At 44.6% G+C, this 63,252-nt stretch overlaps 1 protein-coding gene across 2 annotated transcripts; it reads left to right on the top strand.

The window, feature by feature from the left end:
• Nucleotides 1-18,255: 18,255 nt before the first annotated feature.
• Nucleotides 18,256-54,474, top strand: NLRP3 (NLR family pyrin domain containing 3). 2 transcript variants are annotated; one of them, XM_058555522.1, is made up of 11 exons: nt 18,256-18,309; nt 19,993-20,052; nt 20,220-20,537; nt 23,643-23,741; nt 24,493-26,260; nt 28,307-28,477; nt 30,659-30,829; nt 32,172-32,342; nt 49,927-50,097; nt 50,602-50,772; nt 53,791-54,474. In XM_058555522.1, the coding sequence occupies exons 3-11, from the start codon at nt 20,264-20,266 to the stop codon at nt 53,888-53,890; spliced, it is 3,096 nt and encodes a 1,031-aa protein (XP_058411505.1). In that variant the 5' UTR covers nt 18,256-18,309; nt 19,993-20,052; nt 20,220-20,263; the 3' UTR covers nt 53,891-54,474. The 2 variants fall into 2 exon arrangements, with proteins under 2 accessions (XP_058411505.1, XP_058411478.1); XM_058555495.1 differs by having other exon boundaries at nt 19,993-20,537.
• The last annotated feature ends 8,778 nt before the right edge of the window (nt 54,475-63,252 follow it).

Here is a 63,252-nt window from a genome sequence, read left to right on the forward strand (position 1 = left end):
ACACGGTGTGCCATGTTTCAGGGTAGGCGTCCTGAACTCCATCAGAGGATTCTGCAGAGCCCTGTCCAGAATGGTTGGGGGGAACAAAGAAACCAGGGGCCCTGCCGCCCTGTAGTTCCTCAAGTCGTGACAGCCCCAGGCGGCGCGCCCTCCTCAGACCTTTCAGAGACCCCAGTGTGTGTTTGTTGCGTTGTGTCCAGGGGTCTTTGGTGGTGTAAGGAGGACCTGGGATGGAGCTTCTCCACCTTGGTGGAGCCACGGTTTTTTTAAATAACCCGTTTATTAAAGTATAACTACTCAGTTTTTTTAAATAACCCGTTTATTAAAGTATAAACTACTTCATTCTTTGTAGCAGCTGTGGAGCATTCCATAGCATGGACATATCACATTGTATTTGAACGGCATGAGATTTTAAACTGTAGTATGGCGCTTACTGAAAATCTACCATGAACCCTCTTTGGGATTCCCTTCACTCACTTTCCTTCAGGAACAGACGGTTTTGCACCCATGAATTTTCAAGCCCCACCATCCATTTTGGGGATGACATTTTTGAAAGGCTTCTGATTCATATAGCTTTCAAAAATTTTATTTGCCTTTATACATTTATTTGTATACAGACATTTAAAATGTGTAAATATTTTAGCCAATTTGTTTTCTTGGTGTCTTCTCCTATTGCTTCTAAACATACTCCATTCATCCATTTACATCTAGAGGTAGAATAACTATTTAATTCTTTCTTTTTAGTGTTTCTAATGTTTATTATATTTAATTATTAAAAATTCTGCTTTTATTTGTATGTGCACGTGGTCAAATAATTATAATGCTATCAATGAAATACATACAGTGGGAAGCAAGTCTCCATTTCCCTCAGATTTCTATTTTCCCAGTCCCTCTCTCCAGAGGCAAATACTGAGACCAATTTCTTATACATCTTCCAGAAATATAGATACATGATTAAATATCCCTTTCCCTCCTTTTACACAAATAAAAGCATCTAATAGCATTAATCTTGGAGACATACACACATACTCAAGATTTTTTTTCCTAACTGTAAAAATAACTCAATAGTTCTTTCTCATTCTTTTTCGAGACTGCACATTTTTTGGTTGTAGCCACATTGATTTATACAGTCCCAGAACCAGCGTGACTGAATGTGCCAGTCCAGGGGACAAGAGGCTGACCCAAACGTACCTCAACAGGTCCCCTCTCTGAGGCAGGGAGCAGAGTCGAGTGGTCAACACAGATGCCAGCACGAGATTCTTTTCTCAGCGTGGTCAAAGCCAGTTCCCGGGCTGAGCCTCACCTGTGGTCATTCCAGCCGGACGCCAGCTTGTTCCCTGTCCTGAAATGTCGCAGACACTGTCTCAGTGAACATCTTTGTGTACATTACAAATACGTCTGCAGGATAAATTCTGAGAAACAGAAATAGTGGTTCAGTGGATTCATGAAATGTTGGCAGCTCTCGGTCTCATTGTGAAAACACTCCCGCAGTCTGCTCTCTCAAATGGACGATGGTGCCTATCTGCCCACATTCTGGCCAACACTGTGTTTTACCAAAGATTTTAATCTTTACTTTTCTGAAATATAAAAAGATGATTTCTTGTTTCAATTTTTAATTGTTTATCAGTACAATTAAGAATATTTTTAAAATATTTTTATAAGCCATTTGTGTATTTGTCTTTTCTGTGAACTATGTGTTTAAATTCTTTGTCTATCTTATTTTCCACTAGAATGTTAATCTTTATTGGGTTGATCTGTAAGAACACTTTATTTATTTAAAAGCTGACTCTCTCTTGCTGATATTATTTTCCAATTTTGTCTTTTTTATTGCCATGAAAAAAAAATGTCTAATTTTTATGTGATTACCAGTGTTCTATGGATTTTGGATTTTGTATCATAATTTAAAAGCATTTACCAATCCAAGACGATGAAAATAGTCCTCCTTTGCTTACTTCCACTATTTGTATATACATTTAAATCTTCACTCTATGTGACGACTAATGATGTGGGACAGAAGAAACTACCACCTGTAGTGTGCGCAGAGGGGGCTGGGATTAAGAAGAACACATTGGGACAAAGGAGTTGAGAAGTCAGCTTGCCCGGTAACTACAGAACCTCAGCAGCCAAAGGTCGACCGCTGATGCAGATCAGTGGACTCCGGTCTGGAGAGACGGGATGCATCCAGAGAAAATACCTCCTCATCCTTAAATTTGGAGTATCCCCCTTAAAACGGAGTTCCATACCCAGAGCCACAAGAGAAGCTCCCCATGCCCGGTTTATAAGCCTCACCCGTGACCTCAGAGCCTCAGTCTCTTATTTTAGTGCTTCACTGTTAAGTGTAACAGATGATCAAGGATCTATAAATTTTATTTTATTATTTATTTATTTATTTATTTATTTATTTTTGAGGAAGATCAGCCCTGAGCTAACATCGGTGCTAATCCTCCTCATTTTTTTGCTGAGGAAGACCAGCTCTGAGCTAACATCTATTGCCAATCCTCCTCCTTTTTTTCCCCAAAGCCCCAGTAGATAGTTGTATGTCATAGCTGCACATCCTTCTAGTTGCTGTATGTGGGACACGGCCTCAGCATGGCCGGAGAAGCAGTGCATCAGTGCGCACCCAGGATTCGAACCTGGGCCGCCAGCAGTGGAGCGCGCACTTAACCGCTAAGCCACGGGGCTGGCCCTGATCAAGGATCTAGAGGAAAACCTTTAAGAAAGTTTAAGAAGAATTGAAGGAAAATCTGCAAGATGAGGCAAAAAAAGTGTGAGAAAACATAATGCAGAGGAAAAATGCAGAGTAAGTGGACAATGTCTAAAACCAAAAAATCAAGAAACAGCAGTGTCAGCAAATTTAAAAGTAAAGAAATAAACATAAAAAAAGAAGAGAGCTGGAAACTAAAAGAAAAAAGTTAACATTTTACATGTAGAGATAAACAAGAACAGGACATTGTAAAGTAAGAATAACCTGATAATTAGAACTCTTGGAAGTTAAAATTTTAAGAGTCAAAATTAATAAGAAAATAGAAGTGCTGGAAGTTAAAGTGAGCAGAATCTATTAGAAGATGGATTCACACGACAAGCGGATGGAAGACCCTGGTGGATCAACCCAGAAAGACAAAAAAGTCAATTATTAGGATTTATAGGAAAAGAAAATAGAGAACACAGAGGGAAGGGAATAATCAAAGAAATCACACACGACATCTGTCAGATCAGATTCACATTCATTTTCAAGTCGAAATGGCTCCTTGAAGATCAATGCATAAAAGACTCACATCGTGTTGAAATTTTAGAACCAGGGAAGAAACGGTCTTATAAGCATCCAGAGAAGAGAAAAAAATGAACAAAGAGAAAGAAATCACATGTAAAGCAACAAGAATAAGAATGTCTGTGTCTCTTGAAAGCAACTTTTGATGCCAGAAGCGTTATCAACTATTAATCAAGTGTGAGTACAAAGCGTAAACGCTGTCCAGGATGGAGGGCTCAGGGTATTTATCTGATGATTCCTTTCTCAGGAAGCTACCGGAGGAGGTGCTTCTGCAAGTCAAGGGAGCAAATCACAAAAGAGAGAGATGTGGGATCCTGGAAATGACGGCACTGACTCAGGTGACTGTTTAGGAAAAGTTATAGGCAGATGGCCTTGTCGCCCTAGAGAGGAAGCTGTCTAGGTTCCTCTAGGCTGTGTTAGGAGGACTGAGGACCTGGAAGACAGTCTTCAGGGGAAAAAAAAAAGGAGACTCATAGAATTGAAGTTATGTGATAAAGGGTCCTGATATAAAAAATTATGCAAAAATTATAAAAATAATGAAGGCGATTATTAACTTATGAAAAAAATAAAAGTACAAGAAGATAATCTTAGTTCAGTCCTTGGCTTTGCAGTGAAGGACACGGATAAAGCCACACATTCGTAAACACTGAATGGTTTAACTTAAACTGGTGATAAACTATATTGGGAGAACAGAGGCAAGGGAAGAGGAGAGCAAAATGAAGGCTTAAGAACTGAATGTGCAACTGTCATGAAGGGAAGTGGACAATGTCTAAAACTGAAGAACCAAGAAATAGCAGTGTCAGCAAAGTTGAAAGTAAAGAGATAAACAAAAAGAGAAGAGACCTGGAAATGTAGAAGTGGGTGCTTCTGAGAGTGGGATGGGACGGAGAGGGTGGTTTTCATCCAAGATTTTCAAGTGGATGCACATGAGCAGATGCCCGCCTCACGGTGACTGAAACAAGACTTTGTAGTTTGCCTCTGTTCCAAGGATGGGGATCAGCTCGTGACCCCAACTGAAGTCCCAGTTCTTTCCCCCTTTCTGTGCAGTCTGCCTTAGCATGTGGCTTTTGTTCTCACAGATTCAAGGTGGCTTTTGTAGCCTCGGGTTCCACAGCTCCATGCCAGGTAGGTAGAAGAGGAAGCACAAATTCTAAAAGGTGCATTCCAACTGTCTTCCTTGTTTGTAATAAGAGCTTTTAAAAAATAATAGTTTTATCGATACACTATTATTCGCATGCTCTACAATTCACCCACTTAAAGTATGCAATCCAAAGCTTTTTAGTATATTCACAGAGTTGTGCAACCATCACCACAATTAATTTTAGAACATTTTCGTCACCCCAAAAAGGAACCCCATCCCCATCAGTAGTCACCCTCCATTTCCTCTGGTATCCTCAGCCCTAGGCAACCATGACACACTTGCTGTCTCTGTGGATTTGCCTATTATGAACGTTATATAAATGGAATCAGACACTAGGTAGTCTTTCATGTGTAGCCTCTTTCACTTAGTATGTGGTTAAGGTTCACCCACGTAATTGTACATATCAGTAATTGGTTACTTTTTGTTGCTAAATAATATTTCATTGGGTGGACATGCCACATTTTATTTATCCACTCACCAGTTAATGAAGGTTTGGGTTGTTTCCACTTTCTGGCTATTGTGAATAGTGTTGCTGTGAACATCAATGTGAAAGTTGCTGGCCTGGAAGCTGTGCCCGATGATCAGCTGGAGCAAAGGCCCTGGGGCTCAGATACTCTCAGCTGGTCATGCAGGGGTAGAGCCAGGAATGCACCCTCTGTAGCTCGGAGTTGGAGAAACACTGGCTTCTTGTCCTTTCTGCTGAGATACTCTGTCCCTTGAATGAGAGATAAGGGCAGAGGGGGCCCTATTTTTTTGGCCTCATTTGCCCAGAATGGCGTGTTCCTCCCGCTGAGGGGGAGGGGTGGATAGGAGCGGAAGAAGGAGCTGGTCATGGCTTTGTGGCTCCCGGGCCACAGATTCTCCTTATTCCTGTGGAGGTGTAGTAGATTTTCTTCAGTAAATGCTTCTTCATTTGCTATCAGCTTTTAGGACAATTTCCAGAAACTTTAGCTGGTTATTTTTACAGTTTTCAGCAGTTGTGGTTGTTTTACTGGGGAATGGGTCCACAGGCCCCTCACACTGCCATTCCAGAAGCAGAACTCTTATATAAGAGCTTCTAAAAAGAGCGACTCAGTGACTCCTGCTAATGTCTCACTCGCCGGGGCTGTGACAGATGGCCACTCCTGTCTGAGGGAGGCTTAACTCGCCACACCAGCACCCCATGTAGGGACGGTGGAAAGGGGGTTAACTAGTCCTATTGCACAGGATTGGACCACTATGTGGTTTTTGAAATCATGTGCATACATTATCTTGATAAAAGTTAATTTTAAAAATGTGAAAACAAATTACGTGCTAGCCAACATCATTTTACAACAACATCTCTTTTCATTATATGACTGGCTTAAGTTTGCACCCTGGCAGGGTTTTTTCTGTTCCAAAAAGTGGGCATGGGAATGGTATTTTTAAAGTTCTGATTTGTTTGTAAGTATGTTTCTCTCGACTATTTGCTTAAATGAATGTTGGCTGCATATGCAATTCTTAGGGCAAACTTTGTTTTAAAATTCCATTAAATGATGCTGAGATTTCGGCCAAACATCTGTGGACAGCTTGATTGCTATTCTCCATAAATGTCTTCAGTGGGTCATTTTTGCGCACAGGATTACTTCTCAGTCTTTGAAAGACACACCCCGGGTTGCACATTCTGAGTCAGTTTCCTCTGAGACACGCTGTGCCCTTTCAGTTGGCAGCTTCAAGCATTCCTTTATTCTAGGAAAGTTTTCAAGTCTCCGGGTTTTTTCCTATTGCGTTTTCCGTGGCCTTCAGGGACAGAAATTGTGCATGAGCTGGATCTCCTTTGTCTTATACACCTTTCCTTTGATTTTCAAATCCTCTTGAACCTTCTGTCCTTCGCTCTTTTTCTCGATCACGGTCCCAGCGGCCGGTATGGCAAAGCACACTCAGAGTTCTTTCCTGCTGCTCTGCCAGCTCTGCTCTCTGCAAGGCTCTCCTCTCACTCGACCCGAGCCTCTCAGCTCCTCATCACACCTCCTTTTCTTCGGGTTGCCCTTACTGTCCACCGTCAATGTCTCTTCTTCAGACTCTTTTTAGTGATACATATTACTTTCTGTAAAGTATTTGATTTCATGGAGAACTGGTGGTTCTTAGTTGTAGTAGTTTTCTATGGTTGTCATACAAATTGCCACAAATTTATTGGCGGAAAACAACAAAAAAGGGTTATCCTATGGGCCTCACTGGTTAAAATCACGGTGCCGGCAGAGCTGCGGCCCTTCTGGAGGCTGCGGGGGAGAATCCATTTCCTTGCCTCCTCCGGCTTCCAGAGGCCCCCCCACGCGTGCTTCCCACATCCGGTCACTGCGTCTCCTGCCCCCTCTTTCACTTCCGAGGGCCCCTCTGATGATTTTAGGTCCACTCACAGGGTCCAGGAGAATCTCCCTAGTTTACGGTCACTGATTAGCCAACTTAATTCCACCTGATGCCGTAATTTCCGTCTGTCGCAGACGCAGCCTACTACGGTTTGCAGGACCAGTGCGCGGACACGCCGGCGCGGGCATCACCTCCGCCTGCGGCGCCGCGTGCACTGTATTCACGCGGTCCTCGTGACCTCCTGTTTGCCATGCATTACCTTTGTATAGTTTCCATGATGGTTCCTTTGGGGAAAAAAATCGCTTTTCTTTGAAATAACGAGATTTCCCTGGAGTAGCTCTTCTTGGGAGAGTGGTTGGGTGGGGTTGGCCCCATCCCCGAGGATTCTGTGGATGTAGCTCAGGGTCTGTGAGCTTGGACGGGAAACATTGTAATCCTGGTTTTCTCCGGTGAATGCAGACAAGGCGGCCCAGTAGTCTCCGTGATCCGTCACGTTTGTCACCAGCACAAGTTACGGCTGCTCTCCGCCGGGTGCTCCCCTCCCAGACGACAGCCCGTCTCCTCGACTCTCGGCGGACTCTGCATGTCCCCGATTCGGGGTGACTTAGCTTGGGCTTCTCCTCAGCTGACCAGCACCGCGTGGGTCGGGCTGCGGTGGACTCGCAGTTTCTCCCCGCCCTGGTAACGGACACCCCGCTCCTGAACGTGCGCGCCCCTGCTTCCTCTCCGCGTCCGCCAGGACCGCACTCCGCGGTGTTGGGCGGTGTGTCGGGGTTGCCCAGGTGCCTGGACCTCGCAGGTCCGAGGAGGGCGGGGAGTGTGTGCCCTGCCCTGAGGACCCTGGGGTCAGAGGGTGTCCCTCGCTGTGTCCTTTCTCACCCCACCCAGCTCCGGGCTCCAAGCTCCCCGGCCTCTCGTGATAGGTGACTTCACAGAAATGGACATTCTTTTTCTGTTTCTCTGTCTTGTTCTGGGGTGATTTCAGAGACGACACAGGGGTTAGAGTTTCTCCTCTGTCCTCATCAGCAGGGAGCCATTTTAGCTTTTCTCATAACTTTTTAACAGTTGCTGAAGCTCTTCATAACAAAGAGACACGGCAGAATCGCATGGCGCAGAAGCGTCTCCTCCTTCTCCCTACAGCCGCCTTCTTTAGGGGTGATCTAGAGGCAGAGACCTGTGTGTCTGTTGTCTGTGCTCACGGAGAAATGCTTTCATCAACATGTTAAGTATTCCGTCCATTTGCAGTCTATGTAGGCATATCTGGGGAAGTGAAATGTGCCGCTCGCTGTTAACTCTCTGACTGTGAGGAGGAGCATTTGCACCTCGCCCTTCCTTACTCTCTGCTGGGCTAAATCAAGGGTGGAATGTATAAAAGAACTGTTTTTCTTCTTTTTTAATTCTGAAAATATATATACCATAAATTTACCATTTCAACCATTTTTAAGTGTGCAATTCAGTAGTGTTAAGTATATTCAAATTGTTGTGCAACCAATCTCCAGAATTCTTTTCGTTGTGTAAAACTGAAACTCTGTCCCCACCACCTCCCCACGCACTCCCCTCGCCCCCTGTCAGCCACCATCCCACTTTCTGTTTCTGTGAATTTGGCTATTCTAGGAATCTTATATAAATAGAATCACACAGTATTTGTACTTTTGTGACTGGCTTGTTTCACTTAGCCTAAGGTTCTCATGGTTCAAGCTGAACCATGTGTCAGAACTTCCTTCTTTTTTCAGGTTGGATAATATTCCACAGCATGAACGTAACACATGTTGTTTATCCATTCATTAGTCAGTGGCACTTGGGTTGTTTCCATCTTTCGGCTGTTGCAAACATTGCTGCTATGAACGTGGGTATAGCAAAATAACTTTTTTTCTACATATAACTGAACTTGACCAAATATCCCTTCTTTCTGATGAAGAAACTTGAAATATTTATCTTCTTTGTTTAAAGACAAGGCTTTCAGTTATAAGATGAGTAAGTTCTGGGGCTCTAATGTGCAGCATGGTGACTATAGTTAATAATACTGTATTGTATACTTGAAATTTGTGAGAAGAGTAGATCTTAAATATCTCACCAGAAAAAAAAGATAACAGTGTGAGGTGATGAGGTATTAACCTCCTTTGCTGTGGTGATCCTTTCACAATGTGTGTGTGTATCAAGTCGCCACGTTGTACACCTTAAACTTACAGTGTCATTTGTCAGTTACATCTCAATAAACCTGGGAAAAATATGGCTGAGAGTCAGGAGTTGGGAATTCAAATTCTTACCGTTCCCAGAAGGCAATATAGATGCAAGGTGTGGACTGAATCTAAAAGGCTGTGGGGGGTGGTGGAGACTGCAGCCACCCGAGGAGTTCATGCTCTAGCTCAAGGGGACGCCTGTCCCAGCTCCTGGTTCCATGTGCATTGAAGCAACAATAGTTGGATTGGTTCTAGATTTCTAAGTTTTAGACAGAAACCTGAAATCTGTTTTATGGAACATCTCTGATTTTGTATGTTTGCAACTAATTTAAAAATGTAAGTATACCATTAGGCCAAGATTTTGCCTCTCACCCTCACAACTAAGAATCTGCCTTTTCTTCCTAAGGAAGAAGTAATTCAAATTTTATTTTAAAGGAGACAAAATAGTAAAAAGCACCAAAAATTACGCAAGAAGAAAAAAATTTCTAGGAGGGATCAAATTCACCCTCTCATAAGTAAAAGTGTTTATATTTCATCAATAAAATAAAATATAAATGACTTAGTCACTGGTGTTTAGTCAACTGAGGTGGTGCTCATGAAGTTGTTCCGCACCACCTACCACTTCTTAGAAGCAGTTTATCTGTTTTCCTCCTGGTTCTGAGTCTGCAGTAAAGGCTCCTGGATTTGCTCTAACTTGGAATGTGTCTTTGGAAATGTCGGGGAGCTCTAGGAGGCATCACCTAAAGGCAGATGAGGCAACAGGCCGTGGCTGGAACCCATGACGGGGTCTCTAACTCTAACACTCTTCGTAAAAAGTAATTCTAGAGAGAAGCTCAGGGATCGAGAAAAGGGAAGGGCAAGGACAGCAGATGAACTGACTCTAATCGGTGCGTGGGATTTGTGGAGGACTTGTCTCTTCTAAAGTCGGAATCACAGCTCCTTTTCATGACTGCCAGCCAAATCTTCTTCAATCCACGTCTCAGAGGGCGGAGAGGTCCGAGAATTGGTGGCTTCTGGAGTGCTGGGGCTCCTAAGGCACTGGAGACCCCCTCAACCAGGGACCCTGGGCCACAGCCAAGGGCGAGGGTGGCCCCAGCAGCCCAGGTCCCGGGGAGGAAAGAGGGAGGCATGCGGTGGTCACACACAGCGCCTATGACAGGCTCATCCCCACGAGAACTCGGACACCCAGCAACGCAAAATCATTACTTGATTTTTTAAAACTGAATCTGTCTTTGTGCATCACGCCCCTTCCTGCCACATCCATTCCTGCCTCGTGGTCTGTCATTCAGTCACTTTCAGTTTAAAATGACCCTCTTTCTAGGACAGCTCGGTGCCTCGCACTCTCTGCCTCCCATCTCCTCTCTTCTCCCTGTGGGAGGAGAGTGTCTGTCCTTGCTGGGTCCCTCCGAGATCCCCCACCTGGTCCTGGGTACCAGCCTCCTTCCCAGCTGCATCTGGCACCGCATCCTCATCCCAGTCTCAGGCCTCTTGGGATTTATGGTTGTCCCTCCTTGGATCTGGGACCTGTAGGGTTTCGCGAATATGTCATGGCCAACCCACCTGGCATCTTGGGCACCGTTTCCTTGTTGTTTTAGAAGAGAGATTTCTCTGAGAGGTGCACATCCAGGGCAGTGAGGCATCTTTTCCTCTGCTCTCAGATCCTCTACACCAACTAGGGGTTTCTGTAGCTCCTCCTGGGGCGTGGGCTGCAGGTATGGGGCTGGGCTCTGCGTCCTCACGCAGGGACTGTGTTAGGTTCTCCAGAGAAACAAAGCCAGTCGGATGTGTACATAGGTGTATGTAGACATACACATACACACATACACACACACCCATATATACCATTAACTGGGTGTTTGTGTCCCCCACAAAGTTCACATGTTGAAATCCTAACCCCCAGTGTGATGGTGTTAGGAGGTGGGGCCTTCGGGAGGTGATTAGGTCATGAGGGTGGAGCCCTTGTGAATGCAATTAGTGCTCTTATAAAAGATCGCAGAAATCGCTTCTCGGCCTTTGGCTAAGATCAAGTGTAGTATAAAAGATCCCAGAGAGATCTGTCTCTTCTTCTGCCATGTGAGGACAGGGTAAAAAGATGGCTCTCTCTGAACCAGGAAGCAGGTCCTCGTCAGACACTGAGTCTGGCAGAACCTTGATCTTGGAATTCCAGCCTCCAGAACCGTGAGAAATAAATATTTGTTGTCTAAGCCATCTATTTTATGATATGGTATTTTTGTTATAGCAACACGAACAGACTGAGATAGTATATATGTGTCTATTGTATATATATATACATATCTATATGCATCATATTTATTTATAATGTGTATAACTATGTCTATGTCTATACAGAGATACTTTAAGGAAAAGGCTCCTGTGTTTACGCAGGCTGACCAGTCCAAAATCTGCAGAGCAGGCTGGAGACCCGGAGGAGAAGTGATGCCGCAATCCTGAGTCTGAGTGCAGACTGCAGGCAGAATTCCTTCTTCCTCAAAGGATCGCAGTCTTTTCTCTTAAGATCTTCAACTGATTGTATGAGGCCAACCCACATTATGGAGAATAATCTGCCTTACTCAAAGTCTACTGATTTAAATGTTAATCTCATTTAAAAAGTACCTTCACAGCAACACTCAGAGTGGCCTTTGACCAAATATCTGTGCTGTGGCCTGACCAAGTTGACACGTAAAATTAACCACTGCGGGGACTCCCAAGCATGTATGCTCCATTTCTCCAGTTCTGTCTCTTATGGGAATTTTCATGTTCTTTAAAATTGCTCTTACGTCACCTCACCATCTTCCCTGTGCTATAGTTTATAAGATAAAATTTATTTTCTGAGTTCACGCATGCTCACACTGTTTCGAGCTCAGCAAATCTCCTTTCTCTCAGAGCCCACTTTCTGTCCTAACAGCCCTTCATTCAAGACCATTGTTCTAACTTGAAATTCAGAGCTGGCTGATGACGCCTTATTTTGTGGCCCTATTTGCCACTGGGAAAACTACGACGGGCAAATGTTGAGGGAATGGTAGTGGCTGACAGACAGCAGGGGTCTTTTTAGAAATACGTAACAGTCTTCAGGGCGTGGATGCCCGCACTAGCACAGGCAGAGGTTGTCAGCAGGGCTACACCTGTGCCGGTGAGTATCAGCTCAGGGACAGCCCCAGGGAAATGGAAACTCACAGAGAAGAAGAGGCAATTATACCTTAAAAATGGCAACTACTGTGTAAGTTGCCTTTGGATCTAAGGAACAGAAAAGCCATATTAAATTGGCTTCAACAACGAGGCATTTCACCATTGGGCTGGTTGCTTCAGTGGATGTCTTCCTTCTATCTCTGGCTGTGCCATCCTCAGCTCCCTCATAGTCACAAAATGGCCACAGCAGCTCCAGGCATCAAGCCTGGGCTATACCTATTGACAGCAAAGGACCAAACATTATGGAATTTCTTTCTTAGGAGCACAGACTTTTTTTTCTGTGATGCTCTGGTCTTATAACCAGACCTTACTCACCAGCCCACTCCTTAAACAATCATTTTCAAGACAACAGGATCTTATGGATTGGCTTGTATAAACCAGAATACATCCCTGGAGTTGGAAAGGGTTAACTTTTCCAGACTCCTTTGGGGAAGGGGCAGATACTTGTACAAAACTGGAGTCCTTTTAGAAAGGAAGAAGGTGGCCAAGGGATGCTGGTCTGACCACCTGTGGGACTTGCTCCAATCCCGTGAAATTCTGTGCTCCTCGGAGACCAGAGTACATGCTTAGCCTTTTGCAGTTCACATCTTGACGTGAATGAGAAGGCATGGGAGAAAGATTAGCAGGTATTGGGAGAGAGGAGAGAAAAGGAGCAAGGTCAGATGGAAGACGGTGTACTGAGGACGCTGGGAGGGCGGGAAGCCCAATGTCAGGATCGTCCTAGGTCAAGGGCACCAAAATCCCGCTAACTTGATACTGCACTCTTTTTTTTCATTTTTAATTACAAAGTTATATATGCTTGTTGGAAAAAAAGCCAATCAACACAGAAAAGCATGATACACAAAACACAAGTCCTCTGTGTTAATGTAGAAAATAAAGGTCCTCTGTGTGCTCCTGCTGCAGACTGTGGTTTCAACACAGCTCTTCAGATTTGTCTACGCATGTACCAATAAGTGCACATATCTATTTAAAGACAGGTAATCCTGTTTATACCTTCGACAACTCACCTAATGTCTGATGGAATAATATTCTGCTGGGAATTTTTTACAGTTTCCAAGCACGAGGAATTAACTCCAGGAAGCCGTTCCAGGCGACAGGAGGAGTCAGATCAGGGCTGACCAGTGAGAGTCTGCAGTGATGGATGTGTCCTGTTTTGTGCTGTCCCCACATGTGGCTGTCAAGCCCTTAAAATGCCGCTAGTGCAGCTGGAACTGAATGGTGGATTTTAGTGAATTTAAACAATGCTCCTTTTCTCTCCTCTCTCCCACTACTTGCCAATCTTTCTCCCATGCCTTCTCATCCACGTCAAGATGTGAACTGCAAAAGGCTAAGCAGGTACTCTGCTCTGCGATGTGCACCGACTTTAACGGGAGGGGGGGGAGCAGGTCCCCCAGGTGGTCACATGTGGCTGGTGGCTGCTGTGTTGGTCAGTGCAGGCTGGACAGACAGAAAGTGGCAGCGATCTCTGCAGCCTAAGAGAACCTTTGTGCCAGGGCAGGACTGTGCCTGGTCCCCACGAATGTAGGAGAAGGGAGACCACCTCCCCACAGCCCCGGGGGGATCAGCTCTCATGCTGTACCCGGTTTGGGGCTCGGGGCCGGTAGCTGGGTGAGAGTCTGGAGGCGTTCGGGCCCAGTGACCCATGCAGGATTCAGGGGTCATGCACTGTTGTCGCTGCCTGGCTTTGGGTTTTCCAATAGAACTTCCAATAGACTTGAAATGTTTGGATCTCTGTCCCTACACTTTGTCCCTACACTTTCACGTCTCATGTCTGGATTTTGGGGTTTAGAGCACCCTTCTGGCACCTCCTCACTCTGCTCCCACCCGGGAACCGGGGCTTGTCCAGGTCCCTGGCACTTGCAGGTGAGTGAGGGAAGCATGTCCGCCCTGCCCTGTTTCTTTCCCCTCACCCTTCAGTGGCTATTGTCTTTGTAGCTTACACAGTCATTGGCTTCCCAAGGTGGACTTTTTCTTGGTGTCTTGTCGTTTATTCAGTTAGCAAGAATTTGTGGCAAATTTGGGTTTGGAACCCAGTGCCCTGAGTTCCCCTCTGCTTTACAAAAGGAGCTTCAGGAGTTGATGGCGTAATTGTTTTTCTTCAGGGCACAATTTTAAATTGTCATTCTCCAGGCTTCTTCGGAGGGGGCGTGTGTGAAGGGTAGTCATTATGTTGTACTTTTGTGACCTTCCTTGTTTATTATTTGTGTTGATTTTGATATTCTCACATCTGGAACAGAATTTTTTTCAGAGTGCAGAATAACACACAAAACATGGTGATTTTTTTCTTGACTAGTTTTCTTTTTTTTGTGTGTGTGAGGAAGATCAGCCCTGAGCTAACATCCATGCTAATCCTCCTCTTTTTTTTTTTTTTGCTGAGGAAGACTGGCTCTGAGCTAACATCTATTGCCAATCCTCCTCCTTTTTTTTTTTGCCCCCAAAACCCCAGTAGATAGTTGTATGTCATAGCTGCACATCCTTCTAGTTGCTGTATGTGGGACTCGGCCTCAGCATGGCTGGAGAAGCGGTGCATCAGTGCACGCCCAGGATCTGAACCCGGGCGGCCAGTAGCGGAGCGCGTGCACTTAACCGCTAAACCACGGGGCCGGCCCTTGCCTAGTTTTCATACATGATTAGAGTATCTTTCCAAAATTCTGGAGCAGTGTCTGAACACTGCTTTCTGCTTTGCTCGTTCTGTCAGATATTGTTTGATCTGAGCCTCCCAGCCAAGGGAATGGGCCAGCTGAGAGATGCAGCTGGGTGTCAGGGTGGTGACAGCCGGGCACCACGTCTCTCTCCCGAGCCTCCCTGTGACTGATGCCCTTAAATAATTGCAACCAGCTCAGCTGCATGAATTTTTCAAAACATTGCTTAAATTCCCTAGTTCACTACAAACCTATTAGAATGGCTTAAACAAATAAAACACAACTGATTCAGCCACGTGCTTGGGGAGGAGGCTCGGGGACTGGAGACGGGTGCATTGCTGGTGGGAACGCAAAATGGTGTGGCCACCTTGGCAGTTTGGCAGTTTCTTAAGAAGGTAAACATACTCTTCCCACATGATCCAGCCATTCCACTTTTAGGTATTTACCCAAGAGAAGTGAAAACATACTCACACAAAAATCTGTTTTTGAATGTTTATAGTGGCTTTACTGACAATTGCCAAAAACTGGAAACAGCCCAAATGTGTGGGCGTGGATAAACACCCTGTGATGCGTCCACTCCACTGGCTGACCCAGCAACAAGAAGGAACAAAGCCCACCGACAAAACAGGCACGCAGCTCATGTGCGCCCCAAGGGGTGAACGGACCTGAGGACAAGCTGCGGCCGCAGGATCCCGCTTACGTGACTCCCTGGAAAAGGCACGACTTTAGTGGCAGAGCGCTGGCCCGTGGATGCCAGCATCTGGGTGGGGACAGAGGCTGATCGTGCGGTGGCACAAGGAGGACTTTGGGGGCGATGGAGGTGTTCTGCGTCTCGACTGTGGCGGTGGCTGCGTGGCGACCGTGCTTGTGAGAACTCACAGACCTGCGCGTGAGAAAGGCTGGATGTGTACCTCAAGTAAATGACCTGCCTCACTCAGCTCAGCCGAATACAAACAGCAACAGTCCGCAGTCAACAGCTCTAAAGCATAAACTACAGGTCAGTGCAGCCTAACCGTTCGCTGTATTAGAAAGGAATGATATGTATGCCAGACAGGAAAGTGTGAAAAGTCTGTAATTGTTCTAGGAGGGAAAAAACATTCACTATTAGTTGTTTTGATCATTTGGAAATGAAAAATTAAATCTCATCTTAGAAGCCAGAAGCCTCAAGTTCAAGCATCAATCGCACCACTGACCACTTGCCTGGATCTTTAAAAAGACCTAATTCTGACCGACGACTGTTTCTTCGTCTGTAAAACGACATTCAGCCGTGCCTGCCGCCTTCACGGGACGTTCTGATGATCATTCAAACGTGAGGATTTCTTTCAGGGCCTACTCTAGAGACGCAGTGTTAGTTGGTTTAACTTATTGTTTAATTTATTTCTTTACTCTTATGAGTAATGCACGTTCATGGCAAAAAAATAAAAATTCAAATGCTGTAGAAAGATGTAAAGGAAAAAGGAAAAGATCCCTCATCCTCAAAAAAAGAGAAAGAATCCCTGGTTCAGCCAATGAGCTCCTTTCCTTTTGAGCCTGACTGATCTGCTCTCTGCGGGCTCAGCACCTGGCGTCCCGGCTGCTCCTGCGTGTACCCTGCCCCTGACGACCTTGAGACTCAGCTCTGCTGTCCCACCCTGGCTTCAGGAGGAGCCACTGCCTCTCTTCCCCCCTTGGAGCATTCTGCATGTAATTCTCTGACAACAGTAGTACCAGGACCAACCACCAACACCAGCTTCTCTGTTCGAAAGGCCCCATATCCATCTATTTGCTCAGTCCTTATGACAACTCTTTACAATAGGCGCCATTGTTGTCCCCACTTTACAGATAAGGAAACCGAGGCACAGAGAGACAGTCACTTGCCAACGCCCCTCTGCTGGACTTGGACACCTGTCCTTCTCGCTCCAGGGTTCCTGCACTTGCCTGGGGTGCTGGGCGCCTCTTGCCTTCCAAACTCTGTAGAAGTCATGCTATTGTCAGAGCATGGTCCTGCAGCCACTGCCAGAGCGAGGAAAGCAGATCTGGTGCTTCTCTCTCCTCCAGCTCCTCCTGGGGAAGGCAAGGTGCTTTTCAGCCTTGTGTTTGTGCCTGGAACACACCAGGTACTCTACAGGTGTCGGTTGAGCCAGTGAGGCCGTGAGTCAGGGAGTAGAGTTTGTGCCTACCCAAAGGAATTGAAATCAGGACCCCGAAGAGCTGTCTGCACACCCATGTCCTCTGCAGCGTTATTCACGATAGCCAAGGTATGGAAACGACCTGAGTGTCCATCAGTGGAAGCACGGATAAAGACGATGTGGTATATACACATACACAATGGGATATTATCCAGCCATGAGAAACAAGGACATCCTGCCATTTGCGACGACATGGATGGACCTTGAGGACATTATGTAAAGTGAACTAAGACAAATTCTGTACGATATCAGTTATATGAAGAATCTAAAATAGTCATACCCATAGAAACAGAGAGTAGAATGGCAGTTGCCAGGGCTGGGGAGAGGGAGGAAGGGGAGCCATTAGTCAAAGGGCACGAAGTTTCCTTCACACAGGATGACTAAGTCCTGGAGAGCGACTGTCCGGCACAGAGCCTGTCGTCCATAACACTGTCCTGTTCACGTAATGTCCACTAAAAGGGTAGGTCTCACGTTAAGTGTTCTTACCACACACACAACATCATCATAATAATAACGATAACAACAATAATAACAAAGGGGTGGGTGGGAGGAAAGTCTGGGTGGTGATAAACGTGTTTATGGCCTTCACGGTGGTGATGGGTTCACGGTGGTGATGGGTTCATAGGTGCATACTTACCTCTATAAGATGGTTTAAAAAAAAAATAAGAGATGGGGCCAGCCTGGTGGCATAGCAGTTAACTTTGTGTGCTCCGCTTCAGCAGCCTGGGGTTCGCAGGTTCGGATCCTGGGTGTGGACCAACACACCACTTGTCAAGCCATGCTGTGGCGGCGTCCCATATAGAGTAGAGGAAGATGGGCACAGATGTTAGCCCAGGGCCAGTCTTCCTCAGCAAAAAAAAAAAAGAGAGAGACAGAGAGAGGATTGGCAAGAGATGTTAGCTCAGGGCTAATCATCCTCACAAAAAAAATAAATAAATAAGAGGTGATGAGAGCATCTGTACCTCCTGCTGACCCCTCCACGTGACGCATGAAAGGGCATGGGCTCCGTGCTTGGACGCTGGGCCAAGCTCTCGCTCTACTTCCCGCCCTGGGGGATCCCCCGTTGCACTCTCTCTTCTGTCACTACCACGCTCACATGGCTGCTGTGAGAGTGAGAGGGAACACCCCTCAAGCACTGACCGAGTTTCCCCCACTCCCTGCCCTGACGGCCACCAAGCAGAGGCCAGACTTCTCCAGCCACCACCAGGCTCAACTTTGAAAACACTGTGCATTCGGTTTGGAAAACCCGGAGCTGTGTGTCACCCTCAGTCTCTGCCTCGGCCTGTGATGCAAGCGCGTTCAGTCCACACTGAGACCACATCCTTCCTGCCCCTGCTGGGCTGTGACCGCTATAAATTCATCAAGTTTCCTTTCCGGCTGTTCCTGAGACCACATCTGGGTGAGTCCAGCTCCACGGAGCAGGATGACGGAAAGGGCCGGGGAATAATGGGGAGGGGTGTCGAGGGCCAGACTCGCCTTGGTTAACGGACTTGGGATTTCTTCTGCCAGCCTCCAAGTCTGTCCTCCAACAATGATTCTGGAATGTTCTTTTATGTTTATCATTTGGACTCTATGTGTGCAAGTGTTGGGGGGGTGCCGAGGACACGGGCAGCAACCACGGCTTACCCCATGACTCCAGCATTCCACCAGGGAGCGGGTGGGTGAGACGTGTGTGGGGAAATGAGGCAAAGGCCCAGAGGGGTAAGCGTCAGGGCAGAGTGCACTGGGGTTAAGGTCAGGGGAGCACAGAGAGGCGGAGTCCTGCTGTGGATGAGAGATTGATGGAGCAGGACCTGGGAGGGTCTGCAGAGCTGGTGGATCTGTCTGGAGACCCCTCGACCCCCCACCAAATACATTAGGGGGTAGACTTGGGGTTGTGCGAGGCCAGGAGTGGAGCGGCACGAGTGGCGATAGGAGAAGGAGAGATGAGTGTGGTTGAGGCGTCTCAAACGTCAGACCGTGGTCGTTATAAATTCCGCTTTGCTCCACTGCTTCACAGCGCCCCTGCCTCCTGTTAGCATCATCGGTGGCTTTGGCTGATGTGCTTTTCCAAATTCAGGAATACGAAGCACTCAAGGCCAAACAAATCCAGCGTGTTCATCTGTCCAAAACCAGTTGAAGTGGCAGACTGAAAGACACAGCAGCTTTCCACTCTCTGGGGAACTTGAAGTCCGGTTAGGAAAATGGAGTGGGGGACGCCACAGTGAGAAGCTGTGTGTGATAAACGCTTTCCTTTTAATGGTATATTCTATTGTCTTTGATCACTTTTGTTTCTATCTGACTACGATACACAGTTAAGTGGTGGAAGAAATGGTCTCCTATCTTTTCAGGCTGTGAAAAGTGCAGGGGCAGCGGCGTGGGCTCAGAAACGGATGACCCTGGTCTAAATCCTGGCTTCGCCCCTTCCTGGCTGCGAAACTCTGGGCAATTCTCTGAGCGTCTCTAAGACAGTCTCTACTTCCATAAAGCGGAGCTAGGAATAGAGGCACCTCGTAGGGCTTTGGGAGGTTAGATGAGGAAAAGCATCAGTGCAGTGCCCAGCCCACGAGAAGCTCTCCGTAAATGTCCTTTCTAATACCTATCACAATTACAGATTTTACCAGGAGACATTAAAGAGGGATATGTTTCCACTCTTCCCCCTACGCGCCCCAAGCCCCGTCTCATTTCTGTTTCCGTCAATCAGTGGATTGATAGAAGAGCAGTCGCAGAGCAGCCCCTCCTCCGCCTGCCTCAATGTTCTCCCTCTGTCTCTAGCCGTGCACTGCTCTGCTATCACCACAGTCATTCCCTGGCCTCCTTCTTTCATCCCCCATCCATCTTTCCTCGGGTCAAAACAGAAACAAGGAAGCAGAGTCTTTCAATTGGAAGGAACTTAAAGGCCATCCTTCCCACTCCGTGATTTTACAGACTTGGAAACTGAGGTGAGGGACAGTGAAGAGCTTGTCAGAGGTCATAGCCCAGTAACCAGTGGGACCAGGTGCCCCCGGCCATATGTCGAGGTGGCGCCGTGAAGCAGTGCGGGCTTCCATCATGCTGTTAATGCGGTCCAGTCTGTGGTTTTAATTATTGTTTCTCTCCACAGGGAAACTTTCTTCCATGGCTCAGGACACAGTCCTGGGCAGAGCCGGCAGGAAAGTTTCTGGTAAGTATTTGGCTCACATTTCAAAACCAAAGATGGCGACTTGTTACAGCCCAGTGATGTTTCCTCCTTGCAGTCTTCTGGGTTTTTGATAGTTTAGTTCTCTTCAGGGTGGACTTTTAAAAACACGTTCCTCACCCATATGCTGTTTTCACCACCGGACTTCCCAGTGTGGACGTATGCCCAAGCTGCCTGACCAGGGCTGCAGGAGAGCATGGCAGGCGTCCGCTGCAAGCTGGCGCGCTACCTGGAGGACCTGGAGGACGCAGACCTGAAGAAATTCAAGATGCACTTGGAAGACTATCCTCCTCAGAAGGGCACCCCGCTCCCTCGGGGTCAAACAGAGAAAGCAGATCCTGTGGATCTCGCCACCCTGATGATTGACTTCAACGGGCAGGAGAAGGCGTGGGCCATGGCAGTGTGGATTTTTGCTGCGATCAACAGGAGAGACCTCCACGAGAAAGCTAAGAGGGATGAGCCAGAGTGGGGTGAGTGGAAACAAGAAGGTATTTTTAAAATAGTGATAAAATAGATGTAGCTTAAAATTTACCGTATTTAAGTGTATGATTCAGTAGTGCTAAGCACATTCACGTTGTTGTGCAATCAATCTCCAGAACTCTTTTTCATCTTGCAAAACTCCACACCCATTAAGCAACAATTCCTCATTCGCCTCTCCCCTCAGCCCCTGGCAAACACCACTTTCTGTCTCTATGAATTTGATCATTCCGCAGACTTCTTATAAATGGAATCATAAAGTACTTGTCTTTTTCTGTCTGGCTTATTTCACTTAGTATAATATCCTCAGGCTTCATCTATGTTGTCACATGTGACAGGATTTCATTCCTTTTTAAGGCTGAATAATATTCCATGGTATGTATGTAGCACATTTTGTTATCCATCAATGGACATTCAGACTGCTTCTAGCTTTTGATTATGGTGAACAATGCTGCTATGAACATGGGTGTACAAATCTCTTTGAGACCTTGCTTTCATTTCCTTTGGGTATATTCCCAGAAGTAGAATTACTGGATTATATGGTAATTCTATGTTTCATAATATTTTCCATAGTGGCTCCACCATTTCACATTCCCACCCACAGTGTACACCCAAGGGTTCTAACTTCTCCACATCCTCGCCAACAAGTATGTTACGGGGTTTTTTTTTGGATAGTAGCCATCGTATGGGGTGTGAGATGGTATCTCATTGTGGTTTTGATTTGCATTTCCCTGATGACTAGTGACATCGAGTGTCTTTTCATGTTCTTGTTGGCCGTCTGTTTACCTTTGGAGAAATGTCTATTCAAGTCCTTTTCCCATGTTTTAATTGGGTTTTGTTGTTATTGCTGTTGACTCGTAGGAGTTCTTCACATATCCTGGATATGAACCTCTTATCAGATGTATGATCTGCAAATATTTTCTCCCATTTCGTGGGGTCCTTTTCACTCTGTTGATAGTTTCCTTTAATGTGTCAAAGCTAGTATGTTTGGTGTTTTTTTGTTTTTTGTTTTTGTGAGGAAGATCAGCCCTGAGCCAACATCTGCCAATCCTCCTCTTTTTGCTGAGGAAGACTGGCCCTGGGCTAAAATCCGTGCCCATCTTCCTCCCCTTTATGTAGGACACCGCCACAGCATGGCCTGACAAGCGGTGCGTTGGTGCGTGCCCGGATCTGAACCCTGGTCGCCAGCAGTGGAGTGCGCACAGTTAACCGCTACGCCACGGGGCCAGCCCAGTATGTTTGTTTTTTAATCAATTCTTTTATTATCTTGGCTTCATCCTCTCTCTTCTTCTCATGACGGTACTATGAGAAGATGGAGGAAAGCACTTTGCTTTTTTCTAGTTCCTTTAAAACCCCACGTCAGGGCTCATCTACCCCTAGGAACCTCCCCTGTTTAGCTTCACTTTATCTGAATCTCTCATCCAGCTCCTCATGTGTCTGTCTGCACAGCCAGCAAGCTTGAGTGTCTGCTTCCCATGGCTCAGGGGGCCAGCTCTCACCTCACAGAAAAGCCTTTCCTGTGGCCATGACTTTGGGCACTGGAATGGTGAAAGAAATTTCCTGCATCCTGTGGGCATGCTCGGGGTCACGCTCTTTCTTTTTTTTTTTTTTTTAAATTTATTTATTTAGTGTGTTTGTGCGTGTGTGAGGAAGATCAGCCCTGAGCTAACATCCACGCCAATCCTCCTCTTTTTGCTGAGGAAGACTGGCCCTGAGCTAACATCCGTGCCGATCTTCCTCCACTTTATGTGGGACGCCACCACAGCATGGCCGGAGAAGCGGTGCCTCGGTGCGCGCCCGGGATCCGAACCCAGGCCGCCAGGAGCGGAGCGCGCGCACTTAACCGCTACGCCACGGGACCGGCCCCAACACGCTCTTCCTTAAGCTTGGTGTTCTGAGCAAGGGAGGGGCACAAGGAAGGACTCAGAAGGATCTAGAACCTCAAGGATGATGATGTTGAGCTGGTGGGAAGGAGGAGTAAAAGTGCTTGGTAGCTGGGGAGAAGCATGATGAGGCGGGAAGGCAACGTGGGTATGAAGAAGGGGAGAAAAATGCCCAGGACCCGAGGCAGGGGCGCACGGCAGTGGGGTGCTCTGGAGAAACTGCTGTAATAGTACAACCATAACTGCGTCAGCGCCTGCTACTCACCAACCACAGTCAAGGGTGACGGTTGTGGTTGCAGAAGTCGTTTGCAGGCAGTTTCGTGGATTTTGTTCATTCCTCACACAAACCCCATGAGGCCGGCACTTTCAGATGAACTTTTGCCTTCACTGTGTAAGTGCAGCAAGCCATTTTGTTTTGTGATTGGGTTACCAATACCATTTGCCCGCAGAATAAGTAGACACCTACCAGGAGTCCTTTATGTCGTTCTTGGTCTCCTGCCCTCCTCAGGTTCTCTGCCCATGTGTTTCCCCTGTGCCAACTCTTGTCCTACCATGCCTAAATTTCTCCTGTGGACGCCTCTTTGGAATATGTGATTTCGTGATTGTTTACATCTGTGATGCTCAACTGTGGATGCATGTTGGAGCTTTTAAAACTTAGTGGTGCCTGGGCCCCACCTCTTAAAGCTTCTTAATGTCAGCCAGGATTCTGAACCGCTGAGTTAGACACAGATTCTCACTTTGGGAGACCCAGAATGTGGGTAAGATGAATTCCAGGCGTTTGAGGTCAGGGAAGGATGCTCCCGCTGGCCCGTGGCCATCTTGGGGATATTGCAGAGCGTGGGGAGGGCCTCAAAACCAGAACCCCAGCAGGGTGGGGTGGTGAGGGGAGTCTCCCAAAGACAAAGGAGGTGAGGGAAGCCTTGCCTGCCAGTGATTTCCAGGCCTGGGGGAGCGATTCCTCAACTTGATAAGAGGGGCCACAATGCTGGCTGGGTGGGTGACATCCACTGCTTTGAAATTAGGATGGCAGGGACACCCTCAGCTGGTGTTCACCTGCCCTCCTGTCAGCCACAGCTCTGAGCCGTGTGCTGGTTGGGAGGGGTCCAGCCAGGAGCTCTGACCTGTGCCCGGTGTTGGGTATTGGGTCTCAATCACATCACCTTAGTCAGGAGTCCTGGGTTTTGACATTTTGTATCTTTTTCCTTTTATTTTCAGATCATTCGCATGTGATATGCCAAGAAGAAAGTGTTGAAGAGGAATGGATAGGTTTACTGGGGTACCTCTCCAGAATCTCTATTTGTAAAAAAAAGAAAGGTAAGCCATGAGGGTGGGAGTTCCAGTTGGGTTTGGAGACCCAGTTTGGGAGGCACTGGGGAGCTGGGGAGCTTGGTCAGCCTGCACGCTCCTGCTTCTCAGGATACAGAGGCCCATCTCAGGACATCCACGACAGCTGAAGGAAGGGCCCATGTTCGCGGGGCTCCTTGTAGTCCCGGAACCAAGGGGAGGCGATTGGGACCGAGTGCTGCAGGTTTTAAAAGGCGTGGGCTGCAGACCACCTCAAGGAGTAATGATGAATAAAAAGGGTTTTCTGGGGGCCGGCCCGGTGCGCGCGCTCCGCTGCGGCGGCCCGGGGTTCGCTGGTTCGGATCCCGGGCGCGCACCGATGCACTGCTTGGTAAGCCATGCTGTGGCGGCGTCCCATATAAAGTGAAGGAAGATAGGCACCGATGTTAGCCCAGGGCCGTCTTCCTCAGCAAAAAAGGAGGAGGATTGGCGGATGTTAGCTCAGGGCTGATCTCCTCACAAAAGAAAAAAAAAAGGGTTTTCTGGCCAGGGCAGCACGTACGGCACTTCGCTGCTCTTCTGCTCAGCTGTGTATAGATAGGAAGAGTCTAACATCCTAGATTTCTGGGGCCACCTGTACCCAAGCAGTGGAGAGAAACTGCACCTCCCATTTTGTAGTTTCAGTCACCACTCCCTGCCAACCACAGGCCCCTGTGACAGATCATCTCTGGTGGACGTGTTTGGGCTTCTCCCAAAGTCTAACCTTCTGTGTCTACTGCAGATTACTGTAAGAAGTACAGAAAGCACGTGAGAAGCAGGTTCCAGTGCATCAAAGACAGGAATGCCCGTCTGGGCGAGAGCGTGAACCTCAACAAACGCTACACCAGGCTGTGTCTCGTCAAGGAGCACCGCAGCCAGCAGGAGAGGGAGCACGAGCTCCTGGCCATCGGCAGGACCTCGGCCAAGACGCGGGACTGCCCCATGAGTTCCATGAACCTGGAGTTGCTGTTCGAGCCCGACGACCAGCACTCGGAGCCCGTGCACACGGTGGTATTCCAGGGAGCAGCGGGCATTGGGAAAACGATCCTGGCCAGGAAGATCATGTTGGACTGGGCGTCCGAGAAACTTTATCGAAACAGGTTTGACTACTTGTTCTATATACACTGTCGGGAGGTGAGCCTCGGGACGCGGAGGAGCCTGGGGGACCTGATCATCAGCTGCTGCCCTGACCCAAAGCCGCCCGTAGGCAAGATTCTGAGCAAGCCTTCTAGGATCCTCTTCCTCATGGACGGCTTCGATGAGCTGCAAGGCGCCTTCGATGAGCACACGGAGGCGCTCTGCACGGACTGGCAGAAGGTGGAGCGGGGAGACATTCTCCTGAGCAGCCTCATCAGAAAGAAGCTGCTTCCTGAGGCCTCCCTGCTCATCACCACGAGACCTGCGGCCCTGGAGAAACTGCAGCACTTGCTGGACCGGCCCCGTCATGTGGAGATCCTGGGTTTCTCGGAGGCCAAGAGGAAGGAATATTTCTTTAAGTATTTCTCAGATGAGCAGCAGGCCAGGGAAGCCTTCAGGCTGATTCAGGAGAACGAGATCCTCTTCACCATGTGCTTTATCCCCCTGGTCTGCTGGATCGTGTGCACCGGGCTGAAACAGCAGATGGACAGTGGCAAGAGCCTTGCCCAGACGTCCAAGACCACCACCGCGGTGTATGTCTTCTTCCTCTCCAGTTTGCTGCAATCCCGAGGAGGGAGCAAGGAGCACCAAGTCTCTGCCATCCTCCGTGGTCTCTGCTCATTGGCTGCAGATGGAATCTGGAACCAGAAAATCCTGTTTGAGGAGTGTGACCTCAGGAAGCACGGCCTGCAGAAGGCGGATGTGTCTGCTTTCCTGAGGATGAACCTCTTCCAGAAGGAAGTGGACTGCGAGAAATTCTACAGCTTCATCCACATGACCTTCCAGGAGTTCTTTGCTGCCATGTACTACCTGCTGGAGGACGAGGAGCAGGGCAGGACAAGGAGTGTGCTGTGGAGTCGCTCGAAGCTTCCGCACCGGGACGTGAGGGTCCTTCTTGAAAACTACGGCAAATTCGAAAAAGGGTACCTGATTTTTGTCGTCCGTTTCCTCTTCGGCCTTGTAAACCAGGAGAGAACCTCCTACTTGGAGAAAAAACTGAGTTGCAAGATCTCTCAGCAAATCAGGCTGGAGCTGCTGAAATGGATCGAAGTGAAAGCAGAGGCCAAGAAGCTGCAGCCCCAGCCCAGCCAGCTGGAGCTGTTCTACTGCCTCTACGAGATGCAGGAGGAGGACTTCGTGCGGAAGGCCATGGGCTATTTCCCCAAAATCGAGATCAGTCTCTCCACCAGAATGGACCACGTGGTTTCTTCTTTTTGTATTGAGAACTGTCGCAGTGTGGAATCACTTTCCCTGAGGTTGCTCTACGACTCGCCCAAGGAGGAGGAGGAGGAGGAGGAGGAGGAGGAGGAGGAGGGAGTTCGACACTCTGACGTGGACTGTTGTGCCCTCCCGGAGGCTGCCTACTCTCCTCGGTAAGGAGGCTCGGCTTCGGGCAGGTGGTGGAACACGCCCTCCACCCTCTGGCCACCTTCCTCTTAGCACTTTCTCCCTCTCCCCTCTTCGCAGCTGTCTTTCAAATGCAGCTTCCACAGCTCTGTGATAATGCCGCCATCAACCCTTACCACCAGACCCCCCCATTGGTAGAGGTTGACTAGTAGAGGAAGGGTAGGTGAACAAATGGGATGAGAAGAAAGCCAGTGAAACCATAAGCAAACGTCTGATGGACGGCAGTTCAGCGCAGGATATCACATGGGGTAGAGAATTGAATAAAAATGTTTGTAATCTCCTTGGGCTCTGGTGCCTCGCAGCCAGTCAACACCTTAGGGGCCGGGGCAAAACAGCCCCAGTGACTGTCCCAGGAATGCAGAGGACAGAGGGCCTTAGCACTGGACAGTGGGGCAGATCTCTTGGAGGAGTGCAGTTTGAGCCTGCCTTGAAGGTTTGGCAGGAAGTGGGTGCGAACGTGGTCTGAGGGAGAGTGTGCAGGAGAGGATGAGGAGGGCCCAGCTCCACTGGCACACACACTGAGGGGAAGCGGAGGAAACGGGCTGGGAGGGACCGAGTGCTCCTCGGCCACGTTGGGTTTGCAGCCAGGCGGTCAGCAGCAGCACCTCCTCAGGGTCTGCTCGTGGACTCTCCAGGAGGTTGGAAGCCAGGTGTGGTGTCTGCACAGCGAAGCAGTTGAGTTGCCTGACTTACAAAGTCCCTGCAGGGAGCTGCCACAGCCACAGTAGCCGCGGGAAGGTGGCTGCCCAGAGAATGCGGGGGTTCGACCTGTGTAGAAGACACTTGACATGGGACAAAACTACGGAGAAAGGGGGCCAGACCCTTCCCTGGCAGGAATAAGTTTTCAGCTTCCTCTCTCTGCCTCAGCGCCACTACCAGGATGGCCTTTCTATTTATCGTTGGGTCACCAAGGACCTCCTGCTGGTGCTTCCGTGGTGGCTAAGACCCAGATCCTGCTTGCAGTGACTTGAGGTTGGGTTCCGGGGACAGTGAGGAAACAAGGGGAGACGGTAGAGGGGGATGGGCTGTGGCAAGAACGCCTGCAGAGTGACCTGAAGCACACGGTGCCCTTGACCAGCTGGATCCTGAAGGACGGGGCGTGAGAGAGCCGAGGGTGGACAAGGGCCCCCCGACAGAGAGAGTAGTGGGCTCAGAGGGAGGAAGGCGGGAAAGCAGGTACACTTCAACGACAGCACATAGTTCAGAATAGCTAGAAAGAAGATGGGAGACAGGGAGAAAGAGAGAGAGGGAGTAGGAGGAGGAGGCAGACCTGCTCATTAGGCCCTAAAAGCGAGGCTGAGGAAACCAGGGACCTGGGCAGGATCATACAGCTGGAGGACGGCTCACAGAGACCCAGACTCAAACTCCTGGTAAAGAGCCTGACCCCATCTCGCTGGATGACAGCTTCCTTCCTCTGAGGGCAGGAGCCTGCTTTGTGTGTCCCAGAGCCTTCTCAGGACCAGCAGCATGGATATCTACTCAGTGCCTGTTGTAAGGGCAGAATCCTAGACCCACGGATCAGAATCTGCATTTTCACAAGAGCTGAACGTTGGCATCGCCTGGAAGACTTAAAAATATCCACGTGCTTGGTCCTATCTCAGAGACTCTCACTTTGTTCCCAGGGTGTGGCCTGGCTGAGGCATTTTTGAGAGCACCTCTGACACTATTGTGCAGCCAATGTGAGAACTGGTCTCTGGATCACTTAGCAGAGCGTCCAGGGCTGTGGGCAGGACACTGGTCAATGAGTGTGGGAGAAGAAGGGCGCCAAGCGAGGGGCCCTAGGGCGCCCCCAGTCAGCCCAGGTCACAGGCTCATGCTCCTTCCCTCATAAGGTGCGCAGAGCTCCCCTGGCCCTTTTCGTTCCTCAGGAGACAGTCTTTGGTTCTGTGGCTCATTTCTGAATCCCGGGAGGCCTTTGAACTGGTGCCGGCCACTTTCGGCCCCTAGCTTCAGTTTGTTATTCTTAGAGACTGATTTTCCTTTCTCTCCTTCTTCCTTCCTTCAATTTCTAGATCGGCGAACTGCTACCTCACTCTCAGCTTTTGCCAGAGCCTCTTCTCGGTCCTGAGCACCAACTGGAGCCTCACTGAACTGAACCTCAGTGACAACGCTCTGGGGGACTCAGGGATGAAGGTGTTATGTGCAATGCTCCAGCATCCTGGCTGTAACATTCAGAGATTATGGTAAAGAACCTGTGTGTGTATGTGTGTGTGTGTATGAGAGAGAGAGAGAGAGACAGAGACAGACAGAGACCGAGAGAGACAGAGAGGAGGGACTAGAGGAAGATCTCAGGACCAGATCAGTGGTTTATTAGTCTCCTAGGTCTTCCATAACAAAGTACTACAGACTGGGTGGCTTGAACAACAGAAATTTGTTTCCTCACAGTCTTGGAGGCTGGAGGTACAAGGTGAGGGTGTCAGCAGGGTTGCTGTCTCTGAGGCTTCTCTCCTTGGTGTGTAGACAGCCATCTTCTCCCTGTGTCCTCACGTGGTCTCTCTGTGCGTGTCTGTGTCCTCTTCCAACAAGGACACCAGTCATGTTGGATTAGGGTCTGCCTAATGACTTGATTTTAACTTAGTTACCTCTTTAAAGGCCCTATCTCCAAATACAGTCACATTCTCAGGTCCTAGGGATTAAGACTTCAGCATATGAATTTTGAGGGGGACACAATTCAGCCCATAGCAACTGAGAAGGTGGAATGGATTGGAGGCCAGTTGTTTGGGAAGTTTCAGATGGGGAAGAATGAAGGGGAACTGAAAATAAGTCATTTGTTGGTGGTGCGACAAAAAGGGCATGACCCTCAGTGTCCTCCATTTCCTCATCAGCTGTGCTTATAGAAGAGAATCAGAGAGTTTCATCAGACACCACGATGGCCACCTGGGCTGGAACCCATCAGAACATTTTGTATAGATTGAACTGTCACAGGGAACCTCCTGTAGCTTTATTAACAAAGTGCTTGCTCTGAGCCCACACTGTGAATCAGACTTACCTGCCGGAGTTGAGCACACAGTTGTCTGGCCATGCCCCCAGCCTTCCCCCATCACACAACAGCATTGTTGACAAGCTACACAGCCAGTGCCAAAGCCCACCACTCTAGGACATTTTCATACCCCCCTCTCTTGCTCATCATAATTACCCCAATGCCAATCTTATCAGTTTTACCTACTATACAAGCCATTGTCCACTTTTCCTCATCCTCACTCCACCAGCCCAGATTCAACAACCACAATCCCTTGCCTGGATATGGCAGTGGTCTCCAAGACCATCAGCTTCCCAGGACTTGTGTTTGTCTTGCCATTGCTTCTACAATATCTGGACAAGTATCTTAGCACACGTTAGTGCTCAAAGATACATATTGAGTGGATATTGGCTGTTTGGTCTCCCTGCATCCACTTTGCCACCTACCAACCCATTCTCCACACAGAAGTCAAAGTCAGAGGGTTATTTAGAAAATTCTACTCTGATCATGCCATTCCCTTGCTTAAATGCTTTCTCTTTGCTCTTTTGATAAGTTACAAATCCTCTTCTTGCCTTCAAGGCTCTGGCTGGTGTGGGCAGCTAACCTGCCCCTCCGCCTTCATCCCACACCCCTCTCCCCATCACCTCTGTGGGTGCCCCTGTGTGATTCCAGAGAGTGAGGCACAAACAGGGAGATGTGGGTGATAACGAGATGCTTTGTGGATAAATAGAGATCCAGTTGTCCATTTGCTTCTACTTGGGGTGAAGATGGGGGCAGAATGGAAGGTGGCCAAGAAGCTCTAGCACATATGAAAGGAGCAGGAATGTTATCCTTGCTCCTACGACAGGGACGAATTGTTGTTCATGGTAGTACTGGTGATGGTGGTGATGACGTGTGTGCACTGTGATGAAAACATCCAGAATCAGAACTGCTTGCCCCTTCAGTGTAACTAGAGGGCTGGGATTAAATCATCAAACAGCATAGCGGGGACAAGTTTGGCCCAGAGAAGAAGTGGATGGGTTCCACCCTAGGGAGAAGGGTGTCCACCTGTTGGAACATGTGGTGAAGATGTGGACCCACAGGCTCACCCCCTTCTCATGAACAAAACAGGAATGTGCCATTTACACATTTGAGAGTTGACCACTATTGATGGAGGGAGTTCACTGACATACTCAGCAGCTGTGGTCTCAGGCTGTGAGCTGGGGACCCGGAGAGCCAACTTCCCAGTATCTCGGGCTGTATTCAGGGGTTCTGAAAAGATGATGCTTTCACGAAAACTTGGTTAAAATTTTCCCTTTGTAACATGAGAACACGAGTGCCCCAATGGTGCTGAAAACTAGCACAGACGGGGAGGCGGGGACAGTGGCTGTGTCCTGACGCTTCTGCTTCTGTACTTGGCATGAAGGCTGGGGCGGTGCTGCCTTTCCCATCAGTGCTGCTTCAACATCTCCTCGGTCCTGAGCAGCAACCAGAAGCTGGTGGAGCTGGATCTGAGCCACAACAGCCTGGGAGACTTCGGAATCAGACTTCTGTGTGTGGGACTGAGGCATCTCTTCTGCAATCTGAAGACGCTCTGGTGAGTCTGAACTGAGTTCCTCCATGAAGAGTGAGCTGTGGCTTCAACGAGCCACGACGGGCCACAGTCTTAGTGTGAGAATGGCCTTGGCTGCTCCCAAGATTCCCTGCGTGTATCTCAGAGTGTTTATCAATGACCCAGTTAGTGTTGGTTGCGGGAAATGCACATAGTAAGCCCTGGAGGAGACTTAAACCATTGAAGAAATCATGCTCGCCTCTGAGGTATTTACAGCCCAGCTGAGAAAGCAAAACCAAGGGAATACATTGCTCTGGGACTTCAAGACAAGCCCCTGGGCTCCACCCTGAACAGGAAATGGTGCTAAAGCTGTGCAGACACTGGGTGTTCTGGGCAGCCCGTCACTGAGTGCCGCTGGGAGACCTGAATTTTGAAGAAGAGAACACTTCATGGTAGGGCCGATTCACACCCGTTAGGATAGTTATTATATAAAACAAAACAGAAAATAACAAGTGTGGGTGAGGGTGTGGAGAAACAGGAACCACCAGGAACCACCCTGCATTGCTGGTGGGAATGAAAAATGGTGCAGCTGCTACGGAAAACGGTATATTAGTTCTTCAAAAAATTAAATGTAGAATTACCATATGATCCAGCAATTCCACTTCTGGGTATATTTCCAAAAGTATTGAAATCAGGCACTCAGATGTGTATTAGTACACCCACGTCCACAGCAGCATTATCCACGATAGCCAAAAGGTGGAGACAACTCAGATGTCCATTGATGGATGAATGAATTAAAAGAATGTGGTGTAGCCACACATACAGCCTTAAAAGGAATTCTGACACGTGTTCAACGTGGTGAGCCTTGAGGATATGATGCTCTGTGAAATAAGCCAGACACAAAAGGACAAATCCTGTATGATCGCACTTACATGAGGTCCCTAAAGCAGTCAAATTCAGAGAGACAGGAAGTAGAATGGTGGGTGCCAGGGGCTGGAGGAGGGAGGCGTGGGGAGTTAGTGTTTAATGGGGACAGAGTTTTGGGTTGGGACCATGAAAAGAGTTCTGGAGATGGGTGACAGTTGCACAATAATGTGAATGTTCTTAGTGCCACTGAGCTGTACACTTAAAAGTGGCCATAATGGCAAATTTTGTGTATTTTACCACAATAAAAACAAGTGTAGGGAGCTGAGAAGGCTGGTGTGGGCTTGGAAGGTGTCTACTTGCTGTTACACCAAACAGAAAAGGAAATCAAAGGTTAACATGGAGCTTGGATGCACTCTTCCTATGCGTGGACTGGACTAGGGGCAGCGCAGGACAAGTGCTTCCTTGATGCACAGCAGAGGGTGGATGAGAGGGTTGTGACATTGTACCATCTCTGTGCAAGGTTGGTCAATTGCTGTCTCACATCGGCCTGTTGTGAGGATCTTGCGTCCGTCCTGAGCACCAACCAGGCCCTGACCAGACTCTACTTGGGGGAGAATGCCCTGGGAGACTCAGGAGTTGGAATTTTATGTGAGAAAGCAAAGCATCCACGATGTAACCTGCAGATACTGGGGTAAGTCTTGGTGGGTGTCTCAGCAGAAAAGCAACTCTCTTCAGGGATGCGTTATTTGGAAAATGTGGATGGGGCTTATTCTAAAAAAGGTTAATCAGATGGAGTGGAGGGTAGAGAACAGAGGAGACAATATCTGAAGTGGTTTGAAGCACTAGGTCCTACCTACTGCTAGCAAGGTATTTGTAACTATAGAACTGGAGAATCTGAGAGCTGGAAGAATCCTCAGGGATTGTGCAGCCCAATGCCTTATTGAGGAAACACCTGCTTCTAAGACACTCACACAGATCGCTGCCCGTTTTATGTGTGGATGCTTCCAAGCACGTGGTCAGCACTGCACGATGTGGCCACCACAGGAGAAGAGGGTTCTTCTGTCTATACGGTACCTTCTTTGGTTGCTGTGCGTGGGTCCTTGCTCTGCTCCCCAGGGCTCTGCTGCGACACTGATCTCAATTCCCCAGAGACGGCTCACACTCCAGGTCTTCTCACCTGTCTGGACGGCTCTAAATCTCAGCTGAGACGTGGCTTAGCACCTTCACCTATTCAGTCCTAGGAAAGGGCTGGTCTGGTAATGTGCCTATTTGGAGTGCAGTGTCCAACATCCTAAAGATGTGTAGTGGGCTTTCTCCTCCTGGGGCAGGGCACTGGTAGATCCTGGATTTCCTTATGTTTTTGGCAGTCACATCAGATCACGAGTTCATGCTGGAATTCTGCAGTAAATAATAATACAAAATTCTGGGGTGTTTTCTAACACCAACAACCAATTCTTTGCAGACACCAACTGAGTGTCTTACAAGTCAATTCAATTTTGACACTAACTACCCAGAATTAGTGCAGACCCCACAAGTTAAGGGCTCAGTCCTACAAGACTGCTCCCCCCCAAGTCAGATGGGCACACGGTGGGTCCCCAGGTTACTCACACTTCTTCCTGACTTAGCTACAAATTGGGGGTTTGAAATTCTTCCTGACTTGGCCACAAATTGGGGGTTTCAGGTTTGAAAATTTGCTGGAATGGCTCACAGAAATCAAGGAAACACTTTACTTACATTTATGTTTATTATAAAGGATATTTAAAGGATACAAATGAACAGTCAAATGAAGAGACACAGAGGGTGAAGTCCAGAAGGGTCTGGAGTGCAGGAGCTTCTATCCCCACGGAGTTGGGGCGCTCCACCCTTCCGGCAGGTGGATGCATTCACCAACTCAGAAGGTCTCCAAATTTCATTGTTTAAGAGATTTTACAGAACTTAATCTACAGCCTTCCTCCCTTCTCCTTCCTGGAGGTTGGTGGGTGGGGCTGAAAACTCCAACCCTCTAATCACTGGGTCTTTCTGGTGACCACTCCTTCCTGAGGCTCCCCAGGGGCCCCACCTTAAGTCCTCTCATTAATATGAACTCGGGTGTGACCAAAAGGGGCTCCTTTGGAGAGTAAAAGACTCTCCTATCACTCAGGAAATCCCAGGGGTTTTAGGAGCTCTAGGCCAGGAACTGGGTACAAAGACCAGGTGTATTTCTTATTAGACCACAAAAATAACTACTGATAATCATGCACTTAACCACGCATTGCTGTTCTTCTGTATTCTTTACATATCTCAGTTGGCCTCATAAAAACAATACCAAGTAGGTGTCAGTATCTCCAATTTAAAGAGAAGAAAGTGAGACTCAGAGAGCTTAAGACCTTGGCCCAAGGACATGCAGGTGGAAAGTGGTGGAAGCCAACGCAGACACAGCCCCGTGCAACCCACTGCCCACTCCCCAGCTCCAGTGCAGTGCTGGACGTGCTGCTAGTGGCTCTCTAGGGGGCTTCCTTATCCCCCTCTCTCCGACCTGGGGGGGAACCTCACATTTAGCTCTGCTAAACTTCATCTTATCTTTCTTTTGACCCATTGTCTAGGCATTTTTGAATTGTGATTCTGTCAGTATTACCTATACACGCAACAAGCAAACTGTAGATGTCTTCATTCACGTTACTGGTGCAAATACCAGCCAGGTCAGCATCCAAGACTAAATAGGGCAGAAAGGGTCTGTATTGGGGAATACTCCTCTAACCTATAATTAAAACCTGTGTATGTTCACAAGGCTCCGGCACCTCCTGGGACCTGTCACGTCAGCCCGGCCTCAGATCTCACCGTATCTCTTCCCTAGAAGAGTCTGTTCAAGGCCTCTGTTTCCTCCCCTTCTAGTCTTCTTCTTCAGCAGTTCGGCTCCTGCTGCTCTTGGTTTGCTCAACACACAGGATTTGGGTCCTTTATTTTCCAGGCGTTCCGGGGACTCGGTTATGGGTGCGGATAGCAGCAGTGAGAACCACAGACCAAGACCTTGTTCTCATAAACATTCTTTAGGGGGTGAGAGACACGGGACACCAGACAAACAAAACCGTCCGCAATACCAATAAGTGCTGTCATAAAAACTGGCGAGACAGTGAGGGCTGCTTCCTTGCCCGAGCGTTCAGCAATTGCCTGTCAGGCAGGTGACATGGGGGCAGGTACTAAACAAAAAGAGGCCATGAGCTGGGGGCAGATCAGGGGGCAGCCAAGGTAGGAGCTGGGGGAGGCGCTTAGGAGGAGCCAGGGAAGGAGCCGGGGGCGGAGCTGGAGGTGGAGCTTGGGAGGAGCTAGGGGAGGAGCCAGGGGCAGAGCTGGAGGTGGAGCTGGGGGAGGAGCCAGGGGAGGAGCCAGGGGCAGAGCTGGAGGTGGAGCTTGGGAGGAGCTAGGGGAGGAGCCAGGGGCAGAGCTGGAGGTGGAGCTGGGGAGGAGCCAGGGGCGGAGCCAGGGGCAGAGCTGGAGGTGGAGCTGGGGGAGGAGCCAGGGGCGGAGCTGGGGGCGGAGCCAGGGGCAGAGCCAGGAGAAGAGACGGGAGCAGAGTACTCCCACGGGGCAGACAGGGAAGCGCCCAGAGCACAGCCTGTGGGTGGGCCCTCAATGCTCCTGGTTCTGGCTCTTGCAGATCCTTCCTGGTCTTTATCTTAGTTGACGTCTGTTGTCTTTAATTCTGCTCATCGTCTCCTCCTTGAAACCCTTCTCCCTTGTTTTTGGGACACTGCTCAGTCTTACCTGCTAATTTTACAGCTTCCGCTTCTTAGAATCCTGCGACGACTTCTCTTCCTGTGGTCTGGGGATTTCACTACTGGTTTTCTCCTTTACTAACTGTTTCTACACTCCCAGGAAACTCGCACATACATACCCCTCAGCTTCAAACACAACCTGTATTCAGATGGCTCCCCAAACAGGTCTTAAACCCAGATAATGCTCTTGAGCTTTTTTCTTTTTAATAGGCTTTTATTTTTTAGAACAGTTTTAGATTCAAAGCAAAATTGAGAGGAAAGTACAGAGAATTCCTTTATATCCCTTGCCCCTACACATGCACAGCCTCCCCCATTATCAACATCCTCCACCAGAGTGGTACATTTGTAACAACTGATGAACTTACACTGACACATCGTTATCACCCGAGTCCATAGTGTACACTGGGGTTCACGCTTGGTGTTGTGCAGACTATGGGTTTGGACAAATGTATAATGACATGTATCTACTATTTTAGTTTCATACAGAGTACTTTCGCTGCCCCCCAAATCCTCTGTGCTCCACCTATTCATCCCTCCCTCCCCTCAACCCCTGGCAACCTCTGATCTCTTTACTGTCTCCATAGTTTTGCCTTTTCCAGAATATCGTATTGTTGAAATCATACAATATGTAGCCTTTTCAGATTGACTTCTTTCACTTAGTAATATGCCTTTAAGTTTCCTCTATGTCTCTTCATGACTTTATAGCTCATTTCTTTTTAGCAGTGAATAATATTTCATTGTCTGAGTGCACCAGTTTATTTATCCATTCCCCTACAGACGGACATCTTGGTTGCTTCTAGCCAAGTTTTGATAACTATGAATAAAGCTTCCATAACCATCTTTGTGCAGGTTTTTGTATGGACATAAGTTTTCAGCTCCTTTGAGTAAATACCAAGGAGTGATACTACTGGATCATACAGTAAGACCATGTGTAGTTTTGTAAGAAACTGCCAAACTGTCTTCCAATGTGGTGGTACCATTTTGCATTCCCACCACCAGTGAATGAGAGTTCCTGTTGCTCCACATCCTCTTCAGCATTTGGTGTTGTCAGCATTCTGGATTTTGGCCATTCTAGTAGGTGTATAGTTGTATCTCATTGTTGTTTTAATATACATTTCCCTGATGACATATGATGCAGAGCATCTTTTCATACACTTATTTACCATCTGTAAATCTTCTTTGGTGAGGTATCTGTTAAGGTCTTTGGCCCATCTTTTAATTGGATTGTTTGTTTTCTTATTATTGAGTTTTAAGAGTTCTTTGTATATGTAGGATAACAGGCCTTTATCAGATACGTCTTTTGAAAATATTTTCTCCCAATGTGGCTTTTCTTTTCATTCTTGTAACACTGTCTTTCACAGAGAAGAAAAATTTAATTTTACTAAAGTCCAACTTATCAATTATTTCTTTCCTGGATCATACCTTTGGTGTTGTATCTAAAAGGTCATTGCCCACTCAAGGTCAGCTAGATTTTCTCCTATGTTATCTTCTAGGAGTTTTATAGTTTTGCATTTTACATTTAGTTAATTGAGTTAATTTTTAAATTTATTTTTTTGTGAAGGGGATAAGATCGCTGTCTAGATTCATTTTTTGCATGTGGATATCTAGTTGTTCCAGCACCACTTGTTAAAAAGAGTGTCTTTGATCCATTGTATTGCCCTTGCTCCTTTGTCAAAAATCAGTTGACTATATTTATGTGGGTCTTATTTCTGGGATCTCTATCCTGTTCCATTGATCTCTTTGTCCATTCTGTTGGCGATACCACACTGTCCTCATTACTGTTGCTTAATAGCAAATCATAGAGTTGAGTAGTGTCAGTCTTCCAACTTTGTTCTTCTCTTTCAAAACTGTGTTGACTGTCATGGGTGTTTTCCCTCTCCATATGAACTTCAGAATCAATTTGTCAATATCCACCAAAAACAATTTGCTGGGATTTTGATTGGGACTGCATCGAATCTGGATCAAGTTGTGAAGAACTGACATCTTGACAGCATTGAATCTTCCTATCCATGAACACTGAATATCTGTCCATTTATTTTGTTCTTTGATTTGTTTCATCAGAGTTTTGTAGTTTTCCTCATGTAGATCTTGTACATATTTTGTTAGATTTGTACCTAGATATTTCATTTTGGGGGGAACTGATATAAATGGTAGTGTGTTTTATTTCAAATTCCACTTGATCCTTGCTAATATATAGGAAAGTGATTGATTTTTGCATATTAACCTGGTATCCTGCAAAGTTGCTGTAATCACTTTTTCATTCTCAGATTTTTTTTGTCAGTTCTTTCAGATTTTCTACATAGAAGATCACGTCATCTGTGAACAAAGATGATTTTATTTCTTCCTTCCCAATCTGTATATTTTTATTATTTTTCCTTTTGTTGTCTTATTGCATTAGCAAGGACTTCAGTATGGTGAAAAAAAGGAGTAGTGAGAGGGGACATCCTTGTCTTCTTCCTTATCTTAGTGGTAATGCTTTGAGCTCCTCTCCACTAAGTATAATTTAGCTGTAGGTTTTTTGTAGATGTTTTTAGGGTCCATCATCCTTATATTGCCCTTTCTAATGGACTTGGATAATTATCGTAGAATTTCTACATTAAAAAAAAATCTTTGTTCTCTCTCCTCTTCTACCTGCCTCATTTCTAGATTTCTATCTTCAAGCTTGCTAATTCTCTCTTCCACATGGTCTGCTCTATTTCTAATGCATTCTTCATCTCATTTATTGGGTTCTTCAGCTCCAGAATTTCTGTTTGGTTCTTTTTTAGAGTTTCAATCTCTTTCGTAAAATATTCCTTCTGTTCATTGATTTTATTCCTGAGCTCATTGAACTGCCTTTCTGAGTTTTCTTGTAGCTCATTGAGTTTCTTTGTGACAGCTATTTTGAATTCTTTATCAGTCAGATCATAATCTACAATGACTTGTGTTTGGATTCTGGAGAATTGTTGTTTTCTTTTTGTGATGCTCTGTTACCATGGCTTGTCATGGTGTTTGGTAAGTTATTCCTCTGATGGTGCATTTGCTATAGCAAACACATTTCTTATTTAGGCATAGCTTTGTTTGTTTTGATTCTGACTATTCAACCAGTTGGAGATTAGAGGACTTTCTTTTTGATTTCTATTTTTTAAACTTTTTAAGGTATGCTTTGTGACTCAGAATGTGGTCTATCTTAGTGAATGTTACATGTGAGCGTGAGAAGAATGTGTATTCCTCTGCTGTTGAATGCAATAGTTCATAGATGTCACTTATATCCAGTTGATTGATGGTGTTGTTGAGTTCAACTATGTCTTTGCTGATTTTCTGCCTGCTGGATCTGTCCGTTTCTGATAGAGGGGTGTTGAAGTCTCCAGCAATAGTAGATTCATCTATTTCTTCTTGCAGTTCTATCAGTTTTTGCCTCACAAATTTTGACTCTGTTTTTAGGCACACACATGTTAAGGATTGTTGGAGAAATGACTCCTGTATCATTATGTAATGTCCTTCTTTATTCCTGATAACTTTCGCTGCTCTGAAGTCTGCCTTGTCTGAAATTAATATAGCTACTCCTGCTTTATTTTTATTTTTTAAATTTTTAATTTTTTCCAGCTTTGTTGAGGTAAGATTGACACATAAAAAACATACATATTTAATGTGTACAACATGATGTTTTGATATATATATATACATTGTGAATCAATTTCTGCAATCTAATTAGCATATCCATCACCTCACATTGTTACCTTTGTTTGTGTGTGGTGAGAACACTTGAGATCTACTCTCTTAGCAAGTATCAAGTATACAATATATTATCATTAACTATAGTCACCATGCTGTACATTAGGAATTTATTCATCTTATAACTGGAAGCTTGTACCCTTTGATCAATATCTGCCTTTTTCCCCCACCCCTCCTTCAGCCTCTGGTAACCAGTATTTTACTCTTTTACTATGAGTTTGCCTTTTTTTTTTTTTTAGATGCCACATGGAAATGAGATCGTGTGATATTTGTCTTTGTCTGGCTCATCTCACTTAGCATAATGTCCTCTGGGTTCATCCATGTTGTCACGAATGACAGGATATTTTTCTTTTTCAAGGCTTATTAATATTCCATTGTATATTTATGCCACATATTCTCTGCTTTCTTTTGATTAGTGTTAGCATAGTTTATCTTTCTCCATCCTTTACTTTTTTAATTTTTTCCATCCCTTTAGTTTTAATCTATATGTGTCTTTATATTTAAAGTGGGTTTCTTGTAGACAACATAGAGCTGGGTCTTGTTTTTTATCTGCTCTACAATCCATCTTTTAACTGGTTCATTTAGGCCATTGACATTCAGAGTGATGATTGATAAAGTTGGATTAATATCCATATGTTTATTCCTGTTTTCTATTTGTTGCCCTTGTTCTTTGATCCTACTTTTGTCTTCCTCTCTTTTTTCTGTCTTTTGTGATTTTAATTGGGCATTTTATGTCATTCCATTTTGTCCCCTTTCTTAGCATATCCATTATGCTTTTTTTTTTTTTAACTTTTCTTAGTGGTTGCCCTAGAGTTTGCAATACACATTTACAACAAATCCAAGTCTACTTTCAAATAACCCTACACCATTTCATAGGTAGTGTGAATACCTTATATCAACAAAATATCTTAATTACTCACTCTTGTCCCTTGTATCATTGCTGTCATTCATTTCACTTGGACATAAGCATATATGTATACACATAAATATAAATAATTGAATACATTGTTGCTATTATTATTTTAAGGACAATGTTATCTATTTGATCAATTAAGAATAATAAAAATAAAAGTTTTTACTTTACCTTTACTTATTCCTTCTTCAATGCTCTTCTTTTCTTTATCTAGATCTGACCTAATATTATTTTCCTTCTCTCTAAAGAACTTGTTTTAACAATTCTTGTGAGATGAGTCTTCTGGCAACAAATTCCCTCAATTTTTGTTTGAGAAAGTTTATTTCTCTTTCACTTTTGATAGATAATTTCACAGTGTATAGAATTCTAGGTGGTTTTTTTTTTTCCTCTCTCAACACTAAATATTTCACTTCACTCTCTTCTTGTTTTCAGGGTTTCTGAGAAGTCAGATGTAATTCTTATCTTTGGTCCTTGAATAGATAAGGTGTTTTTTTCCCCCTCTGGCTTTTTTCAGGATTTTTTCTTTATCTTTTATTTTCTGTATTCTGAAAATTATACACCTAGCTGTAGTTTTTTTGTTTTGTTTTGGGGTTATTTTTGTTTTTGTTTTTTGTTTTTTTTTGGCATTTATCCTGCTTGGTGTTCTCTGAGCTTCCTGGATCTATGGTTTGGTGTCTGACATTAATTTGGGGGAAATTCTTGGTCATTAGTGTTTTACATATTTCTTCTATTCCTTTCTGTTTTTCTTCTCTTTTTTGGTATTCCCATTATATGTATGTTACAGTCATACAACTTTTATGGTTGTTCCAGAGTTCTGGGATGTTTTGTTCTTTGTTTTCATATTCTTTTTCTGTTTACTTTTCAGTTTTTGGAGGTTCTATTGAGATAGCCTCAAGCTCAGAGAGTCTTTCCTCAGCCATGTCCAGTCTACTAATAAGTCCATCAAGCAATCTACATTTCTGTTACAGTGTTTTTTATCTCTAGCATTTCTTTTTGGTTCTTAGAATTTCTGTCTCTCTGCTTACATTGCTCATCTGTTCTTGCATGCTCTCTCTTACAGCCACTGGTTTATCAATTATAGTTGTTTTAAATTCCTGTTCTGATCATTTCAAAATTCCTGACATAACTGAGTCTGGTTCTGATGTTTTCTCTGTCTCTTCAAACTCCTTTTGCCCTTTAAAATGTCCTGTAATTTTTCCCTGATACTCCACTTGATGTGCTGGGTGAAGGGACCTGCTGTAAATAGACCTTGGTGATGTGGCGATGAGGTGGGGGAAGGAAGCATCTATAGTCCTGTGATTAGGTCTCAGTCTTTTAGTGAGCCTGTGCCTCTGGGCTGGGACTTCTCAGTGCTTTTCAAGTGCTTCTCAGTTTTTTCCTACCCCTGTAGCTGGGACAGGATGGCTAGAGGGGGTTAGAGTTGAGCATTTCCATTCCTCGGGTCCTTTGGGCTCTGATAATACCCCAGCAGCTTAGGCTTTGACTAACTAGCTTCTCCTGAGGCCAAGCCTTGTTGAGAACAGAGCGCTCTGGTGGTGTCACAATGATTCCTTCCCCTCCCCCTGCTGGAAGCACAAAGGGACTTTTCTCTGATCTTCACTGTGAGAACCTGGTTGAGCTCCTGGTGCGCCCCTGTGACCAGGTCCCCCTGTAGTTTTGGTCTCACGCTTGTCCACACCTAGCCTCCAGCCATTTGCCAGCTGTAGTTCAGGTTTCCCTGCCTGGGCACTGGTTCCCACAGAGGTTTCAGCTTGTGGGTTTCTGATCCAGGTTGTAAATCTCTTTGTTTGCCTCTCTGTCTCTCCAATTTGGGGAGCAGCAGGTTGCCCTGCAACCACATGTCTCCTACTGGTCTAAGAAGAGTTGTGGACTTGTCAGTTTGTTCAGCTTTTAACTTGTTGCTAGGACAGAGTGCCGACTCCTAAGCTTCCTACACGCTGAACAGGAAACTGGAAGCCCTGCAAGTGAGTTTTTTATTACAAAATAAGACGTGCTTAGTGCAAAAATATCAAATAATATAGATGCATGAAGTAAGACAGGAAATCTCCTCCACAGCCCACTTCTGAGAACACCATTTACAACAGGGTGATGAACAAACTTCCAGAGATTTTGTAATACATGAACATTTATCCATTCATCTGTCCATCCATCCCCCCCGTCTTAATACACTCTATATATTGGTTTTCTGGGGCTTTTGTAACAAAGCATCACAAAAGGAGTGGCTTACACAACAGACATTTATTTCTATTTTTTTCTTTCAGTTTTATTGAGATATAACTGATATACAGCACCGTATAAGTTTAAGGTGTACAGCATAGTGACTTGACATTCGTATATTGTGAAATAATTGCCATAATAAGTTTAGTTAACATCCAACACTTCATATAGTTACAAAAAAATGTTTTTTTCCTTTGACGAGAAATTTTAGGATTTATTCTCTTAGCAAATATCATTCAGCAGTGTTAACTATAGTCGTCATGTTGTAAATTATACCCCAGGACTTGTTTATTTTATAACTGCAAGTTTGTACCCTTGACCATCTTCTTCTAATTCCAGCCCCCACCCCCTACCTCTGGTAATCACAAATCTGATCTCTTTTTCTATGAGTTTTTTTTTTTTTTAGATTCTACATACAAGTGAAATCATTTGTCTTTGGTTGACTTATTTGACTTAGCACAATGCCCTCAAGGTCCATCCATGTTGCTGCAAATGGCAGAATTTCCTTTTTTATGGCTGATTAGTATTCCGTTGTATATATATATACTACATCTTCTTTATCCTTTCATCTGTTGATGGACACTTAGATTGTTTCCATGTTTCGGCTATTGTAAATAATGTTGCAATGAACATGGGGTGCAGATATTTCTCCAATATAGTGATTTTGTTTCCTTCAGATAAGTACCCAGAAGTGGAATTACTGGATCATATGGTAGTTCTAGGTTTAATTTTTTGAGGAACCTCCCTACTTTTCCATTAGCTGTGCCAATTTACATTTCCACCAACAGTGCACGAGGATTCCCTTCTCTCCACATCCTTGCCAATACTTGTTATTTCTTGTCTTTTTGATAATAGCCATTCTAACAGGTGTGACTGTGGTTTTGATTTGCATTTCCCTAATGATCAGTGATGTTGAGCATCTTTTCGTGTACCTGTTGGCCATTTGAATGTCTTCTTTAGAAAAATGTCTGTTCAGGTCCTTTGCCCATTTTTAAATTGGATTATTTGTTTTTCTCACTCTTGAGTTGTATTAGTTCTTTAAATATTTTGGATATTAACCTCTTATCAGGTATATGATTTGCAAATCTTTTCTCCCATTCTGTAGGTTGCCTTTCATTTTGTTGATGGATTCTTTTGCTGTGCAGAAGCTTTTTAGTTGATAAAGTCCCACTTGTTTATTTTTTTTTATTTTTATTTTTTTTGTGAGGAAGATCAGCCCTGAGCTAACATCCATGCTAATCTTCCTCTTTTTGCTAAGGAAGACCAGCTCTGAGCTAACATCTATTGCCAATCCTCCTCCTTTTTTTTCCCCAAAGCCCCGGTAGATAGTTGTATGTCATAGCTGCACATCCTTCTAGTTGCTGTACGTGGGACGTGGCCTCTGCATGGCCAGAGAAGCGGTGCGTCAGTGTGCACCCGGGATCCGAACCCGGGCCGCCAGTAGTGGAGCACGCGCACGTAACTGCTAAGCCATGGGGCCGGCCCCCCCTCTTGTTTATTTTTGATTTTGTTGCTGTGCTTTAGGCGTCATATTCAGAAAATCAATGCTAAGATCCATGTCAGAGAGCATTTTTTCCTATGTTTTCTTTCTAGGAGTTTTATGATTTCAGGTCTTACACTTAAGTCTTTAATCCATTTTGAGTTAATTTTTGTAAGTTGTATAAGATAGGGGTCTGGTTTCATTCTTTTACCTGTGAATATCTAGTTTTCTCAGCACTATTGGTTGAAAAGACTGTGTTTTCTCCATTGAGTATTCTTGGCCCCTAGTCATATATTAGTTGACTATATATGCTTGGATTTATTTCTGGGCTCTTGATTCTGTTCCATTATTCTATGTATCTGTTTTTATGCTAATACCATCCTGTTTTGATTACTATAGCTTTGTAATATAGTTTGAAATTGGGAAGTGTGATGCCTCTTGCTGTGTTCTTCTCTCTTAGGATTACTTAGGCTATTCAGGGTCTTTTGTGGTTCCATATAAATTTTAGGATTGTTTTTTCTACTTTTGTAAAAAGTACCATTGGAGTCTTGATAGAGATTGCATTGAATCTATGGATGGCTTCAGGTAGTATCGACATTTTAGCAATATTAGTTCTTCCAATTTATGAAGAAGGGATATCTTTGCATTTATCTGGGTCTCCTTCAATTTCTATCATCAATGTCTTGTAGTTTCAAAGTAGAGATCTTTCATCTCCTTGGTTAAATTTATTCATAAGTATTTTATTATTTTTGATTCTATTGTAAATGGGATCGATTTCTTTATTTCTTTTTCAGAAAATTTGTTTTTATTGTATAGACATGCTACTGACTTTTGTATGTTGATTTTGTATCCTACAACTTTACTGAATTCATTGATCAGATTTAATAGTTTTTTAGTTGAGTTTTTAGGATTTTCTATACGTTATATCACGTCATCTGCAAATAGAGGCAATTTTACTTCTTCTTCTCCGATTCTGATGCTTTTTATTTCTTTTTCTTGTGTGATTGCTCTGGCTAGGACTCCCAGTACTATGGTGAATAGGAGTGGTGAAAGTGGGCATCCTTTTCTTGTTCCTGATCTTAGAGGAAAGGCTCTCAACCCTTCATCATTGAATATGACATTAGCTGTAGGCTTGTTATATACGCCCTTTATTATGTTGAGATATGTTCTTTCTATGCCTAATTTGTTAAGAGTTTTCATCATGAATGGATGTTGAATTTTGTTAAATCGTCTTACTGTGTCTATTGAGATGATCATAAGTTTTTTATCTTTCATTTTGTTAATGTGATGTATCACATTGATTGGTTTGTGTATGTTGAAACATCCTTTCATCCCAGGGATAAATCTCACTTGATCATGGTGAATGATCCTTTTAATATGCTGCTGAATTTGGTTTACTAGTATTTTGTTGAGAGTTTTTGTATGTATATTCATCAGGGGTATTGGCCTGTAGTTTTCTTTTTTTGTAGGGTCTTATCTGGTTGGTATCAGGGTGATGCTGGCCTCATAAAATGAGATTGGAAGTGTTTCCTCCTCTTTGATTTTTTTGAAGCGTTTGAGAATGATTGGCATTAATTGTTCTTTAAATGTTGATAAAATTCACCAATGAAACCATCTCATCCTGGTCCTTTCCTTGTTGGGAGTTTTTTGATTACCTATTCAACTTGCTTACTAGTAACTGGTCTGTTCAGATTTTCTATTTCTTCTTGATCTGTCTTGGTATGTTGTATGTTTCTAAGAATTTTTTCATTTCTTTTAGATTGTCCAGTTTGTTGGTTATGGTTGTTTGTAGTAGCCCCTTACGGTTCTTTGTACTTTGTGTTATCAGTTGTAATGTCTCCTTTTCATTTACAATTTTGTTGATTTGGGTCCTCTCTCTTAATATCTTTGCTTGTCTAGCTAAAGCTTTGTCAATTTTGTTTATCTTTTCAAAGGCCAACTCTTAGTTTTGTTAATCTTTCTATTGTTTTCTTGTCCTCTATTTTTATTTATTTCTACTCTAATCTTTTTTGTTTCCTTCCTTTTGGTAACTTTGGGCTTTGTATGTTCTTCTACTTCCTTGAGGATAAAGTTAAGTTGTTTATTTAAGTTCTCTCAATTTTCTTTATGTATGCATTTACAGCTAGAAACTTCCCCCTTAAAATTGATTTGCTGCATCCCGTAACTTTTCGTACGTTGTGTTTCCATTTTTGTTTGTCTCAAGATACTTTTTTTTTTTTTTTTGTGAGGAGGATCAGCCCTGAGCTAACATCTGCCAATCCTCGTCTTTTTGCTGAGGAAGTGGCCCTGGGCTAACATCCATGCCCATCTTCCTCCACTTTATATGGGACGCCGCCACAGGATGGCTTGCCAAGTTGTGCGTCAGTGCATGCCTGGGATCCGAACTGGCGGACCCCGGACCACTGCAGCAGAGCGCTCACACTTAACCGCTCGCACCACCGGGCCGGCCCCCTCAAGATACTTTTTTTATTTCCTCTATACGTTCTCCTTCGACCCACTGGTTGTTCAGGAGAGTGTTGTTTAACTTCCATGTATTCTTGAGTTTTCCAGTTTTCATAATGTTAGTGATTTCTAGTTTCATAAAATTGTGGTTGGAGAAGATACTTGGTATGATTTCAATCCGGATTTGCTAAGTCTTGTTTTGTGGCCTAACATATGATGTAGCCTAGAAAATGTTCCATGTGTGCCTGAGGAGAATGTATATTCCACTGTCGTTGGCTAGAATGTTCCAACCAAAATTTATTGTCTCTCAGTAGTGGAGGCTAAAAGTTCAAGACCAAGGTGTCAGCAGGGCTGTTCCTTCTGACGGCGGGGAGGAAGTGTCTGTTCTACTCTTCTCTTCCAGCTCTTGGTGGTTTGCTGGCAATCTTTGACATTCCTTGGCTTGTAGATGCACCACCTCAATCTTAACCTTTGTCTCTACATGGTTTTCTTCCTGTGTTGGTGTGTGTCTGTCTTTGTGTCCAAATTTCCCCTTTATATAAGGACACCACTCATGTCCCCCTAATGACCTCATCTTAACTGATTACATCTTCAATGACCCTATTTCAATAAGGCCACATTCTGAAGTACTGGGGGCTAGGACTTCAACCTATAAAGTTTTGGGGGACACAATTCAACCCATAACACTCTATCCATTTGTCCAAATTGGAATAATAATGTGAATACTTTCTATGATTTGCTTTTTTTCATTTATTGTGGATAAATACTATGCTAGTAAATACAGATCTACAGATTTGGGCATAATATTCCATAGTATGCATTATGGTAATTTATTTAGCTACTCATTGAATAATGAACCTTTGGATGGGTTTCTACTTTTTAACTATTACAAACAACTCTGAAAAAGCATATTTATATACATAACTTTATGTATGTGTCAGTGTTTCTTTTGAGATGGATAATGGGGGAATTAATGAGGCAAAACTTTTAGACATTTTATATTTTGTTAGTTATAGCCAAATTTTCTTTTCTTGGACTTTAGACCTTTATCTCTGCCTGCATATTGCCCCCCTACCCCCATATTACATAAGTGTCACACACTGAGCATTTGCAAAATACTTTAATTCTTGTAACTTACTCCCACCCCATCCTTTGTCCTGTTCTTGCCCTCTCCTTACAGCCTTGTTGAACCGTGGGACTTTCCAGGAGGCTGATTAGCCAGTAAACAGAGGACAATCCTAAATTTTCTCTACTTTCAGTTCCCTATACCTCTCATCTTTTTTTTTACATAACACCGAAGGGAGCTTTCTAAAATGAAAGTTTGACAATATTGAGCCTTTGCTCAGAACACCTTTGAAAGTTCTTCTCTGCAGCCAGAGTGGAGTTGGTACTCCTCAGCCGGGCACGCAAGGCTGCTCCTGCCCAGCCCTGGATGGCTGTTCCTGCCCTCTCGCCTAACACACGGCTCACTCCACCTTGAGCAGGACTGGATTAACGTTTAGTTCTAAGGACCTGATCGGCTCTTTCTCCACTTTCCTCTGCCTGGAGGGCTACTGTTAGTCTCCCACCCCCACCGTCCATCTAGAAAGCTCCTTTTCATTCTTCAAGTAATTTCTCTGATCCTGTTTTTCCATCTAAAAATAGGGACAAAAACAACCCCTGCGTCTTGGTTTTGTAACAATTCAATGAGATAATCCTATTTAAAGTCATCATCAAACAGTCAAGGACATAGTAAATATTCAATAAGTGTTAAATCTTCTTTCTCAATTTTATTTGAGACATTTTTGTGACATAAGGCATATCACTAGTAATTTTTAAAAACCTAGTAATTTAACTTAATGTAGTACATGGCGAGATATCTGTGCTCCGTAAGTGTAGAGCTGAGTTAATGGATCAGTTGAAACCAAGATATATGATGTTGGTTACATTCCTCTAATCTAGCAGATTTCTTGGTAAAACTTGGTTGCTTGACTTTCTAAACATTTTATTACCTACTCCATGTACCCATCATTCAGTCTCAATGGTTACCAACATTTTGATAATTCAGATGTGACTTATTCTTAACAAAACCAACCTGTCTGCTTGTGACTGCTGCCATTTAACTATGCATGGCTCCTCAAACGTCTGTTTCATAATCCTTTCTAGTCCTTTTCTGGAAACAGTGGTAAAGCTTGCCATTGTGTAACTTTCAAAAGATTCTTTTTTTTTTTTTTTAATATTCTTTCCTTTCCTTTTTCATGACCATCTCCAGTCTTCTGGAATGTTCTTCATCTTTGCCAGTGTCTTAGTCCACTTGGGCTGCTATAACAAAAATGCCGTAGACCGAGTGGCTCAAACATTTATTTCTCACAGTTCTGGAGGCTGGAAGACCAAGATCAAGGCACCTATAGATCAGCTGGTTCCTGGGGAGGACTCTTTCTGGCCTGCAGACAGCCACCTTCTCCCTGTGTCCTCACATGCGGAGGGAGCCAGGGAGCTCTCTTATAAAGGCATTAATCCCATCGTGAGGGCTCTACCCTTATGACCCTGAAAGGCCCCACCTCCTAGTACCATCGCATTGGGGGTTAAGATTTCAACCTACAAATGTTGGGGGACACAAACGAATCTCTTCTGCGTGTTCCCTAAGGACCCTCTGACAAAATTCTTCTCAGCTGGAAGCCACTCAGAACTTGCTTTGTTTCTGCTCATTCCTCTGGGGCTTCATTTCCCCCTTCGTCTTGCTTACTCTTCCTTTTTCACTGTGATTCATCCTTGACCTGGAGGAGGGAGACCAGTGGGAGGATAAGTACTTCCGTTTCCTTGTGGTCATCTGTTCAGGCTACACTGTCTGAATGACTTCTTTCTTTGTTTCTGTTTTTCCTGATTCTAAGACACCTTAGAGCTTAAACACATGTCATTGTTAAGGATTCTGGCAGGAAGGTATGTGATCGCTTGAGCTGTTCTTAAATCAAGGCTTCATTGAAGTCCTGGTGTATGTGGCTTTCTGTACACTGTGTGCCACCCTCTGATGCATATGCAGGACTGGCGCAGCTGTCTATATCAGAGCCAGTGTGCTCTCCCTGGGCGATAGAACACCCTCAACTAGACCCAAGAGTAGTATATCAAAAATCTTAATTCCGTGAAGTGTAGCGCAAACCTAGGGCTCTGTGCTCTGAGAGGCCCTCACGGTGCAGGAGGAGGAGGGAGCTGGGCAGAAGGGCAACAGAGGGCAGATGACACTGGACAGCTTATGTCCGCATCCCCTCTCCACCACACACTTGCTCTTTGACCCCAGGAGAAATGTGATTTGATGAGAATTGGGTTTCTAATCTGTGAAAACAGGTAATAGTTACAGCGGAACTGCCACCTTGCCCGGTCGATGTAAGAATCAAATAAGGCAGGTCTCTGCAGTGTTATGGGAATTATTAGTCAGGATCAACTGGGCAGTCTTTGTGGAAGAAGTGGTGGTGAGGAGCGTGCATGGTCAGAGGGAACATGAGTGAGAAGGAGGAGGGAGGTAGAGGGAATCCAGATCAGTTTGCTTTCATTCTGTCTCTTCTACTGAGCCCAGCCAAGCATCTGCTGAGACCTCAGTTTGTCTCTCTTGTGGGGCCAGGACGGGGAGTCGTGCTCTCCTCAGGCACATCCATGATACTGGCTCCTGACCTCTAAGCTGAAGGATGCAGCTTTTCAGACGAGGTGAGGTTTCTGCGGTGAGACAGCTGTGCTGTGTCCAGAGAAGGCTGGTTGCTGAGGACTCTTCCCCCTGTTCCTTCTACAGGTTGGTGAATTCTGGCCTTACCTCGGGCTGCTGTCCAGCCCTGTCCTCCGTGTTCAGTACCAACCAGAATCTCGTGCAACTTTACCTGCGGGGCAATGCTCTTGGAGACACAGGGGTCAAGCTGCTCTGTGAGGGGCTCTTGCACCCCAACTGCAAGCTGCAGATGTTGGAGTAAGTCCCTGAGCTTGTTACAGTGATGAGAATACCTGGTGACTGGGTGGGGGGAGCTTGAGGGAATGACGACGAGATCATCTGTGTCTGAGGAGGGATGGAGTCCTCCGAGGGTTTGGCTTATTGGGGATGGTGGGACTGGGAGGAGTTCTACTTCTAGAGGGTGTAAAGGAAAATTCTGGAGTTCTTCTCACCACAAATTTCTCTACCACAAAAGAGTGGGGGTGGAATGGCACAAGTATTTTAGGGAAATTCATGGGGAGACATAGAATTTGGGAAAAATCAATTCACAAAGTGCTGTTACTAATGTGATCTGCACAATCCAGTAGACTGGAAAAGATACTCCTGTCTGAAAAGGAGAGAAGAATAACCATGGGCATGTAAGATTTTTCCAGTCTTGTTCACCCTGTGCTGTCTCTGCATCTGAAACGTTGCAAGCTGAGACCTGGGAGATGTAGGGGATGGCCAGGGGGCACATTCTGTAAATCACCCTCTTTCTTGCAGATTAGACAGCTGCAGCCTCACCTCACACTGCTGCTGGGATCTGTCCACACTGCTGACCTCCAACCAGAGCCTGCGTGAGCTGAGCCTGGGCAGCAATGACCTGGGTGATCTGGGGGTCATGCTGCTCTGCGAAGTGCTGAAACAGCAGGGCTGCCTCCTAAAAAGCCTGGGGTAAGCGTGCTCTGCAGGGATGTGCCTGCCAGGTTCAGAGTTCTAAGGAAACGTTGACTAGTTACCAACATCCTGGATGGCTTTGCTTGCGCTCAGGGTGAGATGGGGCCTGGCTAGTTGTTGTGGGTATTTTTATGGGGTATTTGAGTCATGAACTGCATATCCAACTTCATCCGGACATTTAGAGTAATCAAGGTTCAGTTTGGTGTGAAAAGACTTCTCATCTATTTCCCTGAAAGAAACATAAGTCCCACCGAAAGTGGCCGAATAGAATTGTATTTCTGTGTGAGGGATTGTGCTTTGTGGAACTAGACTGGTCACTGGGTCGTCCTAATTGCAACAGTCTTTGCATAGTGGAGGTGCCGTCAGTCTTCTTTCTGAGGATTTCTAAATGGAAGAGAGTGCTCCAGAAACATCCAGATCAGAAACTTCATAAAATTCAGCCCATCTGCAGTGTGTGGGGACCAATGGCTCCCTTCTGTCATCGGTGATACCCCTGAGGTACCCATTACCTCTCTGGGAAGAGCTTCCTAGTGCGTCTCACAACTCCTGTCGGCCCCACCATCACTCTCCAATGAAGACAGTTCCTTCACTTGGCTTTGGGGGCGACATGCTCTCCTGTGGATTTTCTTCTACTTCACTGGCTATTTCTGCTCAGTCTCCTTTTTGGCTTCTCTTCACCATCCTGACCTTTACATGCTAAGTCCCCAGGTTTCACTCACAGGGCTAATTTTTCTTCTCTACACTTTCTTCCTCATTTATACCACCTAGCCTTCCGGCTTTATTATATATGTGCTGTGTCCCCCAATTTATATGTCCATGAATTCCGTGTCCAAATGCTCGTTGACCTTCCACTTGGTGTCTAACAAGCCTCCTAAACTTAACGTGTCCAAATGCAAGCCTGTGCTATCCCTCTCTGTCTAAAACCTGCTTCTTCTCATCTCAGTCAATGGAAACTCAGTCTGAATTTCTCAGGCCAAAAAAATCCTAGCGTCATTCTTGATGCCTCTTTTTCCTCATGCCCACGTCCTAATACACTGGCACATCCCGTCAGCTCTGCTTTCACGGCGGGCCCAGTCTGACCACTTCCTACCAGCTCCATGGCTCCTGCCAGTTCAAGCCGCCATCACCTCTTGTCTGGACTGTCCTGGCGGCATCCTGCCAGGCCGCTCTGCATCTGTTATTCTCACCATAGCAGATGGGGGTGCAGCCAACACATGAGTCAGATCCTGTCACCCCCACCACCGTGCTCCTGCGGCTTCCTGTCACACTCACAGTAAGAGCCGCAACCTCGGCAGCGCCTAAGGCCGCACGCGGTCTGCCCCCGCTGTAAACTCGTCTTCTCCCGACCTTGTTCCTTCTGCTCCACTCACACTGGTCTCCTTGCTGTTTTGCAAAAACCTCGTCACCTCCAGAACTTTGCACTTGCTGTTCCCTCTGCCTGGAACTCTCTCCCTTTTGATGTTCACATACTTTGTTCTTATCCATCCTTAAATTCTCTGCTTAGAGGTCTTGTTCTGTGAGAATCTGTCTCTGACCATCCTACAGAAAACAGCAGGCCAGCATGCTTTTCCCTCTTCTCTGCTTATTTTCTTCCACAGTGTTGACCACCATCATACATGGTATATCATTTCCTTGTTTATTTTCTATATCCTACCCCAAGAATGTAAATTCTATTAGCCCAGGGACTTTGTCAAGGCTGAACACCAACTGGAATGCAAGTTCGAATAAACAGAAGTTTGGATCACATCGCATCCTTGTGCAGTTACTGTAGAGCACATTTGCTGCAGGAAAAGCCAACGTTGCCAGTGCTGGGAGAAAGAGAGAGACAGAGGGAGGGGTTGCTCAGGATGAAGCTGGAGATGTTCCTGCATGTGGGGTCACCGAGCCAGCCCTGAAGGACACCTTGGAGATGAGGGATAGGCTCAAAATAGACGGGGGAATCCACAGATGCAATCAACCTGTCTCGTCAGCTCGGACTGCCATAATACAACAGCATAGACTGGGCGCCTTAAACCACAGACTTTGATTCCTCACGGAAAGGTGGGGAGTCCATGATTACGGTGCTGGCTGATTCGATTTCTGGTGAGCGCTCTCTTCCAGGCTTGCAGATGGCCGCCTTCTTGCTGTGTCTTCACACAGCGCAGGGAGAGAAGAGAGTGACAGAGACAGAGAGTGTGTGCTCTGGTATCTCTTCTTACGAGGGCTCTAATCTCATCACGAGAACCCGCCACCGTGACCTCATCTAACCCTAATCATTTCCCAAAGGCCTTATCTCCGAAACCATCACATTGAGGGTTAGGGCTTCAACATATGAACTTTGGAGGAACACAGACATTCAGTCACAGCACAACCAAATCAAGATTTCTAAAAATGATGCGGGGCAAAGGGTGTGACTTCTTAGTTAAGTTGTGAGGGAAATTTTAAAAAAGAGAAGGAGGAAGAACTTATATCAAAGAAGACTTGAGAGGCATACCAAGCAGTTGCAATGTGTGGACTTTATACGGCTCCTAATTGAATGAACATAATATAAAAAATTTATCAGAAAATTGAGGAAATTTAAGCACTGATTGGACATATGTTGATACTAAGGAATTGTTAAATTTTTTAGGTGTGATAATGGCATTGTGGTTATGTTTTTAAAAGTCCTTCCTCATTTAGTGTCACACAGTGAAATATTTATGGGTGCATGAAATGCTGTGTTTAAAATGATCTGTTGATGTGAGGAGAGAGAGGGCGATAGATGAAACAACATTGGCCAGGAGCTGTTAATTGTCGGACCTGGGAAATGAGCATATGGGGATTCATTATGCTTTTCTCTCTACATTTACATATGTTTAAACATTTCCAAACTCAAAGGTTAAAAATAAAGCAGAAACCACCTTTGGCATGAAACGCGGTGGTGGAGAGCTAGGAAGCTGTGAGGTTAGGGATGGTGAGGAGATGGGGTTTTTAAGGCCAGAAACTCTGAGTGTCGTTTGGAGAGAATAACCCGAGGCTCTGTATTTTTCTTTACAGTCTGTGTGAAATGTATTTCAATTATGAGACCAAATGCGCGTTAGAAACACTGCAGGAAGAAAAGCCCGAGCTGACCGTTGTCTTTGAGCCCTCGTGGTAGCGACGGAGCAGGGCCGCCAGACGCCCATGTTCCTGGCCCCGCCATGCGGTGTGGACCAGAGCAAGAGGCTCCTCCATCAGGGTTAGACCAGCGCTCCGAGATTCTTCTGGTCTGTGTGGGAGACGAAAGCCTGCAGATGGTGCTTTGCAGAGAGAGCGTGAGCATCTCCTTTGACACTGGGTTGAAGACAAGAAGGCAACAGAATTGTCCAGATGATCCAGTTCTCATCACAGCGCCTTCTCAGACGGTGTGTTCCTCTCGGTGACCTCGTGTAACTCATTACGTAAAGCACTGTGTGCTTTCTTCTCAAAATCTCCTTCCCTCAGCTCTTTTCCCTCTTTTTGTTCTGTTTATTTTGCCCACATCACCACTCCTGCCATCTTGCTCTTAACTGACTGTAAATAGGGTGAGTTAACTGTATATTATGTTGCAATTTTGTGGCAGCAACTTATTTATTTTTGTAACAGTTTTATTTTCTAATAAAATAATTCATTTTTATTGTAGTTGGTTGACAATTCAGAAGATATAAAAACTTTGTTGTATTTATTGAGTTAAATTGTTTCCTTTCCTTAATTTTAAAAAATGGTGCCTAGAAATCTTTTTACTTATTTATCTAAAGTACTAAAGATAAATTAAATTTCTTTATGAATTTTTAAAATCTCTTTGCCAAATGATTCAATTGTAATGAATGGGGGAAAAATTGCCTTGCCCTAACTCTGATGGTGGAAATTTCAGCTCTGGTAGGACAGGAGGTTGAAAATCATGCAGAGGAAGGTTTTAGAGGGGATGGAGCTATAGCCATAAATAGAAGTATTATGTAAAAATGTGTTTTGCCCTCAGTTATAAGAACTTATCTTGGCTTTACCTCATCCCAGGAGAAGTTTATTTACACGCTGCACATAGCATTAAATCACTAATAAATATTGATTAATTGCTTCTCTACACACAGAGCAACTCTTGAACCACATGAGTTGTTCAGGATGGAAATACTACTTCCTCTGTTAGACGAGCCATCCAGGCCTTTGCTACTCAAAGTGTGGACTGTTGATGTAAGGAGCTTGTGCAAGAATGTAAACCAACCACATTACTAAGCGTGCTTTTTAGATAAGCTCACTTTTTTCAAGGTAAGACTTTCTCAATAAAGGAAGCAGTATGTGATTTATATTCTGGTGCAAACTCTGTCTTGTCCAGGACTGATGCTTTCGAGTAACTCTGATCTAGGTATTTGTTTTGTGCATCTTGGTGAGGCAAACTACTGCAGATGCTCCCCTTGCTACAAACACCTTGACATGTGGATAAAAGTGATTAAAAACACATGGCTAAGCTGGAAAGAGAAAAAGAAAAACTTCTGGGCACTGTGAACTTGAAACTGGATTAAGAGTTTATCCTTCAGTGACCCAGAGGAATATCTGAGTACATAAAGACCCCACAATGTAACTACTAATTTGGAAAAGTCCATGAGGTTTTCCGCATTTAGTAGAACTAAAAAGTAGTAAAGTTGCCAGATAGAGGATCAATGTACAAAGATCAGTGGCATGTGGTTGGGAAAAAATCATTCTTTTCCTATTTGCAGACGACATGATTTTATATAGAGAAAACCCTGAAGAATCCATTGGAAAACTATTAGAAATAATCAACAACTACACCAAAGTTGCAGGGTACAAAATCAACTTACAAAAATCAGTTGCATTTCTATATGCTAATAATGAACTAACAGAAAGATAACTCAAAAAGATAATCCCATTTACAATCACAATGAAAATAATAAAATATCAAGGAATAAATTTAATCAAGGAGGTGAAAGACCTATACAATGAAAACTATAAGACGTTATTGAAAGAAATTGATGATGACATAAAGAAATGGAAAAATATCCCATGCATATGGACTGGAAGAATGAACATACTTAAAAAGTCCATACTACCTAAAGCAACCTACACATTCAATGCAATCCCAATCAGAATCCCAACGACGTTCTTCACAGAAATAGAACAAAGAATACTAAAATTCATATGGGGCAACAAAAGACCCCAAATAGCTAAAGCAATCCTGGGAAAAAAGAACAAACTGGAGGTATCACAAACCCTGACTTCAAAAATACTACAAAGCGGGCCGGTCCCATGGCTTAGTGGTTAAGTGCGTGCACTCTGCTGCTGGTGGCCCGGGTTCTGATCCCGGGTGCGTACCAATGCACTGCTTCTCCGGCCATGCTGAGGCCGCGTCCCACATACAGCAACTAGAAGGATGTGCAGCTATGACATACAACTATCTACTGGGGCTTTGGGGGAAATAAATAAATAAATAAAATTAAAAAAAAATAATAAAAATACTACAAAGCTATAGTAATCAAAACAGCATGGTACTGGTACAAAAACAGACACACAGATCAATGGAACAGAATTTAAAGCCCGGAAACAAAACCACTCATCTACAGACAGCTAATCTTTGACAAAGGAGCTAAGAACATACAATGGAGAAAGGAAAGTCTCTTCAACAAATGGTGCTGGGAAAACTGGACAGGCACATGCAAAAGAATGAAAGTAGACCATCTTCTTTCGCCATACACAAAAATTAACTCAAAATGGATCAAAGACCTGAAGGTGAGACCTGAAACTATAAAACTCATAGAAGAAAATATAGGCAGTACACTATATGACATCGGTCTTAGAGGGATCTTTTCGAATTCCATGTCTACTTGGACAAGGGAAACAAAAGAAAAAATAAACAAGTGGGACTTCAGATTCAAGAGCTTCTACAAGGCAAATGAAACCAGGATCAAAATGAATAGACAACCAACCAGCTGGGAGAAAATATTGGCAAATCATATATCTGACACAGGTTTAATCTCCATAATATATAAAGAACTCACACAACTGAACAACAAAAAAACCAAACAACCTGATCAGAAAATGGGCAGAGGATATGAACAGATACTTTCCCAAGGAAGATATACAGATGGCCAATAGGCACATGAAAAGATGTTAAACATCACTAATCATCAGGGAAATGCAAATCAAAACTACAGTAAGATATCACCTTACACCCATGAGAATGGCTATAATCACCAAGACAAAATCAACAAATGTTGGAGAGATTGTGGAGAAATGGGAACCCTAATTCACTGCTGGTGGGAAGGCAAACTGGTGCAGCCTCTATGGAAAACAGTATGGAGATTCCTCAACAAATTAAAAATGGAAATACCTTATGATCCAGCTATCCATTACTGGGTATCTATCCAAAGAACCTAAAATCAACAATCCAAAGAGGCTTATGCACCCCTATGTTCATTGCAGCATTATTCACTATAGCCAAGACATGGAAGCCACCCAAGTGTCCCTCGACTGATGATTGGATAAAGAAGACATGGTATATTCATACAATGGAATACTACTCAGGCATAAAAAAAAGACAAAATCATCCCATTTGCAACAACATGGATGGACCTGGAGGGTATTATGTTCAGAAAAATAAGCCAGAGAGAGAAAGACAAACACCACATGATTTCACTCACATGTAGAAGATAAACTAACACACGGACAGAGAGAACTGTTTGGTGGTTACCAGGGGAAGGGGGTTGGGGGGTGGGCACAAGGGGTGAAGGGATGCATTTATATGGTGACTGACAAAAATAATGTACAACTAAAATTTCACAATGTTATAAACTATTAAAACATCAGTAATAAATAAATAAAAATTTAAAAAATATCATTCTTTCAACAATCATAGTAAAGATTGGGTCAAGCAGGAAGCAGTCATGGATGCTAAATCTACAGGGGAAGTCAAATCGAGAGCAGGACTCCTATGTGGTTGGAAACTATCTCCCCACAGTTGGTGAATCAGTTACAAAAGAAAAATAGTTGGGGCCGGCGCGTGGCGTAGTGGTTAAGTGCGCGCGCTCCGCTGCTCCCAGCCCGGGTTTGGATCCCGGGCTCGCACCAACGCACCACTTAGGCCATGCTGTGGTGGCGTCCTATATAAAGTGGAGGAAGATGGGCACGGATGTGAGCCTAGGGCCAGTCTTCCTCAGCACAAAAAAAAAAAAAGGAGGAGGATTGGCATGGATGTTAGCTCAGGGCTGATCTTCCTCACAAAAAAAAAAAAGAAAAATAGTAACTATATAAAGAGCAGAAATTGGATGGTGCCCTGACCATCTATTAAACAATATCAGTGAGGGCAGGTGGATGTCAGATTTCATGTGCGATAACTTGGGAAGGAACCAATATCACCCATGTATGATTCTGGCTGAGAATGCATACCCAGAATCTAATCTTGGGGAACACAAGATAAACCCCAAATGAGGCAGCTCTACTAAAAAGCAGAGGGAACTGCATTCTTCAAGATGTCAATGTCAGTGTCGATAGTGGTTAAATCCTGGAGGCGGATAGTATGGGATTGTTCTTTATACTATTCTTATTCTTGCATCTTTTGCGTACATGTGGCATTATTTCCAAATGAAAAGTTAAAAAACCAAAACAGCAGCATTCCTAAGCACCTGCAATTTAAAATGTAATAAAAATCCTATTAATCACAGCAACAAAAATTATCAGGTATCTAGAATAAATCTATCAAAAATTGTACACAAATCATACAAAAGAAGACCTAAATGATAGAGAGATGTGTCATATACATGGATGGGAAGATTCAACAATGCCAGTCCCACTGCCCCACCAGTAAACTAAAATTCAATGCAGTTGCAATTAACATGCTAACAGGGATTTTCATAGAATTGAGAAAGATAATTTTTAAAATGTGTATGGAAAATAGGGGGCAAAGAGTATCCAGGAAAATTTTGATGACATAGGAGGACTTGCCATACTAGACCTCAAGGAGCTATAATAACTGGTCAGTGTAGTAGAGGCAGGACACATTTCGTGCCCGGCACAGGCATGAATGGAAATGTGATTTGTGACATTGAAACTGGGGAGGAAAGGAAGGAAGGTCGGTGAACCTGTCTGGGACAAATAGCCATGCACATAGAAACATTGTATTTCTGCCTCATATCACACAAAAAATTCCAAATGTGATGAAGACACAATTTAAAAGAAAAGCTACATGCACAACAATGTGACAACGTGACAATCAAGTTAACAATACTGTATCGCATACTTGAAATTTGCTAAGAGGGTAGATCTTCTCACCACACACACAAAAAGGAAGAGGCCAACTCTGTGAGATGATGGATATGTTAATTAGCATGATTGTGGTGATTATTTCACAGCATATATTTATATCAAAACATCACATTGTACACTATATATAAGTATACAATATTTTTATTGGAGTAAAATTGGTATATAACATTATATAAGATACAGGTGTACATCATTATAACTCAACATCCGTATACACTACAGTGTGCTTGCCACCAAAAGTCTGATTACCATCCATCACCATACACTTGAACCCCTTCACTCATGTCCCCCACCTCCAAACCCCTTCCCCTCTCGGTGGCCACCAATCTGTTCTCTGTATCTATGAGTTTGTTTTTGTTTTGTTTTATTTGTTTTGTTTTTTCCTTTTTAGATTCCACATATGAATGAAACCATACAGTGTTTGTCTTTCTCCATCTGACTTATTTCACTGAGCATAACATTCTCAAGGTCCATCCATGCTGTTGCACATGGCAAGATTTCATCTTTTTTGTGGCCGAGTAGTATTCCATTGTATATATATACCACATTTTCTTTATCCATTCATCCATCCACAGGCGCTTAGGTTGTTTCCACGTCTTGGTTATTGCGAATAATACTGCAATGAACATGAGGGTGCAGATATCTTTTCGAATTAGTGTATTTGTATTCTTACGATAAATACCCAGAGGTAGAACTGCTGAATCATATGGTAGTTCTATTCTTAGTGTTTTGAGGAATCTCCATACTGTTTTCCAGGGGCTGTACCCTGGAAAGGGGCTGTACCAACTTACACTCCCACCAACAGTGTGTGAAGGTTTCCTTTACTCCACATCTTCTCCAACACTTGTTATTTCTTGTCTTTTTGGTAATAGCCTTTCTGACTGGCGTGAGGTGATATCTCACTGTAGTTTTGATTTGTGTTTCCCTAATTATTAGTGATGTTGAGCATCTTTCCATGTGCCTGTTGGCCATCAGTACGTCTTCTTCGGGAAAATGTCTGTTCAGATCCTCTGCTCTATTTTTAATTGGGTTGTTTGATTTTTTGCTGTTGAGTTGTATGAGTTCTTTATATATTTTGGATATTAAGCCCTTATCAGATACATGATTTGCAAATGTTTTCTCTCATTCAGTAGGTTCCCTTTTCGTTTTGATGATGGTTTCCTTGTCTGTGCAGAAGCTTTTTAGTTTGATGTAGTTCTATTTGTTTATTTTTGCTTTTGTTTCCCTTGCCTTTGGAGTCAGGTCCATAAAAGTGTTGCAAAGACTGATGTCAAGGAGCTTACTGCCTCTGTTTTCTTCTAGGAATTTTATGATTTCGGGTCTTACATCCAAATTTTTAATCCATTTTGAGTTACTTTTTGTGTATGGTGTTAGATACTGGTCTAGTTTCAGTCTTTTTCATGTGGCTGTCCGGTTTTCCCAGCACCATTTGTTGAAGAGACTGTCATTTCCCCATTGTATATTCTTGGCCTCTTTGTTGTAAATTAATTGACCAAACCCAGAAGTGGGTTTACTTCTGGGCTTTCTATTCTGTTCCATTGATCTGTGTGTTTGTTTTCGTGCTAGTACCATGCTGTTTTGATTATAGCTTTGTAGCATATTTTGAAACCAGGGAACATGATACCTCCAGCTTTGTTCTTTGTCAAGATTGCTTTGGCTATTTAAGATCTTTTGTGTTTCCACATAAAATTTAGAATTATTTGTTCTAGTTCTGTGAAAAGTGCCATTGGAATTTTGATAAAGATTGCACTGACTCTGTAGATGGCTTTGGGTAGTATGGACATTTTAAAAATATTAATTCTTCCAATACTCAAGCGTGGACTATCTTTCCATTTCTTTGTGTCTTCTTCAATTTTTTTACTCAGTGTCTCACAGTTTTCAGTGTAGAGATTTTTCACCTCCTTGATTAAGTTTATTCTTAGGTATTTTATTCTTTTTGTTGCAATTGTAAATGGAACTGTTTTCTTAATTTCTCATTCTGATAGTTCACTACTAGTGAATAGAAACAACAGATTTTTGTATATTGATTTTGTATCCTGCATTTTTACTGAATTCATTTATTAGTTCTAACAGTTTTTGGTGGAGTCTTTAGAGTTTTCTATACATAGTATCATGTCATCTACAAATAGTGACTGCTATACTTCTTCCTTTCCAATCTGGATGGCTTTTATTTCTTTTTATTGCCTAATTGCTCTGGCTAGGACTTCTAGAACTACGTTGAATAAAAGTAGGGAGAGTGGGCATCTTCCTTGTTTAGTTCCTGATCTTAGAGGAAAAGCTTTCAGCTTTTGACTGTTAAGTATGATGTTAGCTGTGGGCTTATCATATATGGCCTTTATTATGTTGAGGGATATTTCCTCTGTACCCACTTTGTTGAGAGTTTTGATCATAAATGGATGTTGAATTGAAATCTCAAACTCAACAACAACAACAACAACAAAACAATTAGAAAATAAGCAAAAGTCAAGATACACTGAAGAAGATATGCTGAGGGAAGATGAAAAGATGTTCATCATCAATAGCCATTAGGGAAATTAAAATTAAAATCACAGTAAGATATTACGTCTGTCAGAATGGGTAAAATTAAAAAAAATAGTGACAACACCAGATGCTTGCAAGGATATAGAGAAACTGGATCATTCACACGTTGCTGGTGGGAATGATAAATTGTACAGCCACTCTGGACAGGATACGGTAATTTCTTACAAAATTAGACGTGTGTTTACTACATGACTCAGCAGTTGCACTCTTGGGCATTTATCCCAGAGAAACACAAATCTAATAATCACACAAAAGCCTGTTCATGAATATTCATAGTAGTTTTACTCATAATAGCCCCAAAATGGAAACAACCCGGATGGCCCTCAATGGGTGAATGAGGAGATTCCACGCTACATCAATACCGTGCACTACTACTTGACAATGAAAGAGAAACAAGCTATTGATACACAGCAACTTGGATGAACCTCCAGAGAATCATGCTGAGTGAAAAAAGCCCAACCCCAAAGGTTATAGGCTATATAATTCCACTTGTATAAAAATCTTGAATTTATAAAAATGTAGAAACACAGAACAGATTAGTTGATTCCAGGACCTAAGGGCGCAATGGTGCTGTGAAGGGAGAGGGCTGGCTGTAAAAGGCAACCTGAGGGGCCCTGTGGGGCTGGAAATGCTCTGTATCTCGTGTGTGTCGATGTTAACGTGCTGGTTGTGACGTGCTACAGTTTTGCAAGATGTTACCTCTAGGGGACAGAGTAATGGGTTCCTGGGGTCTCTTTGTTAATTCTCACAGCTGTATATGCGTCTATAATTACCTCAAAATACAATGTTTAATTTAAAATAAATCCAATGTAGCAGGCACAGCGAGAATGCCTTTAGTCATAAGATTGTAGCAGTTTTGAGATTATTGTTTCCTTTAGAATATTTGATGAATGGCAACTCTTATATATCTGCTTCTTGTCATTATCCTGATCAGACATGGAGCTCATTCTCAACAGAAAGTGACACGTGGGAATTATACTGAGCAGACTCCATAAGCTGATCACGGTCGTGCCTTCCTCCTAATTGGAACTTTGTATTTTGGATTCCTTTTATAGTGTCAAGAGTTGTGAGGTGTGCCAGTTGTTAAGCTGGTGTCTTGCAGCCCCAAACCCACACTCGCATCCGTCAGCTCCATCGTGAGGCTGGGGCTGGGAGCATGCGAGCTGTGTTTCTGCTTTGCTTGCTGGTTCCTTATTAGGCTGCAGCCATGTGGGGTGACAGGCAAGTAGGCTGCAGGTTGGGTCAGGCGAGGAGACTTGCGCTTCCCTCTTTGCTTCCTTTTGTTGTCTTTCTTGTTCATTTGACCCTAACAGTGTTTTTTCACCCTGCCAGTGGCCGTTGGTGAGGTAAATAGCAGTTGAATCAGGATTCTCCAACTTTGTGGTGAGCAGAACCACATCAGCACACCAGCAATGCCCCTGCCTCAGAGGTAGGAGGTCTAAAACCTTATGCTCCCATGGGCATCTCCTCTGGGCCATTGGTTTGAACAATTCCTGTCCTTTCCTGGTGTCCCCCAGTGCCAAGGATTCTTACTTCTTCCTTTTGCCTTTTACCTCCTTCATTAGCTAGTTAACAATTCCTTGCGATAAATTCTCCCTTTTCAAATAACTGAAACTGTGTCTATTTCCTGGTGGTAGCCTGGCAGGAGCAATGTTCCATTTAAATTGAAGACTGACATTGACGGGGTGT

The sequence above is a fragment of the Diceros bicornis genome, chromosome 1 (genome assembly GCF_020826845.1).
Source record: "Diceros bicornis minor isolate mBicDic1 chromosome 1, mDicBic1.mat.cur, whole genome shotgun sequence".
NCBI classification, from domain to species: domain Eukaryota; kingdom Metazoa; phylum Chordata; class Mammalia; order Perissodactyla; family Rhinocerotidae; genus Diceros; species Diceros bicornis.

Bases quoted from the DNA above. Each gene is read 5' to 3' on its own strand.
- NLRP3 (XM_058555495.1), top strand. From the start codon at position 20,264: ATGGCAGGCGTCCGCTGCAAGCTGGCGCGCTACCTGGAGGACCTGGAG. The intron at 30,830-32,171 runs GTGAGTCTGAAC...TCTCTGTGCAAG, and splicing joins TGCAATCTGAAGACGCTCTG to GTTGGTCAATTGCTGTCTCA. The intron at 50,098-50,601 runs GTAAGTCCCTGA...TCTTTCTTGCAG, and splicing joins TGCAAGCTGCAGATGTTGGA to ATTAGACAGCTGCAGCCTCA.